Source organism: Pelophylax lessonae (genome assembly GCF_965119305.1).
Source record: "Pelophylax lessonae genome assembly, chromosome: 13".
Classification (NCBI taxonomy): Eukaryota; Metazoa; Chordata; class Amphibia; order Anura; family Ranidae; genus Pelophylax; species Pelophylax lessonae.
Genome location: NC_138780.1, coordinates 183,026,574 through 183,098,662, shown reverse-complemented (window position 1 = coordinate 183,098,662; position 72,089 = coordinate 183,026,574). Strand labels below are relative to the sequence as shown.

The window sequence follows — 72,089 nt, the reverse complement described above, 5'->3', positions numbered from 1 at the left end:
ATAAGATTCCCTTTCCTTTGCATTGCTTTTGTTTTCTCCACACCTTCCTGCTGCTGAACATCGGCAGTTTGTAGGGGCACAGACTTCATTTTTTTGGCATTTTTGGCATTACTGAATTCTAGATTTCATTACCTGGACCTGAGTCTTTCCAAAATAAGGAGCCGCGGATTCCCCTAAATTTGACAGCTTTTTACACATCCCCCCCTACACAAGATTAAACCTTGTTGTCATGTGACAGTGTGAATCCCGCGTTTCGCACCCCTCATTAATCAGCACCATGGCGGGGGATCCATCTGGCTCGCCGGCTCGGCGATATGTTACCCGTCAATCAGGCAGAAGAGTGACAGCTGCTAGAAGACGGATTTACACGTCCCTGGAGGCAGCAGACGCCGAAAAGAGCATCGGGCGACAAACACAACAAACTCATCACCGCAGCCGGCGCAACGCCCCACCGCCTCCCCCCTCCACCGGCACAGGCCGCACTCCACCGCCGACTGCACACCTGTGTTTAACCGACCGATGGAAGCTGCACATTTATGGCAAAATATTCACATCTGTCCCCAAGAGCTTACACTCTAATGCCCCTTCTATAGACACACACCAGGGCCGGGTCGTTGGGGGTCCAAAAAATGTCCCGTTTTTATCTTATTTGTTTTTTGTGTGGAACCACCATGCAGATATTCAATATCAAACTCCATGCAGATACACAGTGAGAATATCAAACTCCATGCAGATATACAACGCCATCTTGTGGTGTAAATTTATAATTGTCCTTGTATATTCCACAGGTGTGCACCCACGCCATCTTGTGGTGGAAGTTTATAATTGCCCTTAATTATTCCACAGGTGTGCGCCCACGCCATCTTGTGGTGTAAGTTTATGATTGCACTTGTATATTCCACAGGTGTGCGCCCACGCCATCTTGTGGTGTAAGTTTATAATTGCACTTGTATATTCCACAGGTGTGCACCCACGCCATCTTGTGGTGGAAGTTTATAATTGCCCTTGATTATTCCACAGGTGTGCGCCCACGCCATCTTGTGGTGTAAGTTTATAATTGCCCTTGCATATTCCACAGGTGTGCGCCCACGTCATCTTGTGGTGTAAGTTTATAATTGCCCTTGATTATTCCACAGGTGTGCGCCCATGCCATCTTGTGGTGTAAGTTTATAATTGCCCTTGCATATTCCACAGGTGTGCGCCCACGTTATCTTGTGGTGTAAGTTTATAATTGCCCTTGCATATTCCACAGGTGTGTGCCCACGTCATCTTGTGGTGTAAGTTTATAATTGCCATTGTACTTTCCACAGGTGTGCGCCCTTGCCATCTTGTGGTGTAAGCTTATAATTGTCCTTGTATATTCCACAAGTGTGCGCCCACGCCATCTTGTGGTGTAAGTTTATAATTGCACTTGTATATTCCACAGGTGTGTCCTCACGCCATCGTACGATTTGAAGCAGTATTAAACCCAAAAAAACAAAAAAGTCCTATATCGCAGCTTACCAATCAGTTGTGGTGACGGCATTTGTTTTTCTTTTTAGTCTCCCCCCCCCCCCCCCCCCCCCCCCCTCTGTTTTCACCTGGTGATCTTGCCAGTAACACACCTCCTGTATAAAAGTGCCCTCACTCTGCATGAAGGAGCACAGGGGGCACCTTTGGACAGCAGCATTGTCAATCTGAGTGTTAGATAGACCAGCAGATTTAAATACACTAGCAAACTGAGGCTAAACTCCAGCCAACAGTTTATAATCAGTTACAGCAAACAGTATTTTTCAATTTGGGATAAAGGTTTTACATGAATAAATAAAAGCTAATCAGTGTAAGCATCCCTGTCAGTGTTAAATGGCTTGGCTCATGCCTGTAAACTGATACATCTGGAAGAGAGCTTGTTCTTTTAAAAAACAACAGACTTACCAGCCAGATCGCCCAATGGAAATAGAAGAAAGAAAGCCTGAGAAAAGAAAATAATGCAGCCCTCACATATATTGTTGGGCTGCCATATAGTAAATGTTTGCTTTTGGGTTTAATACCGCTTTAGGTTTTTAATTGTCCTTGTGTGTGTGACAAGTGTGCACCCCACGCCATCTTGTGGTGAAGGTTTATAATTGTCCTTGTATATTCCACAGGTGTGCCCTCACGCCATCTTGTGGTGTAAGTTTATAATTACCCTTGTATGTTCCATAGGTGTGTGCTCACTCCATCTTGTGGTGTAAATTTATAATCGCCCTTGTACTTTCCACAGGTGTGCGCCCACGCCATCTTGTGGTGTAAATTTATAATCGCCCTTGTACTTTCCACAGGTGTGCACCCACGCCATCTTGTGGTGTAAAGTTTATAATTGCCCTTGTATGTTCCATAGGTGTGCGCCCACGCATTATTGTGGTGTAAGTTTATAATTGCCCTTGTATGTTCCATAGATGTGCGCCCACGTCATCTTGTGGTGTAAAGTTTATAATTGCCCTTGTACTTTCCACAGGTGTGCGCCCACGCCATCTTGTGGTGTAAAGTTTATAATCGCTCTTGTACTTTCCACAGGTGTGCGCCCACGCCATCTTGTGGTGCAAAGTTTATAATTGCCCTTGTATGTTCCATGGGTGTGCACCCACGCCATCTTGTGGCATAAGTTTATAATTGCCCTTAGATTCTGAGCAGCAAGGGCAGCTTGCAGCATGTGGTTGTAGGGCAATGTTCCTGGGTCCAGCCTGCTAAAGGAGACCCCTGTCGAGGGGACTTGTATAAGGAAGGGCATGCCAATACATGAGATGGCTCCTCTGAATTTACTTTTATACACAAGCTAATACATGTTCCCCTTTTGAAATTGGACACTGGCTAATGTACATGTGCATACTCGTGCGTGCGCTCGTGCACTCGCGGATACCTATGCGCGCCCGTTGCTCATGTGCACCTGTGACAGATGTTGGTGCCAAACAGGCCATTTAAATCAGTGCTGCTTTGTCTTCAGCCTCCTGTGTATCCTGTATCCTGATTCCAATTGCAGACCCGGCTTGTCTTGACCACTCTCTGAACGCCGCCTGCACTGACCTTGGCTTGTCCCCTTCTGTCTGCTTCATTGGCTCCTGGTTCCAGACCTGGCTTGTTTCCTGACCATGCTCCTACCTGTGCCCTGTACATGATTCATCCTGTCTGTGTATGACCCAGCAAGCCTGAGCGTCACTAGTACCTGCCTACCACCCTGCTGTCCCGGCTGACCTGCAGTCTGCTACTAGCGGCCATCTCAGCTGCCCGCTGTCACCAGCACCAGCCTGCCCTAGGCTGCTGCCTACCAGCTTGCCTGCTACCAGAGTCTTCTGATGACTTGTCCTGCCCAGCGTGGACACCTTTCCTGCTGCTAGCAAGACTTACAGGCACTCATGCCACTCTGTACCCCTGTAGCTCCTGTTTGCACTACAAGGGGCCCCGAGTCAGAGGTGTAAAAGAGGACTTCCTCATCGTATCAGGCTCTGCTACCAGGTACGTGATACCTTGCCCTCCTGGGCAGAAGGTGGGCAGGGAAGCTAGCCTGTAGACAGTGAGGTCCCAGCTAGGCTTGGCTGGGGGGCCTATTGCAAAGCAACCCAAGAATCCAGTGAGCTCACAGGATAGAGCCAGTGGGAAGCTGTGGGAGAGAGCCCAGGTTTTCCAAGAGGTGGTGTAAGTCCATATCTCCATCACTAGAGGGAGCATGAAGGGATATCGGCAGGAGGCGACCGATGATCCTGGAGTGAGTACAAGACCCCAGTGCTGCAAGGGTGACAGTGAGGTACTTGGGACTGTAACTGAAGTACAGGTCATAGGCAGCCGGAGATTCTATGGGATTTGCTGGGGGAGTGCAGACAAAATTGTGCAAGAATGTCAAGAGTTGTGCAGAACAGCCAGAAATGTAGTGGTCCCCTCATTGTTCAAGTTCATATTTTACAGTTCCTGGGTGTCCCATGTTCCCTATCCCCATCCAAGTGCATCATTATTCAATAAAAACCTAAAAAGAAACCCCTAGATTGATCCTTGAGCAAAAGGAGGAATCCTGTGTTCCTGGCTGTGCATGCTGTGAAAGGGGGAATTGGGCCCAAATAACTAATGGCTCCTGGTGGGGTAGCGCTACACAAAGCAGTGTCAAAGACACCAGCGAGCGCTTAAAGTGTTACTAAACCCTCAACAGTCTGTATATGCAGTAAAGCATGCTTGTTATACTCACTATGGAACCCACAAGGGGTTAATCCTCCTCATCGTTTAAAAAAAAAAAAAAAGGCTGTTTGATCCTGTCTTCTCTGATCTTCCCCTTCTTTCACTGTCCCCAATTCATCTCCTCATAGAACAAAACCTTGGGGACAAACTGCACATGCTCAGTTTGGTGTGTATTGTTGAGTTTTTTCCTCTTAGGAGTGTGCATGTGATCAGCACAGGGCCAATCAGCACTGTCCAGACAGAGGGTCAGGGGTCCTGCAGCATCATAGGACAGTCAGAGGAGAATGAAAACTCCTCCTACAAGCTTTAACCAGACACTGATAGAAGTCATAAGACTGCCATATACTGCTGATGAGAAGAGGTATTTAGCAGTTTATATCTACTAAAATAATTGCATTTCCATGTTCTGTGTACTGTGGGAGAGCAGATATAGTGAGTGCAGGCTCCTGAGGAGACCAGATATAGTGAATGCAGGCTCCTGGGGAGAGCAGATATAGTGACTGCAGGCTCCTGGGGAGACCAGATATAGTGAATGCAGGCTCCTGGGAAGACCAGATATAGTGAATGCGGGCTCCTGGGGAGAACAGATATAGTGAATGCAGGCTCATGGGAAGACCAGATATAGTGAATGCAGGCTTCTGGGGGAGACCAGATATAGTGAATGCGGGCTCCTGGGGAGACCAGATATAGTGAATGCAGGGTCCTGGGAAGACCAGATATAGTGAATGCAGGCTCCTGGGAAGACCAGATATAGTGAATGCAGGCTCCTGGGAAGACCAGATATAGTGAATGCAGGCTCCTGGGAAGACCAGATATAGTGAATGCGGGCTCCTGGGGAGACCAGATATAGTGAATGCGGGCTCCTGGGGAGAACAGATATAGTGAATGCAGGCTCATGGGGAGACCAGATATAGTGAATGCAGGCTTCTGGGGGAGACCAGATATAGTGAATGCCGGCTCCTGGGAAGACCAGATATAGTGAATGCGGTCTCCTGGGGAGACCAGATATAGTGAATGTGGTCTCCTGGGGAGACCAGATATAGTGAATGTGGTCTCCTGGGGAGACCAGATATAGTGACTGCAGGATCCTGGGTTTATAAAGACTTTAAAGCCCAGGAAATGCCTATTAACCACTTCAGCTCCGGAAGGTTTTACCCCCTTTATGACCAGGCCATTTTTTTGGGATACAGCACTGCGTTGCTTTAGACCCCTTTCACACCTGTGTGACTTGTCCTGCAATTTGGAACTGCAAAGTCGCATGACAAGTCATACTCCATGAATTAGATCCAATGACTACCATGCATATCAACTTCAGAGTAGTCCTTATACTACTTTGGGCTGATTTTAATGAGTTTTGAGGTCCAAAGACATTGCTTCAAGTCCAGTCAAAATTGCGGTAAAATCGCGTGAGTTTTAGGTCACACAAGTGTGAAAGGGGCCTTAACTGACAATTGTGCGCTCGTGGGACCCTGTACCCAAATAAAATTGATGTCCTCTTTTCTCACCAATAGAGCTTTCTTTTGGTGGTATTTGATCTCCTCTGTGATTTTTATTTTATGTGCTATATACAACAAAAGAGCGACAATTTTGAAAAAAAAAAATCTATATTTGTTACTTTCTGCTATAAAACACGTCCAATAAAAAAATTAAAAAAATCTAATTTCTTAGTAATTTTAGGCTAATTTGTATTCTGCTATTGGTTTTTGGTAAACAAAATCCCAAGTGTATATTGATTGGTTTGTGCAAAAGTTATCACCTCTGCAAACTAGGGGATACATTTATGAACTTTTTTTTTATTATTGTTTTTTACTAGTAATGGCGGAGATCATCGATTTTTAGCTGGATTGCGGCAGACAAATCTGACAAAAAATGCACTGTCACTGTATAAATGACACTGGCGGGGGGGGTTGTAAGATCAGGGGCGATCAATGGGTTAAACATGCTCCTAGGGAGTGCTTTCTGAATGCCGTGACTGGAGGAAGACAGAGATCCGTGTTCCTGCTTAGCAGAAACACAAGATCTCCATTTTCCTCCCTCACAGTGCACCGCTCTGCCTCTCCTCTGAATGATCGGTGGCTCCCACTTTGTCCAATCACAGCGGGGCCCACGCACGCCACAGAGCCAAAAATATGAATCACATACCGGTACATGATTTTGCGCTTAAGACCTGCCCTGCCACAATATATGGACGTGGGGTAGGGTTGTCTCTTTTTCAAACCAAATATTAGCAGGGCACAGTCAGTTTTTTTTTTGTATATACACTATAGCAGGGGTCTCCAAACTTTCTAAACGAGGAGCCACATCTGTAAAGGCAAGCAAAGGGCCAGCATCTGTAAAGGCAAGCAAAGGGTCACATCTGTAAAGGCAAGCAAAGGGCCGCATCTGTAAAGGCAAACAAAGGGCCACATCTGTAAAGGCAAGCAAAGGGCCACATCTGTAAAGGCATGCAAAGGGCCAGCATCTGTAAAGGCAAGCAAAGGGCCATATCTGTAAAGGCAAACAAAGGGCCGCATCTGTAAAGGCAAGCAAAGGGCCAGCATCTGTAAAGGCAAGCAAAGGGTCGCATCTGTAAAGGCAAACAAAGGGCCGCATCTGTTAAGGCAAGCAAGGGGCCGCATCTGTAAAGGCAAGCAAAGGGCCAGCATCTGTAAAGGCAAGCAAAGGGCCACATTTGTAAAGGCAAGCAAAGGGCCAGCATCTGTAAAGGCAAGCAAAGGGTCGCATCTGTAAAGGCAAGCAAAGGGTCACATTTGTAAAGGCAAGCAAAGGGCCAGCATCTGTAAAGGCAAGCAAAGGGCCACATTTGTAAAGGCAAGCAAAGGGCCAGCATCTGTAAAGGCAAGCAAAGGGTCGCATCTGTAAAGGCAAGCAAAGGGTCGCATCTGTAAAGGCAAGCAAAGGGCCACATCTGTAAAGGCAAGCAAAGGGTCGCATCTGTAAAGGCAAGCAAAGGGTCGCATCTGTAAAGGCAAGCAAAGGGTCGCATCTGTAAAGGCAAGCAAAGGGCCACATTTGTAAAGGCAAGCAAAGGGCCAGCATCTGTAAAGGCAAGCAAAGGGTCGCATCTGTAAAGGCAAGCAAAGGGTCACATTTGTAAAGGCAAGCAAAGGGCCAGCATCTGTAAAGGCAAGCAAAGGGTCGCATCTGTAAAGGCAAGCAAAGGGTCGCATCTGTAAAGGCAAGCAAAGGACCTCATCTGTTAAGGCAAGCAAAGGACCTCATCTGTAAAGGCAAGAAAAGGGCCGCATCTGTAAAGGCAAGCAAAAGGCTGCATCTGTGACGGCAAGCAAAAGGCTGCATCTGTGACGGCAAGCAAAGGGCTGCATCTGTGACGGCAAGCAAAAGGCTGCATCTGTGACGGCAAGCTAAAGGCCCCATCTGTAAAGGCAAGCAAAGGGCCGCATCTGTAAAGGCAAGCAAAAGGCTGCATCTGTAAAGGCAAGCAAAGGGCCGCATCTGTAAAGGCAAGCAAAGGGTCGCATCTGTAAAGGCAAGTAAATGGCCGCATCTGTAAAGGCAAGCAAGGGGCCGCATCTGTAAAGGCAAGCAAGGGGCCGCATCTGTAAAGGCAAGTAAATGGCCGCATCTGTGACGGCAAGCAAAAGGCTGCATCTGTGACGGCAAGCAAAAGGCTGCATCTGTGACGGCAAGCTAAAGGCCCCATCTGTAAAGGCAAGCAAAGGGCCGCATCTGTAAAGGCAAGCAAAAGGCTGCATCTGTAAAGGCAAGCAAAGGGCCGCATCTGTAAAGGCAAGCAAAGGGTCGCATCTGTAAAGGCAAGTAAATGGCCGCATCTGTAAAGGCAAGCAAGGGGCCGCATCTGTAAAGGCAAGCAAGGGGCCGCATCTGTAAAGGCAAGTAAATGGCCGCATCTGTAAAGGCAAGCAAGGGGCCGCATCTGTAAAGGCAAGCAAAGGGCCTCATCTGTTAAGGCAAGCAAAGGGTCGCATCTGTAAAGGCAAGCAAAGGACCTCATCTGTTAAGGCAAGCAAAGGACCTCATCTGTAAAGGCAAGAAAAGGGCTGCATCTGTGACGGCAAGCAAAAGGCTGCATCTGTGACGGCAAGCTAAAGGCCCCATCTGTAAAGGCAAGCAAAGGGCCACATCTGTAAAGGCAAGCAAAGGGCCACATCTGTAAAGGCATGCAAAGGGCCAGCATCTGTAAAGGCAAGCAAAGGGCCTTATCTGTAAAGGCAAACAAAGGGCCGCATCTGTAAAGGCAAGCAAAGGGCCAGCATCTGTAAAGGCAAGCAAAGGGTCGAATCTGTAAAGGCAAACAAAGGGCCGCATCTGTTAAGGCAAGCAAGGGGCCGCATCTGTAAAGGCAAGCAAAGGGCCAGCATCTGTAAAGGCAAGCAAAGGGCCACATTTGTAAAGGCAAGCAAAGGGCCAGCATCTGTAAAGGCAAGCAAAGGGTCGCATCTGTAAAGGCAAGCAAAGGGTCACATTTGTAAAGGCAAGCAAAGGGCCAGCATCTGTAAAGGCAAGCAAAGGGCCACATTTGTAAAGGCAAGCAAAGGGCCAGCATCTGTAAAGGCAAGCAAAGGGTCGCATCTGTAAAGGCAAGCAAAGGGTCACATTTGTAAAGGCAAGCAAAGGGCCAGCATCTGTAAAGGCAAGCAAAGGGTCGCATCTGTAAAGGCAAGCAAAGGGCCGCATCTGTAAAGGCAAGCAAAGGGCCACATCTGTAAAGGCAAGCAAAGGGCCACATTTGTAAAGGCAAGCAAAGGGCCAGCATCTGTAAAGGCAAGCAAAGGGTCGCATCTGTAAAGGCAAGCAAAGGGTCACATTTGTAAAGGCAAGCAAAGGGCCAGCATCTGTAAAGGCAAGCAAAGGGTCGCATCTGTAAAGGCAAGCAAAGGGTCGCATCTGTAAAGGCAAGCAAAGGACCTCATCTGTTAAGGCAAGCAAAGGACCTCATCTGTAAAGGCAAGAAAAGGGCCGCATCTGTAAAGGCAAGCAAAGGGCTGCATCTGTGACGGCAAGCAAAAGGCTGCATCTGTGACGGCAAGCTAAAGGCCCCATCTGTAAAGGCAAGCAAAGGGCCGCATCTGTAAAGGCAAGCAAAAGGCTGCATCTGTAAAGGCAAGCAAAGGGCCGCATCTGTAAAGGCAAGCAAAGGGTCGCATCTGTAAAGGCAAGTAAATGGCCGCATCTGTAAAGGCAAGCAAGGGGCCGCATCTGTAAAGGCAAGCAAGGGGCCGCATCTGTAAAGGCAAGCAAGGGGCCGCATCTGTAAAGGCAAGTAAATGGCCGCATCTGTGACGGCAAGCAAAAGGCTGCATCTGTGACGGCAAGCAAAAGGCTGCATCTGTGACGGCAAGCTAAAGGCCCCATCTGTAAAGGCAAGCAAAGGGCCGCATCTGTAAAGGCAAGCAAAAGGCTGCATCTGTAAAGGCAAGCAAAGGGCCGCATCTGTAAAGGCAAGCAAAGGGTCGCATCTGTAAAGGCAAGTAAATGGCCGCATCTGTAAAGGCAAGCAAGGGGCCGCATCTGTAAAGGCAAGCAAGGGGCCGCATCTGTAAAGGCAAGCAAGGGGCCGCATCTGTAAAGGCAAGTAAATGGCCGCATCTGTGACGGCAAGCAAAAGGCTGCATCTGTGACGGCAAGCAAAAGGCTGCATCTGTGACGGCAAGCTAAAGGCCCCATCTGTAAAGGCAAGCAAAGGGCCGCATCTGTAAAGGCAAGCAAAAGGCTGCATCTGTAAAGGCAAGCAAAGGGCCGCATCTGTAAAGGCAAGCAAAGGGTCGCATCTGTAAAGGCAAGTAAATGGCCGCATCTGTAAAGGCAAGCAAGGGGCCGCATCTGTAAAGGCAAGCAAGGGGCCGCATCTGTAAAGGCAAGTAAATGGCCGCATCTGTAAAGGCAAGCAAGGGGCCGCATCTGTAAAGGCAAGCAAAGGGCCTCATCTGTTAAGGCAAGCAAAGGGTCGCATCTGTAAAGGCAAGCAAAGGACCTCATCTGTTAAGGCAAGCAAAGGACCTCATCTGTAAAGGCAAGAAAAGGGCCGCATCTGTAAAGGCAAGCAAAGGGCTGCATCTGTGACGGCAAGCAAAAGGCTGCATCTGTGACGGCAAGCTAAAGGCCCCATCTGTAAAGGCAAGCAAAGGGCCGCATCTGTAAAGGCAAGCAAAAGGCTGCATCTGTAAAGGCAAGCAAAGGGCCGCATCTGTAAAGGCAAGCAAAGGGTCGCATCTGTAAAGGCAAGCAAAGGGCCAGCATCTGTAAAGGCAAGCAAAGGGCCAGCATCTGTAAAGGCAAGCAAAGGGCCACATTTGTAAAGGCAAGCAAAGGGCCAGCATCTGTAAAGGCAAGCAAAGGGTCGCATCTGTAAAGGCAAGCAAAGGGTCACATTTGTAAAGGCAAGCAAAGGGCCAGCATCTGTAAAGGCAAGCAAAGGGTCGCATCTGTAAAGGCAAGCAAAGGGCCGCATCTGTAAAGGCAAGCAAAGGGCCACATCTGTAAAGGCAAGCAAAGGGCCACATTTGTAAAGGCAAGCAAAGGGCCAGCATCTGTAAAGGCAAGCAAAGGGTCGCATCTGTAAAGGCAAGCAAAGGGTCACATTTGTAAAGGCAAGCAAAGGGCCAGCATCTGTAAAGGCAAGCAAAGGGTCGCATCTGTAAAGGCAAGCAAAGGGTCGCATCTGTAAAGGCAAGCAAAGGACCTCATCTGTTAAGGCAAGCAAAGGACCTCATCTGTAAAGGCAAGAAAAGGGCCGCATCTGTAAAGGCAAGCAAAGGGCTGCATCTGTGACGGCAAGCCAAAGGCTGCATCTGTGACGGCAAGCTAAAGGCCCCATCTGTAAAGGCAAGCAAAGGGCCGCATCTGTAAAGGCAAGCAAAAGGCTGCATCTGTAAAGGCAAGCAAAGGGCCGCATCTGTAAAGGCAAGCAAAGGGTCGCATCTGTAAAGGCAAGTAAATGGCCGCATCTGTAAAGGCAAGCAAGGGGCCGCATCTGTAAAGGCAAGCAAGGGGCCGCATCTGTAAAGGCAAGCAAGGGGCCGCATCTGTAAAGGCAAGTAAATGGCCGCATCTGTGACGGCAAGCAAAAGGCTGCATCTGTGACGGCAAGCAAAAGGCTGCATCTGTGACGGCAAGCTAAAGGCCCCATCTGTAAAGGCAAGCAAAGGGCCGCATCTGTAAAGGCAAGCAAAAGGCTGCATCTGTAAAGGCAAGCAAAGGGCCGCATCTGTAAAGGCAAGTAAATGGCCGCATCTGTAAAGGCAAGCAAGGGGCCGCATCTGTAAAGGCAAGCAAGGGGCCGCATCTGTAAAGGCAAGTAAATGGCCGCATCTGTAAAGGCAAGCAAGGGGCCGCATCTGTAAAGGCAAGCAAAGGGCCTCATCTGTTAAGGCAAGCAAAGGGCCGCATCTGTAAAGGCAAGCAAAGGGCAACATCTGTAAAGGCAAGCAAAAAACCGCATCTGTAACAGCAAGCAAAAGGCTGCATCTGTGATGGCAAGCTAAATGCCCCATCTGTAAAGGCAAGCAAAGGGTCGCATCTGTAAAGGCAAGCAAAGGGCCTCATCTGTAAAGGCAAGCAAAGGGCCTCATCTGTAAAGGCAAGCAAAGGGCCGCATCTGTAACGGCAAGCAAAGAGCCACATCTGGCCCCAGGGCCAAAGTTTGGAGACCACTGCACTATAGGATTGTACCAGACCTGGGACACCTTTGGGCACTCCAAAGAGAATAGTAATGGGGCGCACATAGTGCCCCCTCACCCTCCTGTAAGGCCCTGTTCCGAGCCACATTCCTGCCTGAATAATGTGTCCGGGATTCAGGTGGGCAGAAACCCGGACACATGATTCAAAAACCGGATTGTCCGGGTTAATCCCGGACAGGTGGAAACCCTAAGCGGTTAAACAATCACTAGGCGTAGAACGCAAATAAAATATCCATGGGTGTCCGCAGAACTTTTTTCAGGGGGGGGGGGGCATAATTTTAAGGTCACCCATGCTCCGCCCCTTTTCGACAATGCCATGAAGGCGACGTCAGTCACCGCGTGAGCCGTGACTTGCGAGCATTTATTTTTAACGGGGAAAAAAATAAATATCGATCCTGTTCCCTTAAAGCATGTTATACACCACAGTGCTTGTGCTGTGTAATTTGGCCCCTTCTATCGCCTAAAATACCTGACTGATCCTGCCTGGCTATGTCTTCCCCTCTGTAAACTGACCACGGTATATCATGGCTGCTGAGCCCTGACACCGTGGTCAGTCTATGTGCCTCCGTCATCCGCAGCCCTCCTGTCCTCCTCTGACCTCCCCCCCCCCTCCCTGCCTGTCTGCTCCTGTGTCAGTGTCCGCCCCCTCCCCTCCTGCTGCTGTGGTTTCATTTAAAGTTTCATATCCTGTCTACAGTCTGTTTAATAATCCTGTGTGCCCCTGTGTCTCTGTTTTATAAAAATAAGCCGTTCTTTACAAGTTTTCAGAGCGCAGATTGCCGCTCACATGACCCACCGCCTCTCTCCTCCTCTCAGCCTCTCCTTCTTCTCTCTCGACTGACGTCAGCGGGGAATCCTCGGCCCCGCCCACTGCAGGCAGCTGTCAGATGGGGAGAGGAGAGAGCCGGCGGGTCACGTGAGCGGCGATCGGCGTTCTGAAAACTGGTAAAGAACGGCTTTTTTTTAAAAAAAAAACACATAAACAGACAACACAGGCACACAGGATTATTAAACAGACCAGACAGGATGGTATAAAGTGGCTTAACAACCACTTTAAAGGGGAAGTTGAGATTCCAGCGGGGGGGGGGGCACTTGCCCCCCCTCCCCCTTGTGGACACCCATGAAAATATCAGTACCAGAACTCTGATCCCCCGCGGTCCTATGAGGAATTACAATGTATATCATGGCCTGATACACCCTGTCCGCCGTACCGCGCCCCTGGAAATCATTCTAAAATGCCGTACCTGTACTTTGCGTATCTTGCTCCAGAATAAACAGCACCGGTGTTGGTTTTTGGGGCCCCATCACCCTACTGCGGCCCCTAGGGAGGCATGCTCTGATGTCCCCCCCCCCCCCCTGCTGCAGGAAGAACAAAGGAGTTGTAATGTAGATATTTATCAATTACCGGAGGGCAGATTTCTGCGGAAGCCTTTGAAATGTTCTTGCACAGGCCGAGGAGATTAAAGGGCAGACATAATGGCGGTGTACCGTGGAGAGATGTAATGTTTGCAGAAAGTGCAGCGCAGGGCGACATCTCTGTGGGGATGAAAAGAAGGCGACAGTTTTATTTATGGCACAGAGAGCCAGGGAAGAGGACCTGTCACATGCTGGCATTTGAATTTCAACACTTTTCAGTGGGGAAAAACGTAGTGGGGGCTATTTACTAAAAACTGCAAAATCTGCTGCAGCTCTGCATAGAAACCAATCAGCTTCCAGGTTTTACTGTCAAAGTTTAAAGCAGGGTTTCTCATGGATCCTTCTGAGGTTGCTAGGGGTTCCTCCTGAGGTTGCTAGGGGCTCCTCCTGAGGTTGCTAGGGGTTCCTCCTAATGTTGCTAGGGGCTCCTCCTGAGGTTACTAGGGGTTTGCTAGGGGCTCCTCCTGAGGTTGCTAGGGGTTTGCTAGGGGTTCCTCCTGAGGTTGCTATGGGCTCCTCCTGAGGTTGCTAGGGGTTCCTCCTGAGGTTGCTAGGGGTTCCTCCTGAGGTTGCTAGGGATTCCTCCTGAGGTTGCTATGGGTTCCTCCTGGGGTTGCTATGGGTTCCTCCTAGGGTTGCTAGGGGTTCCTCCTGAGGTTGATAGGGGTTCCTTGAGCAATGGGCAAATTCTGCCTCTCAGATAAGTTTCCAATGACACCATTGTTCCTTTTAGCTATCTGTAAGGGGGGTAATTCTTCCCAATGATGACACTGACACTGACTGTCACACTAATGTGTCATGAGTTGTAGATTTTTAGCAGGGGTTCCCCGAGACCAGAAATTTATTTCAGGGATTTCTGTGTTGAAAAGGCTGGGAAAGGCTGGCTTAAAGCATAACTCCACTTTTGTTGAGAAAAAAACATTCTCGTCTGGGTGATCTCTGTACATTGCAAGGATTATAACAAACTTTGTTGCAGATTCCTACCTTTTGTTATTCTGAAGAAATCATTGTTTGTTCCTCTGTGCTTAGTGGGTCTTATGGGAGTGGTTTCATAATTGTCTATCAGCTGTGGCAGCTGCAGAGCTCTAATGAGGAAATCTGCTGGGCCTGCATCCCTTTAGACGTGTTCCTATTGGGAGTATCTCACCAAAAATGAAATTTGTGCTGCAGGGGATGCCAGAAATCTGACTTGTATTTTAGTGCAGACTTCTGGGAAAATTGGGGAGCCAATCACACAAGCAGGAAATGATGTTTCTGGGGGTGTGGTCAGTCTACATTCTGTGTACAGAACAGCTCCAGGCGGCCATATTGTATTGCATTTTTAGAAAATTACAGCAGCTGCAGATTGAAAAGGAAAGGTAATTTTGAATAACATTCAATTACAATATGACTTGTGTCGCAATTGTATACGCTATATTATTTTTTCTATATTTCTTTTTTTTTTCCCCCCCACGAAAGTGGAGTTATTCTTTAACTGAACAAGCTGAAGTTAGAAGCTGATTGGCTACCATGCACAGCTGTTCCAGATTCTGAGTGCTCCAGTTTTAGTGAATCTCCACCCAATGTCTTGGAATGAAACCATACAGTACATTCAGTTATTATTAACTTAAAACTGAACTCCAACCTTAACCACTTGCCAACCGGCCGCCACATTTATATACAGCGGCAAAGTAGTTGTTTCATTCAATAGCCACTAGATGGGGCCATCGCGCCTCTGTAGGTGCAATCGCACTGCGGGGATGTCAATCAACGGGTCCGGCAGACTCGATGTCCACCAGCCACCTGCGACCATCCCAGGGAGGGGCAGAACGGCCGTCTGCCTATGTAAACAAGGCAGATCGCCATTCTGCAAGGGGACAAGATGGAGATCCTGTGTTCCTGTGAAGCAGGAACACAGGATCTCTGTCTTTCCCCAATCAGTGCAACCTCCCCACAGTTAGAAAGCACCCCCTAGGGGCACACTTTGATCGCCTCTGATGTTAACTCCTTCCCTGCCAGTGTCATTAATACAGTGACGGTGCATATTTTTTTTAGCACTGATCACTGTATTAGTGTCACTGGTTCCCAAAAAGTGTCAGTTAGGGGTCCAATTTGTCTGCTGCAATGTCGTAGTCCCGCTAAAAATCACTGATCGCAGCCATTACTAGTAAAAAATAAATAAAAATGACATTTCCCCTATCAAAATACGCCCTTGTGGGATTTATTTTTACCAAAAATATGTAGCAGAATACAAATTGGCCTAAATTGATTTTTTTTTTATTGGGAATGTTTTAAAGCAGAAAGTAAAAAATATTGTTTTTTTTTTCAAAACTGTTGCTATTTTTTGGTTTATAGAGCAAAAAATGAAAACCGCAGGAGTGATAAAATACCACCAAAAGAAAGCTCTATTTGTGGGGGGGGGGGACATCAATTCTATTTGGGTACAGTGTCGCATGACCGCGCAAATGTCAGTTCAAGTAACGCAGTGCCATATTGCGAAAAATGACCTGGTCATAAAGGCGGATAAATCTTCCATTGGTGTCCCTTTGCGGAGATTTCCCTTCACTTCCTGTTCCATATCCAAACAGGAAGTGAGAGGAAATTCCTGAAAATTAAAGGGAATTTCTTGGGAAACATTCTAATCCTGCTGCACTCCATCCAAAATTTAAAAAAAAAAGGTTTTGCCTTTAGTTGTACTTTCATTTTTTTTTTTTTCATGCTTGTTCTACAGCGTTTTACAGCGTTCCAGTACAGTCCAGTGCAGGAAAAATGCAGCATGTTCTACTTTATTTTTTCTGGAACTGACGACACTGGTGTGAACGATGCCATTGGAAACCATATAACCTAATATCCATGCGTTTTTGATGCAGAAAAAAAAAAACCGCACTGGACTGCATGTGGTGTGAACTGCCCCTAAGTTTATAATTGCCCTTCGATATCAAGCAGTTGAGAAAACTTGGGCTGTCGTTATTCTATCAGAATAACTTACTGTTCATGCGCCATGCATTCCAACATGGCCGCTATGCGTTCCAATAGGTTTCCTAATGTTACAGAACAGGAAGCAGCGGCGGACATCTTCTTACACCCACGTATGTCTTGAATTTTACATTTATTTTAGCAGTAAACTCACCTTATAGACTGAATACCAGTATAATATTTCTATTATTGTTGTATTATAGTAAATATAGTGGGAAACCTGCAGGTAGAAGGTGACGTCGGCCATCTTGGTACACCCTGCACTGCTCAGCGACAAACTGATTATATAGTGAAATAGACGATGTAGCATCCTCCTAGTTAGGTAGGTGCTAGGAAAAAGCATCTAATTGCTCCTTCTGCCTATCAGGGGAGCTGATCTATTAGGTTGCCTGTTGCATGTCTTCAGGTGTGATTCACTGGGTCTGATTGAGTGTTCCTACTGCATCCAATGAGGGAGCTTGTTGGACAGTGGAGGAAACCCAGCCAGTGACACATCATGTTTTATGGCAGTCCCAGTGGGAGGGATTTCTGCAATGCATCCTGGGATTGACCATAAATATGGAGGGGACATGTGACAGGGCATCTTTGGCGGGAAGCAGAGTCCCAGGAGGAGGCTGATGGCTGTCGGCTGTCTCTCCTCCTGCAGAGTGTGAGGAAGGTGGTTCAGGCAGTCGGCCTAGTGAACCAGGTGTGGAGCTGAGCTGTAGAGGATCCAGAGTTCTGACAGTGGAGCTGCTGGCAGAGTCTCTTGAGAAAAACAGTGTCCCTGAGTACCAGGAGATTTTCCAAAAGGGTCTTCCCAGGTCACTCCAGTGAAGTCAGGGGGATCAGGGAGCTAGCTCACACAGAGAAGTGTAACAGAAAAGGGGGTGCCGTGTAGAAAACCCTGAAGAATAGGGACAAAGGGGGTGCCGTGTAGTTATCCCTGAAGAATAGGGACAAAGGGGGTGCCTTGTAGTTAACCCTGAAGAATAGGGACAAAGGGGGTGCCTTGTAGTTAACCCTGAAGAATAGGAACAAAGGGGGTGCCATGTAGTTAACCCTGAAGAATAGGGACAAAGGGGATGCCTTGTAGTTAACCCTAAAGAATAGGAAAAAAGGGGGTGCCGTGTAGTTATCCCTGAAGAATAGGGACAAAGGGGGTGCCGTGTAGTTATCCCTGAAGAATAGGGACAAAGGGGGTGCCGTGTAGTTAACCCTGAAGAATAGGAACAAAGGGGGTGCCGTGTAGTTAACCCTGAAGACTAGGAACAAAGGGGGTGCCGTGTAGTTAACCCTGAAGAATAGGGACAAAGGGGGTGCCGTGTAGTTAACCCTGAAGAATAGGGACAAAGGGGGTGCCTTGTAGTTAACCCTGAAGAATAGGAACAAAGGGGGTGCTGTGTAGTTAACCCTGAAGAATAGGGACAAAGGGGGTGCCTTGTAGTTAACCCTGAAGAATAGGGACAAAGGGGGTGCCTTGTAGTTAACCCTGAAGAATAGGGACAAAGGGGGTGCCTTGTAGTTAACCCTGAATAATAGGGACAAAGGGGGTGCCGTGTAGTTGACCCTGAAGAATAGGGACAAAGGGGGTGCCTTGTAGTTAACCCTGAAGAATAGGAACAAAGGGGGTGCTGTGTAGTTATCCCTGAAGAATAGGAACAAAGGGGGTGCCGTGTAGTTAACCCTGAAGAATAGGGAGAAAGGGGGTGCCGTGTAGTTAACCCTGAAGAGTAGGGACAAAGGGGGTGCCGTGTTGTTAACCCTGAAGAATAGGGACAAAGGGGGTGCCGTGTAGTTAACCCTGAAGAATAGGAACAAAGGGGGTGCCAGGAAAGGCCCTGAAGAATAGGAACAAAGGGGTGCCGTGTAGTTAACCCTGAAGAATAGGAACAAAGGGGGTGCCAGGAAGGGCCCTGAAGATTGTTCTGCAGTACAGTACAGCTCATTTCAGACAGTTCATTTACTACAACTTCACTGCTAATGACAAGGTGAAGCAGCGGCCTTGCCGCATTCAGCATTATTCAGTCGTCCCAGCCAATTGTGCATAGTTACACAAGTTGGAGTATCCCACTCATTCCCTTCTTCCATCCAAGTTCTCAATAAAAACACAAAAACCAAAGTTACTGGACTGTTTCCTGACTGAGCCAAAACACTTGGGAAAATGTTGAACTGTCCTATTGTTACTAATGGTAACCCAGGGGAACCCGTAACCAGCAGCTCCCAAGGGAGTAGTGCTACAACTATTTCACTCGGTCGCTGTGAAATAGTCTATTTCAGTGTATAAGGTGAGTTTACTGCTAAAATAAATGTAAAATTCAAGACTTGCATGGGCATAAGATGTCCGCCTCTGCTTCGTGTTCCATCACATTAGGAAACCTATTAGTACGCATAGCGGCCATGTTGGAACGCATGTCGCATGCGCAGTAAGTTGTTCTCGTCCGAGCGTCCCTTCCGGTTGCAGAATCTGATAGGTAGCGCTATTCTGATAGAACACCGGCAGTCTCAGGAGCGCCTGGCCACTCACCATAAAAATGTATCTCTTTGGGAAGTTACATTGGCATTTTGTTACCGGCGAGGATGTAAATGGCTACAAAGAAAATAAAAGAAGAATTAGGCCAGCACAGTCTCAGCAGGATTGCAGATAGGATCTTGGAGGGCCAAGAATAGCCCCAGGGCCATCACTTGGGAATTCCTGTAAAAGTCTAAATGGCATCACTGGCCCCCTCCTGTATGTCCCCCCGCCCGCCTCTGTCCCTGGCATGGGGAAAATAGAGTTAAGGGGATGATATCTGAGCAGAGCGTTCCCCGGTCTCCTTCATTTAGTATCCCGGGCAGTGACAGCTGTGTCCCTGATTGTCATTACGCTCCTTCCAATTCAATCGCATCCAGATCTGTTCCTACAGGTGTCTCCAGTGCTGAGCGCCATCTCAGCTCATCACAGCCTGTCACAGCAAATCAGCCTGTCTGTGCAACAAACACAAAGCAGGCCTGATTGAAGGTGATGGGGCTGAGTGCTGAGCAGAGCTGCAGTGCCCCCTGCTGGCACACTGCAGAGACTGCAATCTACTGCGTAAACCCAAGGACAAAATGCAATATATTATTATTGATATTATTGTAATACTGGATTTTTGAAAACACCAACAGTTTGAGCAGCACTTTACAAAATGAATGCAGACATTACAGTTACAATAGGTTCAAAAATTGTTTCTAACAAACTAGATAGAGGACTTTAACTACTTCAGCTGCAGAAGGTTTACAAAAAATTGATGTCCTTTTTTTCCCACAAATAGAACTTTCTTTTGGTGATATTTGATCACCTCTGCGGTTTTTAGATTTTGCGCTATAAACAAAAAAGAGCGACAATTTTGAAAAAAAAACACTATTTTTTTTACTTTCTGCTATAAAACATTCCTGATGAAAAAAAAAAATAAAAATCTATTTTTTTTTCATCAGTTTAGGCCAATTTTTATTCTGCTACATATTTTTGTCAAAAGTGTCAGTTAGGGGTCCGATCTGTCCGCCGCAATGTCACAGTCCTGCTAAAAATCGCTGATCACCACCATTACTAATAAAAAAAAAAAAGTCCAAAAATCTATCCCGTAGTTTGTAAAATCTATAACTTTAGTGCAAACCAATTAAAATACGCTTTTTGGGATTTTGTTTTTTAACCAAAAATATGTAGCAGAAAACAAATTGGTCTAAACTGACTCATTTTTTTGTTTATAGCGCTAAATCTAAAAACCGCAGAGGTGATCAAATACCACCAAAAGAAAGCTCTATTTGTGGGAAAAAAAGGACATTCATTTTATTTGGGTACAGTGTCGCACGACCGCGCAATTTTTAGTTAACCACTTAAGCCCCGGAGGATTTGGCTGCTAAAGGACCAGGGGTTTTTTTGCGATTTTTTACTGCGTGACTTTAACGGACAATTGCGCGGTCGTGCGACGCTGTACCTAAACGAATTTGACGTCCTTTTTTTCCCACAAACAGAGCTTTCTTTTGGTGGTATTTGATCACCTGTGCGATTTTTTGATCACGCGCTATAAACAAAAAAAGAGCGTAAATTGTGCAAAAATAACAATATTTTTCACATTTTTTTATATGAAATTCCCCAAAAAAAAAAGTAAAAATCAAAATTTTTTAACATTTTTCGGCCAATTTGTTTTATGCTTGTTTCATGCTATGTTTGGTAAAAAAAAAATCGCAAAAAGCGTATTTTGATTGGTTTGCGCAAAAGTTATCGCGTTTACTAACAAAGGGAAAGATTTTTGTCATTTTTGGTGTTTTTTTTTTTAACGCGTAATGGCGGCGATCTGCGATTTTTTTTTCGGTACTGCGACATTGCGGCGGACAGATCGGACCCTTGACTGACATTTGTGACACTTTTGGGGGTACCAGTGACATTACTGCAGTAATCAGTGCTATACATATGCACTGTTACTGCAAAAATGACACTGGCAGGGAAGGGGTTAACTTTATTGGACAGGGAGGGGTTAAGTGTGTCCTAGGGGCGTGCTTCTAACTGTGCAGGGACATTCCTATTGGTTTAAAAGCAAAGATCAACCGTTCTACATAGTAGAACGGTCAGATCTTCACTTTTACACAGGGAGAACTGACAGGCAGCTTGTTTACATAAGCCGCTCTGTCTTTCTCCCTTCACAGGGAACGAGCCTTCTGTGAACGAGCCTCGGCGGGCGCGCGCCTGCCCGCGATAGGCTCGCAAGTCAGTGACAGGCGAGTGACGTACCGATACGTCACTCTGCCTGGCCGGGGCTGACCGCCGCAGTATATAGTCGTGCGGCGGTCGGCAACCGGTTAAAGTAACGCAGTGCTGAATCACAAGAAATGGCCTGGTCCTTAAAGGGGTAAAACCTTCCGGGGGCTGAAGTAGTTAATGACCAGGCCATTTTTTGCGATTCAACACTGTGTTGCTTTAACAGACAATTGCGCGGTCGTGCAACACCATACCCAAATACAATCGATGTTCTTTTTTTCCCCACAAACAGAGCTTTCTTTTGGTGATATTTGATCACCTGTGCGATTTTTAGATTTTGCGCTATAAACAAAAAAGAGCGACAATTTTGAGAAAAAAGACAAAACACTATTTTTTTCTTTTCTGCCATTTTCCGCTAAAGTAATGCAGTGCCAAATCACAAGAAATGGCCTGGTCATTAAAGGGGTAAAACCTTCCGGGGCTGAAGTGGTTAATGACCAGGCCATTTTTTGCGATTCGACACTGTGTTGCTTTAACAGACAATTGCGCAGTCGTGCAACGCTGTACCCAAATACAATTAATGTATGAGCTGCAGAGGATCCAGAATAGCTGACAACGGAGCTTCTGGCAGGGTCTCTCAGGAAAAACCGTGTCCGTGAGTACCAGGAGATTAGCCTAAGGGTCTGCCCAGGAAGGGGGGCCACTCCAGGGAAGTCAAAGGATCGAGGAGCTAGCTCACAAAGAGAGACTTACAGTAAAGGGGGTTAAAGTAAAGCTGTACAAGTTCATTAGCCACTTTACCACTAGAGCATTTTGCGGTCTTATGTCTGGGCCACTTTTTGCGATTCAGGGCTGTGCGACTTTAACTGACAATTGCGCGGTCATGCGACGCCGTACCCAAACGAAATTTACGTCCTTTTTTCCCCACAAACAGAGCTTTCTTTTGCTGGTGTTTGATCACCGGTGCGATTTTTACTTTTCGCACTATAAACAAAAAAAGAGCGTTTATTTTGAAAAAATAACAATATTTTTAACATTTTTTTTATATGAAATTCCCCCCAAAAAAGATGTAAAAAACAATTTTTTTTAAAATTTTTGGCCAATTTGTTTTCTGCTACCCATGTTTGGTAAAAAAAAAAAAAAAAAAAAATCGCAATAAGCGTACTTTGATTGGTTTGCGCAAAAGTTATTGCGTTTACTAAGGGAAAGATTTCTGTCATTTTTGGTGGTTTTTTTTTTTTTAACGAGTAATGGCGGCGATCTGCGATTTTTTTTGCGAGACTGCGACATTGCGGCGGACAGATCGGACCCTTGACTGACATATTTGACACTTTTGGGGGTACCAGTGACATTATTGCAGTAATCAGTGCTATAAATATGCACTGTTACTGTAAAAATGACACTGGCAGGTAAGGGGTTAATTTTATTGGAGAGGGAGGGGTTAATGTATGCCTGGTGCTTACTAACATGTGGGGGGGGGGGGAGGTGACTGTGTGAGACAGGGACAGATCGGATGTCCAGCTATGCTGAACACTCCGATCTGTCACCCCCTGTCACTTAGGAGATCCGCCCGCTCTGTTTACACAGGCGGGCGGATCTCCAAACTCAATTCCCTGACGATCGGGGCAGAGCAGCGGCGATCGCTGTCGCTCCTCCCCTGGCCCGACTCCCGCTGTGAATGAAAACAGCGGGAGCGCCGCCTACAGGGGGAGGAGTCTAGCGACGTAGGCAGTAGCAGCACAGTGGCTAGTGTTAAAGTGGTTAAATTCTTCTTCACTGGTAATAAGGTGAAGCAGCGGCCTTGCCGTACTCACTATAGCTAGACGTCCCAGCAAATTGTGCATAGTTCATTTAAGTTGGAGTATCCCACTCATTCCTTCTATCCAAGTTCTCCAATAAAAAAACAAAAATATATATATTATTGTCAAGTTTTTGCTTTGGGTAACCCAGGGGAATCCGTAACCAGCAGCTCTCATTGGAGTAGTGCTGCATATGGTAATATGTTGATTTGTGTGCTATTATAATTTGAGGTAACTGTATTAAGTTGGTAACATGGATGGGTAAGGCCCTCCTCGAGGTTCTGCAAAGCTGAGTGTATGTTGGTGAATGGTGAGTGAATGGACACCCCTTGCCTGTAGTGCACCCCATACTGAAGATACCAAAAGGATAAGACACAAAATGGTGCCATGGAAGTGGTCGCAGAAGAATGGTGGTGGTGTGTCACCCAGGGGCAAAGCGGCACATGTTGGGATGCCCAACATATCATAAGGTCAGACATTTATGGACTGTTCCATAGAGGCTGTCTCTGAAGAAGGGTGACGTGTGCCCTTTAGGCACAAAGCGGCATATGTTGGAAGGCAACATGTTTTAATATCACATATTTCTGGATGGTTGAAACCTGAGTATACCTGGCCTGGAATGCCAGCAATACAAGTTTAACCAGCAGGGCGTTTGTGACAAGGAGTCATAAATGGGAATTGATATCCTAACAGAATGTCCTTGCATAGGCCTCCTGTTGTGAGGTATGGGGGTAGAGGAGCCTCAGATAAGACCTCCTGGGGAGGTTATACCAACATCAAAGGCCAGCGGATACTGAAAGATGACCTGGGTCAAAAACAGTGATTCATGGACAAATGGCACCCCCTAGTGGAGACTAAAGCCCCGTACACACGTAGCGATTGTCGGCCGCAAATATTCGGCTGCCGACCGATCGGCCGATTGTAGGCTTGTTAGTATGATGCTTCCGACAGCGCATTTTCGGCCGAACAGAATCTGTCGTGCAGGCATTAAAATTTTTGTAGACCAACACCAGAACGGCCGATTGTTCGCCAGTCAGTACAGATTTCGGCCGACAGACAGCAGATTTGCAAGGCTGGGCATGCTCAGAAAAGAAAAAAGACAAGGAAAGTTAACCATCACACGACATCACTTCTGCAGTCGGCTGTTGTTGGCCGACAAAATTCGTGTGCAGTCTTTTGCACTTTTCAGCGGACACGACAGCCCTGGACAAAAGACGGCCGATCGTTCGGCCGACGATCGGTACGTGTGTACGGGGCTTAACATGCTTCCTGGAAAGATGAGATACTTCCTGTTGATTAGGAAGGATGGCCTCTTATTGATTGCCATTTGACAAGCAGACATTGGGTGTTTGTGTGGGTGGATTTTAAAACCAGTGGTCGGATAGATTTATTCCTCTTTGGCTCTTTGTCCTGGAGCCCAGCCACATACATCTGTGGTCCTCAACCCTGGCCTACAGGGCCCACTAACAGGCCAGGTTTGCAAGATAACTGAAATACATCCCAGGTGATATCATTTGCTGCTCAGTGATTGCAGTACTCTAGTCCGCATCTCCCCAAGGTAATACTTAAAATCTGGCCTGTTAGTGGGCCCTGGGGACCGGAGTTGAGGACCACTGACATACAGAACCTGAAAGGAAGGCGTCACGGTATTGTATCACCCTTTGCTATATGCTCTGTAATATTCTTGTAGTGTTTTATGTTAGCATTTCTACTTTCTTTATAATAAACTAGATCCCTGCTTATAAAAAGCAGTGTGTTTTTGGTATTATATCCTCACCAATAACTTTTTCAGAGCTTTGATAGACTAGCCAACTATAGGAATGGACAAAATAATACATATTTATAATAAAAAAGGGAGGGCCAAAACCAACCCCCCCCTGCTCCCAGTGCGGTTAATCAAACCCGGTGATGAGGGAGCGGGCATGAGTGCCCCATGGCAGCAATAGACAGAGAGGAGGGGCCAGAAGGGCCAGTGTGGGACCCAAAAAAAAAAAAAAAGGAGGTTTGCGCAGAGCAGGTAGGTATATATGTTTTGTTATTTTTTTAAATTTTACCTTTTGCAATCACGTTAAATTAGTCTGGTGATCAAGAGGTTAATTCCAGTCGTCCTAACAGATAATAAAATAGGCCCAGGAGGTAATAAACATAAAAAAAACACAACTTTATTAAAACTTTAAACACTTTCCAACAGACAGACATTCAGTCAGGGTAAAGAAACACAGAAATCTATACATATATATATATATATATATACACAGTATACACAACACAGGTTATTTTGCTTGAGCACAGTGTGTGGCGAAGGATTTGCGCAGGTTGGCGAGCAATGCTGAGAAGTTCTTGGTCTCCCGGATTTTCTTCTCGTACTCTGCAATACACTCCAATGGCGGGTCACAGCCTTCAACTGCCGAGAGAGGAGAGAGTCGTGTCAGGTCCAAAGAACCCCCGAATCTCAAAGTGTATACAGCAAGGATGGCCACCCATAGCAACCCCACTCTAACTGTCTTGTCTCAGTGAATGGGAGGAATATTGGAAGGGTTGCATCTACTTTCACCCATTGCTGGACAATGAAAATAAATACTGGCAAACCAATATCCATTCATTTCTAAACGCTGAGCGCTTATTCCAATAGCGCTCACAGCAATTTTCTTAAAAGTACCCCAACTGATGTGCAGCTCAGGAGTTGGGTAATGCCAGTTTCAACCAGAGCCCCCCCCCCCCCCCAGAGAAGTGTTTCCCTTTATGATAAATAAGTGCTCATTCAGCCCCATCTTTGAGATTCCACATGCATTAAAAAGGGAAATTAAACATTAAAAAAAAAGGAGTAACTCCATTTTTTTTTCTCCTCTCAACAAAACCCGTTCCCCTCTGGGTGATCTATGTACATTGCAGGGATTTTAACCACTCAGCGGCCGCCCCACGTACACTTACTGCAGGAGGGCTGCCGCTCCAACACGTACCTATTACCTGATCTGACACTTCCGGGTCCAAGGCGCACGTGGGTCTCCAGCGACCTGCTCCCGCGGGGCACAGCGGGAGCCAATCGGCCAATTGTTCCGGAAAGAAGCAGAATGGCGGTCTGCCTATGTAAACAAGGCAGACCTTCATTCTGGTCAGTAGGAAAGACATGGATCCCGTTGTTCTGCAAAGCAGGAACACTGATCTCTGCCTTCCCATTGTACAAGCACCTCCCCCACAATAGGCAAACACACACATTTTAGACACAGTTACCTTTTGATCACCCCTGATGTTAACCCCTTCCCAGCCAGTGTCATTAGTACAGTACAGAGTTAATCATCTCTCACTCTGCTGTTTTTTGGGTCTCTCCTTTGCCTTGCAGGGTCATAGGGAGCCCCGCCAGTGTCAGCCCACACTCCAATTACGGAAGGATACTGCCTGTCCTAATATGCACAGACAGCTGAGAGGACAAAATTAAAGACTATAACATTAAAGAAGCAGGCAAGTCTTGTGTGTGTGTCTATTCAGGTAACATCTTCACATCAGCCAAGTTTTATGAATGAAGGAGCACACTGGTGTCAAATAATGATAGGACATGTATTCCCGAACAGTGTCATCAAGTACCTAGTAGTGCGCTTAGTTAACGTTCCCCAAACAAAAGTTCAGGGAAGTAACGCAGAGAAAGCAGGGGATTGCAAGATACACATTTTATGTTTTTTAGAACTTCGGTGGAAATAGTCATTTAATGTAACGTCCCAATTTAATCTATAACAATGTGTTTATCAAAACGGCAAGTTTACTTTGAAAAGTATTTGGAAAGTAGTACTTTTCCTCAAGTTTAGACAATCACACCTACATGTGTTTTATCCCCGCTACGACCAGTGACTTCAAAGCTCTCCTCCCCCATCGCGCTTCTGGATGCAAACCACACATGTACATCGTTCATTTTAACAACATGCGTTAAAAAATAAATCTAAAAAAAGTCGCAAAGATCTAAAACAAGCACCGTTAAGAATGTTTTTGTCATATGCGTTATAATGAATAGGTGTGAGCAGGGCCTTTAACTCTGGAAGAGTAGCATCCTAGGGGGAAAAGATTGCAATAACAAGTCACATGACTTACGCTTATATTCTCCTTCTTCATTGAAGTAAATGATGCAGGAGAATGGCTCCTCCAGGTCCTTAGGGTTAATACAGCGAAAGACAAATTGCAGCTTGTCACCTGGGAAGAAGGATGGCACGGTAAGTAAAAAAAAAAAAAAAAAAAAGAAAGGGGGAAAAGAAAAAAAAAGAAAAGAAAGAAAAGAAAGGGGGAAAAGGAGAAAAAAAAAAGAAAGGGGGAAAAGAAAAAAAAAGAAAAGAAAGAAAAGAAAGGGGGAAAAGGAGAAAAAAAAAAGAAAGGGGGAAAAGAAAAAGAAAGAAAAGAAAGGGGGAAAAGGAGAAAAAAAAAAGAGAAAGAAAAGAAAAAAAAAAAAAGAGAAAGAAAAGAGAAAAAAAAAAGAGAAAGAAAAGAAAAAAAAAAAAAAGAGAAAGAAAAGAAAAAAAAAAAAAAGAGAAAGAAAAGAAAGAAAAAAAAAGAGAAAGAAAAGAAAGAAAAAAAAAGAGAAAGAAAAAAAAAGAGAAAGAAAAGAAAGAAAAAAAAAGAGAAAGAAAAGAAAAGGGGGAAAAGGAAAAAAAGAAAAAAAAAAAAAAAAGAAGAGAAAGAAAGGAAAGGGAGAAGAAGAGGAGAAAAAAAAGGAGAGAAGAAATAGGAAAAGAAAAGAAAGGGAAAAAATGGATTTTGTTCTTACTGTAAAATCCATTTCTCTGATGTTCATTGGCAGACACAGCTCCTAATCTTAACCATTGGGTTATACTGTCCCCTACAGGAGTGGGACACTATGGGCAGTCCCAGGGGGTATACTCCCTCTCTCTGCTATAGGCACTCAGATTTGTTACAGTGTCAGAAGAATTACAACTCCTCAGAGGAGTGGGTGCTGTGTCCGTCAATGAACATCAGAGAAATGGATTTTACGGTAAGGCAAAAATCCAATTTTTCTCTTTTTCATTCATTGACAGACACAGCTCCTGATCTTCTTAACCATTGGGACGTCCCAAAGCAGTGTTAAACATAAGGGGTGGGAACAGCAAAAAAAGTCCCAAGGCTAAAACAGTAGCCAACCAGGCAACAGGAGCTCAACCAAAACAACTGGAGCTCACCTGAAAAGAACAATAACCCTCATAGAGAACCAAGTGCTCTAAACAGCAGCCTGAAAAACGTTGTGGCCAAAAGGAAGCATCCGCAGATGCCAACACATTGCCTTGAAAACCGACATCACCGACGCCTGATAACGGAAGGCCCAGGCCCAGGCACTCAGTGCCCGCGTAGAGCGCGCCTTGAAAGGGGAAGGAGGAACCTGACCCCTGATGGAATAGGCCTGAATCACGGGCTGTCTGATCCATCTGGAAATGTCGCAGAGGAAACGGACAACCCTAAAAATAGGGTTATGACTATTTAGTGAGTGAGTTATGACAAAATAGTGAGTGACTTCCTAAAAGACTCCGTAGCTGCCAGGTACACCCCAATCGCCCGAACCACATCCAGGGAATGCAAAGCAATTTCCTTCAGATGTTTTGGCTTGGGACACAGGAAAGGCAACACAAGGTCTTCATTCAAATGAAAATCAGAGACAACCTGAGGAAGGAACGACGGACAGGGGCTAAGAACAACCAAGGTGAACGACAAGATAACGCCGCCAATTCCGACACCCTGCGCGCAACGGTGAAAGCCACCAAAGGGCCACCGTCCGGGACAGTGTAACCAGGGGAATCTCCTGAAGATTCTCAAAAAGGAGGCTTCTGGAGGACTGAGAGCACTAAATTGAGGTCCCAAGGCGGCAACAGAGACCACACAGAAAGGGTCAAGTGCCTAACTCCCTGAAGAAAAGTACGCACCAGGGAGCATGTGGCCAAGGGCCGTTGAAAGAAGACCACTAAGGCCAACACCTTACCCTTGATAGTACTCAAGGCCAGTTTCTGCTCAACCCCCCATTGAAGGAAGGTCAAGATCAGAGCCACCGAAAAAGAGCGAGGATGAACCCCAAGAGACTCGCACCACGCAATGTATGTCTTCCACGTACAATGGTAGATCTTCCTAGAAGTAGATTTCCTAGCTTTTAACAGCATTGGAATCACCGACTCAGACACACCTCTATCCATCAGCACCTGTCGTTCAACAGCCAAGTCGTCAAAGTCAGCGACTATAAAGCAGGATGGAAGATTGGTCCTTGGGACAGCAGGTCCTCCCTGAGAGGAAGCTTCCAAGGAACATCAAGGACCAGCCGCACCAGATCGGCGTACCAGGCCCGGCGAGGCCAGTCTGGGGCCACCAAGATGACCAGGATCCCTTCTGCCTCCTTCGTGCATAAAAGTCTTGGCATAAGTTTGAAGGGGGGTACTGACACCACGGGGCCACCAACACATCTGTGGTGTCCGCCAGAGGATCCCGCGACCAAGCCACAAACTTCTGCACCTTTCTGTTGAGCCGGGACGCAAACAGTTCCACCTCTGGGATGCCCCACCGGAGTCACAACTGATGAAACACCTCAGGGTGAAGGGACCACTCCCCTTGGTCCAACGCCTGCTGACTGAGGTAATCCGCCTGCCAGTTTTCCACCCTAGGAAAGTGTACAGCAGAGAGGGCTGGAACAAATCCTTCTGCCCACCTTAGAATGCCGGCTACCTCCAGAGCCACCAGAACACTTCTTGTGCCCCCTGGTGATGGGCATAAGCTACGGCTGTGGCATTGTCCAATGGAATGCGGACTGGACATCCCTGAAGACAATCCGTCCAATGTTCCAGGTACAGTCTGATCGCTCGGAGTTCCAAGACATTGATCAGTAGTCTGAATTCTACCAGTGTCCAGATCCCCTGAGCAGAATTTTTGCCAAGGACACCGCCCCAGCCAGACAGGCTGGAATCCGTGGTGACCACTGTCCAATACAAGGGAAGGAAGGACTTGCCAAGCCGAAAAACGAAGCCACCATATCAGGGATTCTTTCGTTCTCCGGCTCAGCTGGATCCAATTATACAGACTGCGGATTCTTGTCCCATTTGGCCAGAATCTACCTTGAAGGGACGTATGGAACTGTGCAAACAGAACTGCCTCAAAGTTAGACGGCATCAGGCCCAGCACCCGCATGCAAGTCCGGAGGAATGACCATCTGCTGGACAGCAGGAAACAAATTGCAGCCTGCAAAAGTTTGCCCAAAGGAAGGAGCACTAAGGCTAAGGCCGAGTCCAGAGTCAGACCCAGATAGTCCAGCTTTGTGGATGGAACCAGAGCAGACTTCTAAAAATTCAGAATCCAGCCATACTTCCTCAAGCTCATATGGCAATTTTCAGGTTTTCCACCAGAGCAGTAGGAGTCTCCACCCTAGGGAGGTCGTCCAAGTAGCCCAGTACCAGGATTCCCCATTGGCCTAACAATGCTAGTACCGGGGGCCAACACTTTCATGAAGACCCAAGGAGCAGAGGCGAGACCAAAGGGTAATGCCACAAACTGATATTGCTCCTCTCCCATGGCAAAGCGGAGGAAGCGCTGGAGACCAACACAAATTGGAGTGTGAAGGCGTCCGTAATGGTCGATAGAGGCAGGAAAATCCCCCTTATGTAAGGGAGCCACCGGCGTGCGAATGGACTCCATTTCTGAACTTCTGCACCCGCACAAAGCAGTTCTGCGCCTTAAAGTCCAGAATTGGACGCACCCTGCCTTCCTTCCTGAAAACCAGTTTGAGTAAAACCCCTGAAAACCTTTTGAAGTCGGAACCATCACCCTTTAAAAAGGTAAAAAGGTCTTGCACCGCCCCAAAAAGCCTGTAAGCGGACCAGGGACAGTCACACGTTGAAAGAAAGAACCTTACCAAAGGGTAAGAACGAAACTCGATCTTGTAGCTTGACCGAATGACTTCATGGACCCACTTGTCTTACCAGGGGAGTCGACGGGTCTGGGAACAAGCAAGGAAGTCCCCCCACCCCAGATACGGATAAGGGTGCACCTTCATTCTGAAGGTGCCTTGTCCACGGTCTGGAGAAGCCCACTCTTGACTTGCTAGACCAAGTTCGCTTGGATCCTTCAGAGGAGGCCCCGAAGGGCTCTGATCCCTTGTCAGTCCACCGAGGGACGAAAAAACTTCTTATGAACCGAGAAGGAGAGCAACGTCTAGGGCGAGGGTCCTTGCCCTTAGTAGCCTGCAGAAGAAAGATACTCTTCCCCCTGTGAGACCTTTAATGAGGCCATCCAGGGTAGCACCAAACAGGCGATCACCTTGAAAGGGAAGATCAGTCAAGGACTTTTTAGAAGTCTGGTACGCAGACCAGCGTTTGAGCCAAAAGACACGCCAAAGGACCATTTCCAAAAAACAGAGAATGGAGCCACTAGGGGAGCTGCATCCAAAGAGGCATCACAGATAAACTGCAGCCACTGGACCAGCTGGTCCGCCAGCTCAGCAAACTCCCCATTCGGTCAGAGTCTGCAACACCAGGGCAATGGTGAATATTGACCCCGAACCAGCCAGGGTGTACATATTGTGGGCCACAGCCTCCGCCTTCCTGTCAGCCGGGTCCTTAAAGGCTGGAGACTCTTCAACCGGAATCATGGTTGCCTTGTTTAATTTGGAAACTGAAGGGTCCACCACCGGAGGAACAGTCCACTTCTTAAAGTGGTTGTAGACCCCCAAGTAGTGTTTGTACCTATAGGTAAGCCTATGATAAGGCTTACCTATGGGTACTGTTAATATCTCCTAAACTTGCACCGTTTAGGAGATATTTACATTGCAAGCAGCCGATGTCATCGGCGCATGCGCTCTCTGAAGGAACGGCTGCCCCGTGCCATTCCTTCAGAACCCTGTGCCATGAACGGCAGCTCCCGCGTGCATGCATGGGAGTGACATCACCGCGGCCCTGGCCAATCAGATGGCCGGATGGCGCGAACCCGGAAGGAAGACGGAAGAACATGTCGGCTGTGTTACCAGTGAGTGGGCGGCACTACGGGGGCTTCGTTCTAAGGCAAGTATTTCATAATGAGCTAGTATACGATGCATACTAGCTCATTATGCCTTTGTCTTTCTTCTTTAATTTTTTTTTTTTTTCTGAGGTTTACAACCTCTTTAAGGAGGGACTCCCCATATGGCTATCGCCTAGCAACTCGCTTAGGGACCCCAAGGGGACACTTTGGTCATCCCCACCCTTTAGTGACAATTCAGTCAAAAATAGGAGGAGGGAAAGGGAACACCTTTGCCGCTCTGGATGGCTTGTGAGTGCCAAAGGGAACCTGCGCCTCTGTCGCAGGTGCGTCCTCCAACTTTAAGGTCTCGAGCACAGATACAATCAGTGCGTCCACCAGCGCCTTTTCGTGCGTGGTTGCAGGAGTGGAGGAATACCCCACACTACTAAGGATTCAGGGCACGTGATCGCAGACCAAGCAGGGGGACCCACATCCGTGGCAGCCAAATCAGATTCAGGATCTGATGAGGCAAGGAAAGGCAGAGAGTGCTTTATGTCAGCCCATCGCCCAAAAGCCACCGCCACCCGGGATACAAAGGCCTTCATGATTGCTGTCAGTGCATCGATGGATCGGACTCGGAAGGCCCCGCAGCCCCAGAGAGGGGATCAGGTGAGGAGATGTGCTTCAAAAACTCCATGAGTCACCAGGGGGACCCCACAAAAAAAAAAAAAAAAGTGTAAAACACTGCTAAGGGACAACCCCCACTGCTCTGGCAGCACCACCAGGTTGCCAGTCACAGAGCACCAATCGATCCTCAACAGAGAGGCAAAGGACCCCCCCAGACACAAAAGATGAAAGTGGGTGCCTGGCGGGAAGGAGAGGAACCTGGGGGTCCCCAAAAACCCTCCGGGGTCTCGACAGCTACTCACCATACCTGGAACCAGACGGGCACCGCTCCAGACAGAACCCCTCACCATCGATATGGGGGGCTGTTGGCCAGGAGGAATGCTGGGACCCGGTCGTATGCCACCTCACTAGGCATTTAAATCGCAAGCCAACCCCCATCCAGCGGGGCTATGTCACGGCCAACCTAGCACGGAGCTGAGGTCTGCACACGCTTGCTGGCCAGACTAGGGTGACCACTGGACCTAGATTATCCCGCCTGTCGCCCAGCAGTTGATTGTAGATCTCATAGGAAAAAACCAGGAGAAAAAAAAAAGAAAAAAAAAAAATCAATCTAAAGAAAAAGTTTGTCAAGACCAGAGATCCCAGCAAGGAACTAGGTCATTACTCCTGATCAGGCAGAAAAAAAAAACTGAGTACCTATAGCATAGAGAGGGAGTATACCCCCCTGGGACTGCCCATAGGTGTAGCCAAACTTTCTGCCTTGTGTCCTACTCCTGTAGGGGTCAGTATAACCCAAAAACCACAACATTGCAGTCCCAAGGAGGATCAGGGCACTGATGATCTATTTTTTCCTTTCTAAAGAGGCTAGATTCCTAGCTATCATACAATCCTTTGGCTTCAGTACTTTTGAGTCACTGAACTGGAACAAGTAAGCAGGTCTGAAGTCCTGACTTCACTGGGTGCATGCTTTCCCCCTTTTTCAAATACTCAAGAGTAGGTATATTTTTGAAAGGAGATCAGGAATGGCATCCCACACACTGCTCTTGGTATGGATCTCCTTAACAATTGTACGTACCACGAAGTTTTCGGATCTCCAGTCCCAGGCGATCTTTAAATAATGCTGCAGATTTCTGAAGTTCCTTCAATTTTTCTTTGTTAGCTTTCTTACTAGCCAGGGCCACTAAAAACAGAAAATAAAATCCTAATACGAGTCTGAATGATCGTCTTTAACCTGCATCAGTAAAATGCCTTCTAGATGAATTGCAGCCAGGAATTCACTCCACATTTTCTTAATAGTATATATGCGCGCACTCACACTGTATATACAAAAAATAACTCGTCACTTCCTGTGCGTCGCCGCATGCCCAGAAGCTGTGGAGGAATGCGGCGCCGCCCCGGAAGTGACGAGCGGGGCCGGTACAGGCGCATTCTGGGAGAAGAAGACACGGAAGAGGACGCGCTGGCTTCAGCTGCCCACATCCGAGATGGCAGCGCTGGAGAAGAACTTTAAAAAGGTAAGTATTTCTTCTTACAGGTAAGTGCGACCCGGGACAGTTCAGAGGCTATCCATTGTGGAATGTACTAGACCCGACTGTCCCAGGGGTATTTTTATTGAAAAAAAAATGTTGTGGCCGGAACTCCGCTTTAACTTTTCAGAGCCGGAAAAAAAAAAAAAAAAAAAAAAATCGAAGGAACAGTTTTGAAAATCTGCCGACCGAAGAATAAATTGAAAGGTTAACGTGTCTCTCGGCTGACCTGTTTGCACCAGACATATGTGACAAACTGAACAAAAAACTGATTCATTTAGGTCCATTGAACGATTTTATCGTTTGAAATTCGGTCATTACATGATGGCCGATTTTTCATTTTTTTCTAAAATTAGTTTGCCCGATATTTCGGCTAGTGTATGGTCAGCTTTAGACTAGGATGCCATTAAAGTTCAAATGGGTGTAAAGGCAGGCGTCCCAATACTTTTGGTAATATAGTGTACATTCAAAAAAATAAACAGTGGATTAGGGTGCATTCTTAGGCTACTACAGACTCTTCCTCCAGCTCGTGACAAGCTACAGACTTCTAGGCTTCATTCACATAGGTGTATCTATACTTACACCCATGCGAATGGTCGTCTTTACCCACACAAGTGTTCCATGCATCCACGTGCAGGCAATCCCATTCATGCCTTTTGGGACGAAGCAGCTGCATGAATACAACTGCTGGTCCCAATTTGACAGCCGACAGGGTACGTTCGGGGACATGCACCTGCATGGCTGCCAAATTGGGAGCAGAGGCTGCATCTATACAGCCTCTGCATCCTAACAGACATGAATTGGACTGCCTACATGCAGATGCATGAAACACCTGTGCACACTGCGCCGGCAAAGACGGCCCCCTTCACACCTGTGTAAGCATAGGTACGCCCATGTGAACGGAGCCATAGAGAACTGGAGGAGGTGTCAGTGGACTAATGGCGCTTTTCCACTGCATGGAACCGAACGGTTTGGCTCGGTTTTGCGCTTTTCCACTGCATGGTACGTGTTAGAACGGTGCGTTACGGAGGCACTTTTCCACTACATGGTACGGCTCGCTTAAACAGTACCACCTCGGTTGTGGTTCCAAGCGTTCCGTACCTATACCATATCCCACAATCCTTTGCATGCAGCATTGATTGTTTGTCACTACTAGCCACTGATTGGTCAGAGAATCGTTGTAACCCCACCCACTTACTAAATTGGAAAAGCAAACCGAGCCGAGTAGAGCCTATAGAGTGCTGAAAGGTGCCGACTCGTACAATGAGGTGTGGTTATGAGTAAGCGATTATCTATAGCGTGAAACGCGTCAACCTGACATGTCTCTCAATGCACCGTCTGTATGGATTTGATGAGGAATAAAGAACCAATTTTGATTTCATGTATCCGAGTGCGGTCCAATTTATTTTGCTTGCACTGTTTCTGGATGACGGATCTGATCAGCACCAGTTCACTCAGTCTCACCTGAGCGGCTTTCCCTTCCCAAACTTCAGCCGACTCGTACCACACAGTGGAAAAGCAAACTGAGCCGAGCTGGGCCAAGCAGTGCCGAGTGAAGCCGAGCCGGTACTTGCAGTGGAAAAGTGCCATAAGTGTGATAAATCACCATACTCGTGTTCAATTGAGAAAGTCTATCTGCAATGCCATTTACACGATGCTACACTCTAAATACAGGTGTAACATGGTCCAAATGGTGGAATTAGCCTTTAAAAAAAAAAGTAATGATGGAGGTCTGGTATTGGGACTCAAACCTGGAGCACACACCGAGCCCCAGCATGGAACTTACACTCCTTCTTCTTCTCTAACTCTTCCCGTAACTTCAAGATGCGCTCAGCCAGCTCTTTACTCTGCTTGCCGTTATCCTTCAGCTTGGCAACCTCCCGTAGGATGTCCTCCTGCTTCTCCTCAATGCGCTTGTTCTTCCGATCCACATCTATGTACAGGAATAGGACGACAAATACATTTCATCTCACAACAGGAATTCAGAAATCATTTTCCATCATTAAAGGGACTGCAAAAATCCATTTCTCTTTCGTTCATTGACAGACACAGCTCTTCATCTTATTGAACATTAGGTTATCCTGCCCCCTACAGGAGTAAGACACTAGGCAGGAAAAAGCTTGACTACACCTATAGGGCAGTCCCAGGGAGTACAACTCCCACTCTTAGCTATAGGCACTGAGTTTGGTTACAAGCAGTGTCAGAAGAAAGCCAACCCCACAGAGGGGTGGGTGCTAGGTCTGTCATGAACATCAGAGAAATGGATTTTACAGTAAGTCAAAAATCCCATTTTCGCTTTTGTTCATTGACGGACACAGCTCCTGATCTTCATGACCATTGGGATGTCCCAAAGCAGTGTCAAACATGAGGGGTGGGAACAGCAAGAAAAAAATTCCCAAGGTTAAACTGTAACCAACCAAGTAACATGGAGCTGAACCATAAGTGTCGGTTCACACTGATCCGACACGACTTTGGGCGACTAATGCCGTCGCCTGTGCACCGCGACTTCGGCGCGGCTTGCAAAGACTTCACATAATGGAAGTCAATGCAAGTCGCTTCGACTTTGCAAAAAAAAGGTGCAGGAACCTTTTTCTAAGTCGGAGCGACTTGAGTCGCTCCTATTAGAACAGGAACCATTGCACAGCATGGACCGCTACTTGTCAGGCGACCAAGTCGCCTGACAAGTCGGAACAGTGTTAACCGGCAGTTAACAACTTGAGCTCACCTGAAAAAAAAACAAATACACCCTCAAAGAGGACCAGGTCCTCTAAACAGCAGCCTGCAAAACCTGGTGGCCAAAAGAAGCATCCGCAGATGCCAACACATCCACCTTTTAAAACTTTGTGAATGTGTGTACAGACGACCAGATGGCTGCCTTGCAAGCCTGCATCACTGACGCCTGAAGACGGAAGGCCCAGGAGGCACTAAGCGCCCGAGTAGAGCGCGCCTTAACAGGGAAAGGAGGAACCTGACCCCTAATGGAATAGGCCTGAATCACCATCTGTCTGATCCATCTGAAAATGGTCGCAGCAGAAGCAGCCAACACTTTCCGAGGTCCATCCATGAGTACAAATAGTGAGTCCGATTTTCTAAAAGACTGCGTTGATGCCGGGTACACCCTGATTGCCTAAACCACATCCAGGGAATGCAAGGCAACTTCCTTAGGATGCTTAGGCCTGGGACATAGGAAAGACAACAAAATGTCCTGAGTCAAATGGAAATCAGACGACTTTTGGAAGGAACGGCAGACAGAGATGAAGAACCACCTTATCCCTGTGAACCACCAAGGTAAGGTAAACGACAAGACAACGCCGCCAGCTCCGACACCCTGCGCGCAGCAGTAATAGCCATCAAAAAAGTAATTTATTCATGTGAAGGTGGTGCGCCATTCTGAATATAATGAAAGATGAGAATAAAAATAAAAGTGCTAATAAATTTGCAAAAGCATATTCAAACTCACACAGCTAATAAAAAATATATAAGCTAGGGATGCACCGATCCAATATCAAGATCGGATATCGGCGCCGATACTGCCAAAATAGCTGGATTGGTAAAATTAACCGATCCACGGGCCGATCCGGTTTTGCTGAGTCCCGGCTCTGCCGTCCCTTACTTGCATGGAGCCGCTACTTCCTGTATAGGTCCGGTGTTCCGTGAGAATTACCTACCCGTGAGAAAAACCTACCCTTGTCACTTCCGGTTGCACGGCACTGTATGTCATTCGGCGTTTACATTAAAACAGCTGTGCTGCAATACGAGTGATCTCCACTCCTGTCCCTGTCACTTCCCTCATCTCGGCTACTAAATATAAAAGCGGTGACGAGTGTATGAGAACATAAATCACGGAGCCGAGAGCCGCTTTTATATTTACTAGCCAACATCAGGGGAGTGACAGGGACAGGAGCGGAGATGGCTTATATTGCAGCACACTTGTTTTAATGTAAGCGTGGCGTGGGTAGTTTTTTTTCACGGACACCGTGATAATTTCCTACTAGTGCGCATGCGCACTAGTCAGGTCCTCAGCTGTTCCATTAGGTATCCGGGGCTGTGAGCATGCGCACTGCTGCGCTGCTCAGCTGTTCCTGGCCGGAAGTGACGAGGGTAGGTTTTTCTCACGGGGTAGGTAATTCTCACGTTACACCGACTCACAGGCAGAGTGATATCAGATGCACTCCGCCTGTGACAGGAGGAGCCATACACAGGAAGCAGTGGCTTTGCTCTGTACTGCATGCATATTGTGTATGTGTGTAGTTCCGGATCTGTATCGGCAGAAACACAATGCCAGGTATCGGGACTAGAAAGGTCGGATCGGTGCACCCCTAATATAAGCATATACATATGTGCCAATCATGCACCGCGCAATAAATCCAATGTAGGTGTGAATGAGTTCATACAAATCAATAACAACGTATTGTGAAGAGTATGATCCAATAGATAGTGCATCTGTGAATCACTTTTGACATGCAGTGCTTCTTCAAAAAAAAAAAAAAAAAAAAAAAAATTCAGTGCTTATGTGCTAAAATCATCCACCAGGTGTCCACCTTAAGTGCAATGCGCGCCCACCTGCAGCAAAAAGGTAATGTGCAGTATATAGTAAGCCAATCCACCCTGGGGAGTCCTATGGTTTCCCTGGTATCCTCCTCATGAATCAGACTGGGTATGCTCCATAGTTATATGTATGTGAACAGAATGATACCATAGTGTAGTAGGTGTTAAACCACTTCCCGCCCGTTATAGCAAAATGATGACCGCAAAGTGGTTGCTCTATCCTGACCGGTCATCATAGGACGTTCAGCAGCATAGACCACTCTGCGGGCCCCCGGGGGGCACGTAGCGCGGCGATCGGTGGTGTGGTGTGTCACTCTGACACACCACATCTCCGATCCCAGTAAAGAGCCTATTATTGCCCATCAGTGCCGCCTATCAGTGCAGGAAAAAAAACATTTACAAAATTTTATTAGAAACAAAAAAAAAAACTTTTTTTTTTGCTAACATTTCAGTCTTTTTTTTTTTTTTTAAAAAAAAAAGGAGAAAAACCTTGTGGTGATCAAATACCACCAAAAGAAAGCTCTATTTGTGGGGAAAAAAAATTGACAAATTTGGTTTAGGTACAGTGTTGCATGACCGCGCAATTGTTATTCAATATGCAACAGCGCTAAAAGCTGAAAATTGGCCTGGGCAGGGAGGGAGTGAAATTGCCCGGTATTGAAAAGATTTTAATCCAGAACACTCACATTTATGTAGACATAAAACCGCATAAGATCCTCATCTCTACATTTCATGTGCAGCTACAATTCCCGACCGCCCAACACAGATTTCACTGTGGACAGACAAGGCTGATGCCACTGGCTCCTCCTACACGTTGCGTCAATAGGCACGTGACTTCTCCCCTAAAAACCTCTGAAGAAGTCACGTGACTAGTGACGCAACGCGCAGGGAAGCCCCAGAAGCTCGAAAACGATCCCAACAAGAACGGAGGACCTGGGGTCCTAGTAGGCACCCCCACCAGGCCCTGCCCCCTCCCAAAGTTTGGTTGTCCGGTCGCCGGAGGCGCGCTCCCCACCCCCCAATCGCCAGCTCAACACCCCAGACCGACCTAAAACTGTATGTCCACCCCATGGGCAGATGGGAAGGGGGTGACCGAGGCCCGCAGAAGACCACCGAGAAGGGGGGGGGAGCGCTGTCTGGGAAGGAGGGAAGCCCGGGGGTCCGACCATCCCAGGGAGGGGCCCACGTCCATCCCAAAACCCTCCAGGGGTAGAGGGGGGACAGCTACGTACCATACCAGGAACAGGGTGGGCACTGCCCTGGACAGACCACCGCTCCATCGTAATGTGGGTGCCGTCGGCCAGGAGGAACGCTGTGACTCATGCCGAAGCCAGGTCGTATGTGTCCTCACAAGGCGTTTAACTCGCAGGCCAGCCCCCATCCAGTAAGGCTATGTCGCAGCCGACCTAGCGCAGGGCTGAGGTCTGCATGCGCTCTCTGGCCAGACTGGGGGGACCCTCTGGATCTAGATTTTAGAGTCTATCGCCCAGTCCAGCAATTGATTGTAGATTTTCATCTGAAACAAAATAAAGAGGACAAAATTCCATTCAAAAGAAAAAAATTGCCAGAACCAGAGATTCCAGCAAGAACTAGGTCCTTACTCCTGACTAGGCAGAAAAAAACTGAGTACCTAAAGCAGAGAGTGGGAGTATACCCCCCCTGGGAGTGCCCCATAGGGGTAGTCAAGTTCTTTTCTTCCTAGTGTCCTACTCCTGTAGGGGGCAGTATAACCCACGTAGTCAAGAAGATGAGGAGCTGTGTCTGTCAATGAAAGAAAGAGACATTCTAATTATATGAGATGCACCTGTAAAGTCTAAGGGTTCTTAGTAATATATATGTTTTTTTTTTTTTTTTTTTAAGTAGGAGAGAAATGTCAGAATTGGCCTGGGTGGGAACTGGTTTAACCAGTTCTCAGGGCTCCCCCTATCCCCCTTCTAAATGATCACTAAAGCCTGGTACATACTATCAGTTTTTTTCGTTCAAGCCAGGGGGCTGAATGAAAAAATAAATTATTGTGACAATATAGGCATCCTTGTTGTATAGAGCATAAAAAAAAAAAAAAAAAACGCCAAACATGGAGTCTCATAAATATAATAAATTTTATTATAGAAAATATTTAACAAGGAAATGTAATTAAAAAAAAAAAAAAAAAAATCAGTGCTGATCAGATTGACTGTACATATAAAGCGATTATAACGGTCTTGCTTAATAGTTAATTCCAAGGATAATAAAAGAGGTCTTCATGTGTCAACATGTTTCGCCAAGATATAGCTCCATCAGGATGCATAAACACAATAGAGAAATAATAGTGCTTAAAATGTATTAAAATATATTATATATATATATATATATATATACACACACACACACACACACATACAAACACAGTAAACCACTTTGTTTGCTGTGTGAAACATACCTCAGCAACTTAACCCCAAAATATACTGATAGAGATATATATATATATATATATATATATATATATATATATATATATATATATATACACACACACACACACACACACACACACACACATATATATATATATATATATACATACACATTTTAAGCACTATTATTTTAGAAGATTGCTGTATTGTGTTCATGCGTCCTGATGAAGCTATATCTTGGTGAAATGTGTTGATACATGAAGACCTATTTATTATCATTGGAATTGCCAAGCAAGACCATTATATGTACAGTCAATCTGATCAGCCCCATGATAGTGGCTTTTATGAAATTTCCTCGTTTTTAAATATTTTTTTTATAATAAAATTTGTGATTTTATATAATCGCATATTTGGCTTATATAGTCTGACTTTTTCTAGTTTCTCTATTTTCTGAACGCAAAAATAAATAAAAAAATAAATAAAAAGGAGCATGGGACGAGGTTTTTGTACTGACTACGTGATGTTTAGTACAGCGATCTCCCCACTGAGCTATTGTGCTCTGACAGGGGGACTGCTCTCTCCCCCCAGAACACACCGGTCAGTGCGCACCATCCATTGGCTGACAGTGGTGATCCAATGCTGGTTTTCCAGCATGCCCGTTTGGCCTCCTTCTGTCAGACAGACTGCTGTACACATGGGCAGAATTCACCTGGTTTCTGTTGAACTAGCCGATATCCAGCCCATGTGTACCAGGCTTTAATATCCTTTTTTGTTTACACCAATTTCACTGTCACGTGACAGTCCAGTCCACAGTCATCTCTCCTCTTCTGTTTACCGGGACCCGAGGTCCTTCTTTGGATGTCCACATCACTGCCTGAGTGACGTGGACACTTCCTTTTCACTGTCATGAATGAGGTCCTCTCAGGATTCAGACTCTGCAGCAGTCATGTCAACTCAACGGGACTATCCAGGAGCGTACAGTGCCAACACAACTGCAGGGCTGGATCAGAGGTGCCCCACACCCAGAAAGAGGTCTGCCTGAGCAGCGTTCATAGAGTAGTAAGGTTAGGGGGGAAAAAAAAAAAAAAAAAAAAAAAAAAGTTAAAAATGCATGCAGGAAGGTTTATACTTGCCCAGAAACGAGCAGATAATATTAATTAGGTCAGTAGAACCTGAAGTGACCAAATTCGGCTAGAAGCCCAACAAACTCCAATGGCTCACCGTTTCTGAATTCCAGAACCTTCTCAATCATCAGCTCCCCTTCTCTGTATTTTCTAGCCCAAACTTCTGCAAAGAGAAGACATAAAATAATAATAAAGTTTAAAGTGGTAGTATACTCCGCTATTTGACTTTTACCTAGAGGTAAGCCTATAATAAGGCTTACCTGTAGGTACAATTAATATCTCCTAAACCTGCACAGTTTAGGAGATATTCAAGCTGCATGCAGCCGCTGACGTCAGCGGCGCATGCGCTGTGAAGGTCCGGCGGACCCTCAGAGCTCCTTGCCGGAAAGTGAAACTAGTGACATCATCGCGGCTCCAGACACTCACATACGGCCGCCGAACCTGGAAGAGACACCGAGGGAGCATGTCAGTGCCCTAAGCGTTGTCCAGACAACCGTGCCGGGGCTTCGTTCTAAGGTAAGTATTTCATAATGAGCTAGTATGCGATATATATATATAACAAGAAACAAAGAATTAGTGCATAAGTGAAAACCATTAAAAACATAAACATTGAGGGGGCGTGGCTTGGACATGGCGGTGTGAGGACGTTTTAACTTGGTGCTCCCGCTCTCCGGCCACCCTAGTCGACCATTACCTGCTTTTTTTCGCTGCTATGAGCGTCCGCAGGAAGAGGAGAACTAAGCCCGCTACAGCCTCTTCCTTGAGGACCCCCTCGGTAACCCCGATCCGAGCCTTCTTCCCGGAGTCCGCCAGCTCTACACCGCGGGTCCTGACTCTGACGCCACGTGGGGGACCTGGCCCGATGGCTGCATCCTCGCCTACACGCAGTTCCCCTGTGCTCCCTGCCGCCTCCCCCGTGGCTGCCTCCAACATGCCGTCTCAACTGGGGGATACACAGGACATCTGGACTCTCCTCAGGGCCCTTCCCACGAAGGCGGACATGGAGGCGATAGTGGCACAGGTGGCGGACCAACACCGGCGGGACTTCCAACAGCTGGGGGGCGAGGTGGCCTCCCTGGAGGGACGAGTGACGGCGGGAGAGTCTGATCGGCTCGCTGCAGACCAGGATATCCCGGCTGGAACAGACCCAGGTCGGACACACTGAAGTCCTTGCCGCTCATCAACTGAGGATGGAGGACATTGAGAACCGGAGCCGTCGCAACAACTTACGGCTTCGGGGCTTACCTGAAGCCACTGGCCCGGAAGACCTTGCAGAAACTGTGAGAGCTGTGCTGTCCCGTGTCCTCCCGCCGGATCCTCCGGTCACCCTGGAGTTTGATCGGGTCCATCGAGCCTTGGGAGCGCGACCCACTGATCCAGCTAGACCCAGGGACGTTATCTGCCGCCTGCATCGATACTCATTGAAGGAACGGGTGCTCCGGGAGGCTTGGTCCAAGGGCCCCATTGACTTTGATGGCGCTACCATTCAGATATTCCCGGATGTGGCACGGGGCACACTGCAACGCCGAGCGATGCTTAAACCGCTGCTGGAGAGGCTCCGGGCGCCTGAGATCACCTATCGATGGGGATTCCCCCTACAGCTGACGGTGCGGAAGAATGGATCGATCTTTGTGCTTCGCAAGCACGCAGACCTGCCGTCTCTCTGTGACTTCCTCGGCATCGAACGGGTGGAGCTCCCGGACTGGCTGGCCCTGCTTCCGGACCGTGACCAACGCCGGGATCCCCGTGGCTTGGGCTCTCCGCTCCCCCGCAGGCAGCGTCGGCAGTATCGGGGTCCGCCTCCGCAAAGTTCGGGAGTCGCTGCACCTGAGACTTAGGACGAGGTGTGTGAGTATGGCCCCCTCCTTCCCTGATTCTTGCCCTTACCTTGGTCCCGATCCCTGACGTCTCCAGCTAGCCCATTATCCATCGCACCCCGCATGCTACTGTCTCTGGTGCGTACTCTGAGGTCCGGCACCCCATCGGCTTTGAATGGTCTGTTGAGGCATGGCCCCCCTTTCATCTCCCGCTGGACTGCTGCTTCCTTGGTGAACCTCACGCTCGCACCCCCTGCATGCTGCTGTCCCCCTTTCGCTGACTGCTTTTGCGGACTGCCCTGCTTGACTGTGCCTCCCGGCTGCCCTCTCCCTGTCCTGGGTTTCACCTGCTGGGGGTTTATCTGGCAGACTGGGAGAGTGGGGAGGGATATACTGGGCCGGCTCTAGGGGTCTTGTGCTGGGATGGGATATGGCGACCTAGCACCTGCAGGCCCTGGACTGTGGCCTCATGCTGGCTGCATGTGGGGATATTTGTTGCGGGGGGTCATGGCGAGCATGTGGGGGGGGGGGGGGGGGGACCTGGCTCTCACAGAGGATCCTCTTCGGGGGTCCCGCGGGGCCCCGTGCTGCTCTGCCGGTGTTGCCACAGTCGGGGACATGCCTACCGCTTGGACAGACCTATATAGTAACTGGTATGGTAACTGTAAGGATCTTGTCGATCTCATGTGTTGGGGGTTTGTGTAGAAAGTCAGGCTGCCCTTCACCTCTGCTATCACTGACAGCTCAGTGTCTCTTTAACAGCCTTTTGATAGGTGTGCTGGGCTGGAGGCAGTGTTGGGGTCCCTCAATCCCCTCCCCCTCCCCTCCCCTTTCCCCTCCCCTCTCCGCCTCCCCTTCCCCTCCCCTTTCCCCTCCCCTCTCCCCTCCCCCTTTCCATCCCCCTTCCCTCCCCCTCCCCTTTCCCTCTCCCTTCCTTTCCCTCCCCCTCTCCCTCCATTCCTCCCCCTCTCTTCCTTCCTCCCTATCTTCCCCCTCCCCCCTCTTCCTTCCTTCCTTGCCCTTCCTTCTTGGCCACATTCCCCCTCCCACCTCGCCCCCTTCCCTTTTCCCCTCCTCCCCCCCGTTTTTTCCCTGCCGGGGCCTTGCTATTTGCTGCGACCCTTGATATTTTTTGTCCTTTTTTGGGGGGGGGGTCCCTTGCGGGGGCTTGTGGGGCTGCGGTCCCTGGGGCCCTTGTGGTCTGTCGGGGGGTGCGGCCCTGGGAGCCGGCGCTCTGGACCGTCCTTCCTTGCTCTTGGCTGTTTAGTTAATTTCTGTTAATGTTTTTTTTTTTTTTTTTTATGGCTCAATGTTCAGATCACTATGTTCCCCGCCTCGGACTGGCGGTGCTTCCTCCGATGTTCCTCAATGTTTATATTCCTTGTATGATGCTCACATATCACCTTTTCCTAGGTCGACATGGGGTGGGGGGGGAGCGGTCACCATCCTCTTTTCGGTGTGGCCTTCCCCGTTCCCCCCATAGGATTTTGTTTTTCCGGGGTTCCCCACGCCCCACTCGGTCTTTGGGTGGTGGGTCTGGAACCCTAGGCGATTTGAGACTAGCTCTCACTGTGCCGCTGGCACTGTAGTTTCGTGGTTCTTCGTTTCTCTCTGTGCTTTTCCCCTCCTACTCCCTCTTTCTTGCCCTTCTCTTCTCATTTCCCCCTCCCCCCCCCCTTTTTTTTTTTTTTTCTCCCCCCCCTTTACCTCTTCCTCCCCCCTCCCCTTCGGTGGTGATGGCTGCCCGCCCGGCTGATCCCATCCGCCTGGCATCGCTCAACGTGAAGGGGCTCAATACCCCCGAAAAGCGCTCCATGGTTCTGACTGACCTTCATCGCCTTCGAGCCCACGTTGGCTTCCTGCAGGAGACCCATTTCAGAATTGCCAAAATCCCTTCATTGGGGGGCAGACGGTTTCCCACTGTCTACCACAGTTGCTCGCCTGATTCCAGATCAAGAGGGGTTAGCATTTTGATAGGTAGCCAAACCCCGTGGACGTGCTTAGACTCGTGGAGCGACGAGATGGGCAGAGCTCTATTTGTGAAGGGTCGTCTGGGCTCTGTATTGGTCACCCTGGTCAACTTATACCTGCCCAATACGGAACAGGTCCCGTTCCTAGAATCATTGCTCTCCAAACTCCACGATTTTATGGAAGGTCAGGTTCTCCTTGGAGGCGACCTCAATTTTGTCCTGGATCCGATCCTGGACGCTTCTCGCGGAACTTCCCACATATCCTACGCGGCGCTAAAGCGACTTAAGAAGGGCTTTCACGCCTTTCATCTAGTTGATGCGTGGAGGGTCCTCCATCCGACCACTAGAGACTACACTTTTTACTCTTCTCCCCATGACTCCTACTCGCGCATCGATTATTTTCTGGTTCCCCAAGCCCTGCTGGGGCGTGTAGTGTCGGCGTCTATTGGCTCCATCACTGTCTCCGACCATGCGCCGGTGATCCTTGAGATGGACCTGCGCACCCCGGAGACACGTCAATGGCAGTGGCGGCTCAATGACGGTCTCCTCCAGGATCCTAGCCTCCTAGAGGAACTTAGGACCGAACTTAGGGGGTTCTTTGCGACTAATGCTCTTCCGGAAAGTTCGCCGCTAATGGTATGGGAGGCTCATAAGTCTTACATGCGGGGGGTCCTGATTAAATTAGGGTCTCAACGCAAACGTGCACGGACACAACAGGTACAGGATCTTCTGAAGCGCATAGCTTCGCTAGAGGCCACCCACAAGAGAACGCTGGCACAATCGGCCCTTCAGGAGCTGACTGTTCTTCGGGATCAACTGCGCTCCTTGGCCCTTTTCAAAGCGAAGGCTTCGTTAGCCAAATGCAGACGCGTGTTCTATGAGCATGGGAATAAATGTGGCAGGATCCTTGCACGAGCCTTACGAAAACAGCGGGCACAGACGTTTATCCCAGAAATTCTCTCCTCGTCGCGACGAAAGGTCCACACCACGGAGGATATTGCTGAGGCCTTCCGCAGGTACTATTCCTCATTATATAATCTGGCTCCAGATTCATCTTCGCCGGCCCGGGCAGCGCTCCGCTCTCGGATCAGGACGTACTTGCAGACCTCCGGGCTCCCCGGTCTTCCCACAGAGGCTCTAGAACGATTGGATGAGCCCCTCCTCTCGGCCGAACTCTCGGGGGCCGTGGCGGGAGCTCAGAGTGGCAAGGCGCCGGGGCCAGATGGCTTCTCTCTGGCCTACTATAAAAGTTTTGAGGACATTCTGGATCCCCACTTTCTTGCCGCATACAACGCAGCGGGTTCAGGGGCGGAGTTCCCAGTGGACTCCCTCCGCGCTCACATCACGGTGATAACGAAGGAGGGTAAGGACCCCCTCCTTTGCCAGAGCTACAGGCCTATTTCGCTCCTTAATGTGGACTTGAAATTGTTCACCAAGATCCTGGCCTCTCGTTTGGCCCCCCTGCTCCCGCAACTGGTGGACGATGATCAAGTGGGCTTTGTACCCTCCCGGGAAGCAAGGGACAACACCACGAAGGCTATTGATCTGCTGCACTTGGCGTGCGCCCGGAGGATCCCCATGCTGCTCCTCTCGACGGACGCCGAAAAGGCGTTTGATCGGGTGAATTGGGTCTTCCTTATGGAGACCATGAGACATATTGGGCTGGGACAACGCATGTTGTCCTGGATTGGTGCGATTTACTCTCGCCCGTCGGCCTGCGTTAAGATCAACGGCTTGCTCTCCGGCCCTTTGGAAATATCCAATGGGACAAGGCAGGGATGCCCTCTTTCCCCGCTGATTTTTGTTCTGACCCTTGAGCCTTTCTTGAGATTGGTTAGGGCGAATACTGATATAAGTGGAATCTGGGTCTCTACGTCGCTCGCCCCAAAGGTGGCGGCTTATGCAGACGACCTCCTCTTCTTCTTATCCAAGCCCCTTCTCTCCCTGCCTAATCTTATGAAGGAGTTCCGCAACTATGAAGAGCTATCTTCATATAAAATCAACCATCAGAAATCTGAAGCCCTCCCGGTCTCCGTGCCTCCGGCCTTACTGACCCTTCTCCAGAGGGATTTTCCCTTTAAATGGAGTTCTTCGCATATTAAATATCTGGGCGTTTTTCTCCCTAACCGTCCTGATCGCATCTTCGAATGCAACTTCCCTCCTCTACTAGTGCATATCCGGAAGGATTTGGAGGGCTGGCAGAAGGGAATGTTCTCATGGTTCGGGCGCTGTAACATCATAAAAATGAATGTCATGCCCCGTCTGCTTTATGTGTTGCAAGCCCTTCCTATCTCTGTCCCCCAGACCTTCCTTCGGAAGATCAATGAGGTGTTCCGCAGGTTTCTGTGGCTTCGGAGCTCCCCCCGCCTGGCGCTCAGGGTTCTTCGTATGCCCAAACTGAGTGGCGGCATGGCCTTCCCAGACGCGTCGCTATATTATGCCTCGTGCCACCTAGCCAGGATTCTGGACTGGCATGTACATGGTTCACTGAAACAATGGGTGCGCATTGAACGGAGCTTTGGTGACTCTTCGCCGGAGTCTCTGTTCTGGGGAGCCTCTGCCCTACCGCGCGGGACCTCGGCTCACCCGACCATAGGGGCCACCCTGGCGGTGGGTCGCAGGCTGTGTAGAGAGGGCTCCATCGCGACCTTTCCTTCACCTCTGTTCCCGGTGCTCGATAACCAGGACTTCACCCCAGGCCTGACTGACCCAGGTTTTCGCGCCTTGAAGACCAACGGTCGTCACCAAGCTAGACACTTCATTGTCAGTGGTCGTTGGATCTCTCGGCAAACTCTCTTCTCGGATCACACCTATGCCACATTGTCGTTCTGGCAAAAGATACAGCTGGCTCACTTCCTGCAATCCCTGCCACCGGCAACCTCGTTCACGAGACGCCTTACTCCTTTTGAGGAACTTTGTGCATCGGACTCTCCCTTGCGCCATACTATATCTCTGCTCTACCGCCTTTTATCAGGCTCCGATCCATCCTTCAGACCCCTGTACCTGACTCACTGGGAAAGGGACCTAGGGCTCTCTCTCTTGGACCACCAGGTTGAGCGCATTTTCTTTTTCACCTATAAGACTTCCACGTGCTCCAAGTATCAGGAGGCGGGCTATAAGCTCTTAACCAGATGGTACTACACCCCAGCCAGACTGCATAAGATGTTCCCTTCATGTTCGAACCTCTGCTGGCGATGTGGGGAGGAGGTGGGATCCCTCCTCCACGTCTTCTGGTCTTGCAACAGACTGCAACCCTTCTGGCAGGAAGTGATGCGTATTTCGCAGAAGTTCACAGATCATACCCTCACTTTGAGCCCTGCTCTCTTCCTTCTCCACCACAATAGCTTTCCACGGTCTTCTTATCGGAAATCAATTTTGCCGCTCCTGCTTACGGCGGCAAAGAGCTGTATCCCTCTTCTCTGGAAACAGGCACAATCTCCCACGGTGGCGTTGTGGCTGCGTAAAGTGGCACATATCAATGAAATGGAGGACCTTGTTGCGACTGACAGGGGCATTAGGGAGAAATTTCTCAAACGATGGTACTATTGGCATGAATTCAGCTTCTCCGATGAATATAAAACTTTGATCGCCTAGCTGGCTGTCGGCGGACCGGGGGGCCGCCACCGCCCCCCCCCCCCCCCTTTTTTTTTTTTTTTTTTTTTTTTTCTCTTCTCCTCCTTCCCATTTTTAGTCTCCTCCCTCCCTTCTCTGCTCTATGGCTTCCTTTTCTTTTGAGATTGTATTTTCTTTAGGCATACGTAACCTACCTGCCTCTCGGAATTTATAAGTGAGGCGGGCCGCCGGATCGGTCCCTCCCTGCCCCCATAGGCCGGCCATTTGATGGATGTCGGCGGGGATAGGGATTGAGACCTTTTCGGAGGGCCAACGCCCTGTTGTCGACTCTTGGTTCTTACCTCTCGCATTTATCTATGTTGGACCATATGTCCTGAGCTGTGTTTTCACTTATTACCTTGTACATTTTCTTCTGTTTGCCTACTGTTTTTGGACATGTACCACTGCTCTTACATATGCTGTATGCCTATTCCTTTTTCAATAAACAGTGAATTTATAAAAAAAAAAAAACATAAACATTAATATCAACAGCCTGAGCTGGCATAAGTCCAAGGCAGATGGGGGGGTTGGGGGTGGGAAGAGGTTCCTGTTGATGCAATAGTCAGAATTTATCCAAAAGCTGAGATGAAAGCGACGGGCAGCTCCTATGAGAGGTATGGGATCCCTCCGTAACAAATATGCAATAAAAGACAAGGGCGCCAGGTCAGTAGAGGAAGTAATCCAAACAGATTTATTGTTTGCACACTTATATTAAATATAGCACAAGTCGTTGTGGTGACGGGCAGATCATCCTCATGAGTGAATTATCCAAATGATGGTGAGGGCTTGAGGGTGACACAAAGCCGTAGGTGCCAGCGCAGGCACTGTTGCATACAAAGTGCTGATTGCAGCAGCAGGGAGATGCATCATCTGAATATCGCCGTCAGCTGCCGTGCCTCCCACAGAAGCATCAGCAGCAAGATGCTGGGTCCTGGAAGTGGCGTCACCCCCAGACCCTCCACGGATACCAGCGAGGGGAAAAAAATTAAATAAAGCAACAATGGAGAGGGCGGGCCGCAACTTTGTTTCCGAGGCTCAACCTCCTTCCTCAAGCACCCACGGCTTTGTGTCACCCTCCAGCCCACACCATCATTTGGGTATTTCACTCAGGAGGATGATCTGCCGTCACCACACCGACCTGTGCTATATTTAATATAAGTGTGCGAATAAATTTGTTTTGATTACTTCCTCTGCTGATCTGGCAGCCTTGTCTTTTATTGGATAATAGGCCTTCTATGCTGATCCTGTGTGTGTACAACGCATGACAATGAAGCCACCGATCCCACCAGCACCGGGTCATGCCCAAAAGCTTGCCGGTTAGCAGAGCGATCCAATCACAACCCACCAGGTCACCACAGGGGAGGAGCGGGGTGGGTGGGAGCGGACAGGTCAGATTTGGATGGGTCACCTGTAAGCTCCTTCAGAGACTCCTTGTACAGATCCCTCTCCTCATGGATGGAATTCTCCTCGCTGCTCTGACTGATGAAGCGGCTCTGGTATTCCTGCATACAGGAGAGCAGAAGTTGCTCGTCATCCATCTTGGCAGCCATGGTGAACCTGGAGAGGAGAGACAATGAAATGTGAGAGCGAGGGGAGCGGTACAGAGAAAACAGCACCAGAGGAAGCTGAACCCACACATGTAATGAGGGAAGATGCCCCCCCCCCCATACCGAGATAAATAATACACCACCAGACAGGATGTGTCATCTACCACACTGTATATCCCGGGCAGTAAGCCGGCACTCCACCACGGAACCCTTTACTGCAAACCAGGGCAAAACATCACAAGTGCAGGCTGCTTACGCGTTTCACCCAGCAAAGGCCTATAATTACCACTAGCTACGATTAAGGACCTTTGCGGGGTGAAACGTGTAAGCAGACGCACTTGTGATGTTTTACCCTGGTTTGCAGTAAAGGGTTCCGTACAGTTCAATGGTGGAGTGCCGGATTAGGATATGGGAATGGCAGCCAAAGTACCAAAACCCTGCTCATATCCAATCCATACCTGAGCAGAGCATAGCGAGGTTCAATGTCTTTATATCACACTGTACCCCTCCCCCCCTCCCAGTGACCCCAGAACCCCTAAACTGGGGGCACAACCACAACCCCCCCCCATTCCCAGTGTGTCATATTACCCCCTCTATTCTCCATTATACCCACTCCCCCCCCCCACACACACAATCTGTCTAATTTAGGGCTGGGCGATAATGCGATATCGATATATATCGCGATAGTACCGTTTTCGATATCAATAACGATAACCGGTTCGATACTTGAAAGTACTTTTTATGCCCTGGGGGTCCAGCCAGTTCGTAGTCCGCCGCACAGTAACCACCTAACTCCCCACCCAGTAACGGACCACCGCCTCGCGCTGCGCCTGGATGTGACGTCAGCTGCGGGCGCGCTGTGATGATCGGTACAGAGAACTCCCCCGGCCTGGATGTGACGTCAGTCAGCTGCCGGGAGAGGAAGCGGGCGGTGCGTCTGTACAGGCCAGGGGCTGTGATAGGATAGGTACTATCCTATCACAGCCCCTGGCCAGTACGCACCGCCCGCTTCCTCTCCCGGCAGCTGTGGTTACTGTGCGGCGGACTACGAACTGGCTGGACCCCCAGGGTGTGGGGGCTGGCTGCACAAGGCAGCATAAAGTACTTTCAAGAACTGTAATAAGAACTGGCTGGACCCCCAAGCCACAACCCCGGATCCTCTTGTACCATGCCAGTCACCCTGCATTCTCCTGCACCATGCCAGTCACCCTGCATTCTCCTGCACCATGCCAGTACCCTGCATTCTCCTGCACCATGCCCGCCGCCCTGCATTCTAACCCTAGGGTCCTTATTTTAAATGGTTAATAAAAAATATCAATATATATCGATATCGACCGATATGAAACACTGATATCGTGATACAGTTTTCAGCCATATCGCCCAGCCCTAGTCTAATTACCCTTCCAATCCCTAATAATGCCCCCTCCTCCCTCAGTGTATATTACCCCCCCCCATTCTCCATTATATCCCCCCCCCCCACACTCTGTCCTAATACCCCTTCATTCCCTAATAATGCCCCATCCTCCCTCAGTGTGTCATATTACCCCCCCCCCCCTCTATTCTCCTATATCCCCCCCCCACTCTGTCCTATTACCCCTCCATTACCTAATAATGCCCCCTCCTCCCTCAGTGTATATTACCCCCCCCATTCTCCATTATATCCCCCCCCGCCCCACACTCTGTCCTATTACCCCTCCATTCCCTAATAATGCCCCACCCCCCAATTCTGTCCTATTACCCCTCCATTCCCTAATAATGCCCCCCCACTCTGTCCTATTACCCCTCCATTCCCTAATAATGCCCCCCACTCTGTCCTATTACCCCTCCATTCCCTAATAATGCCCCCCCCCCACTCTGTCCTATTACCCCTCCATTCCCTAATAATGCCCCCCCCCCACTCTGTCCTATTACCCCTCCATTCCCTAATAATGCCCCCCCACTCTGTCCTATTACCCCTCCATTCCCTAATAATGCCCCCCCCACACTCTGTCCTATTACCCCTCCATTCCCTAATAATGCCCCCCCCCACTCTGTCCTATCACCCCTCCATTCCATAATAATGCCCCCCCCACTCTGTCCTATTACCCCTCCATTCCCTAATAATGCCCCCCCACTCTGTCCTATTACCCCTCCATTCCCTAATAATGCCCCCCCCCCACACTCTGTCCTATTACCCCTCCATTCCCTAATAATGCCCCCCCCCCACTCTGTCCTATCACCCCTCCATTCCATAATAATGCCCCCCCCACTCTGTCCTATTACCCCTCCATTCCATAATAATGCCCCCCCACTCTGTCCTATTACCCCTCCATTCCATAATAATGCCCCCCCCCCCACTCTGTCCTATTACCCCTCCATTCCCTAATAATGCCCCCCCCCCACACTCTGTCCTATTACCCCTCCATTCCCTAATAATGCCCCCCCCCCACTCTGTCCTATCACCTCTCCATTCCCTACTAATGCCCCCCCCCACTCTGTCCTATCACCCCTCCATTCCCTAATAATGCCCCCCCCACTCTGTCCTATTACCCCTTCATTCCCTAATAATGCCCCCCCCCACTCTGTCCTATTACCCCTCCATTCCCTAATAATGCCCCCCCCCCCTCCACTCTGTCCTATTACCCCTCCATTCCCTAATAATGTCCCCCCACTCTGTCCTATTACCCCTCCATTCCCTAATAATGCCCCCCCCCCACTCTGTCCTATTACCCCTCCATTCCCTAATAATGCCCCCCCCACTCTGTCCTATTACCCCTCCATTCCATAATAATGCCCCCCCCCATTCTGTCCTATTACCCCTCCATTCCCTAATAATGCCCCCCCCCCATTCTGTCCTATTACCCCTCCATTCCCTAATAATGCCCCCCCCCTCCCATTCTGTCCTATTACCCCTCCATTCCCTAATAATGCCCCCCCCCCACTCTGTCCTATTACCCCTCCATTCCCTAATAATGCCCCCCCACTCTGTCCTATTACCCCTCCATTCCCTAATAATGCCCCCCCACTCTGTCCTATTACCCCTCCATTCCCTAATAATGCCCCCCCCACTCTGTCCTATTACCCCTCCATTCCCTAATAATGCCCCCTCCTCCCTCAGTGTGTCATATTACCCCCCCCCCCACACACACACACTCTGTCCTAATACCTCTTAATTCCCTAATAGTGCCCCCTCCTCCCCCACTGTATGTTACCCCCTCTATTCTCCTATATCCCCCCCATTCTGTCCTATTACCCCTCCATTCCCTAATAATGCCCCCCCCCCACTCTGTCCTATTACCCCTCCATTCCATAATAATGCCCCCCCCCATTCTGTCCTATTATCCCTCCATTCCATAATAATGCCCCCCCCATTCTGTCCTATTACCCCTCCATTCCCTAATAATGCCCCCCCACTCTGTTCTATTACCCCTCCATTCCCTAATAATGCCCCCCCCCACTCTGTCCTATTACCCCTCCATTCCCTAATAATGCCCCCCCACTCTGTCCTATTACCCCTCCATTCCCTAATAATGCCCCCCCACTCTGTCCTATTACCCCTCCATTCCCTAATAATGCCCCCCCCACTCTGTCCTATTACCCCTCCATTCCCTAATAATGCCCCCCCCACTCTGTCCTATTACCCCTCCATTCCATAATAATGCCCCCCCCCCATTCTGTCCTATTACCCCTCCATTCCCTAATAATGCCCCCCCCCACTGTCCTATTACCCCTCCATTCCCTAATAATGCCCCCCCATTCTGTCCTATTACCCCTCCATTCCATAATAATGCCCCCCACTCTGTCCTATTACCCCTCCATTCCATAATAATGCCCCCCCCCCACTCTGTCCTATTACCCCTCCATTCCCTAATAACGCCCCCCCCCCACTGTCCTATTACCCCTCCATTCCCTAATAATGCCCCCCCATTCTGTCCTATTACCCCTCCATTCCATAATAATGCCCCCCCCCCATTCTGTCCTATTACCCCTCCATTCCCTAATAATGCCCCCCCCCACTCTGTCCTATTACCCCTCCATTCCCTAATAATGCCCCCCCCCCACTCTGTCCTATTACCCCTCCATTCCCTAATAATGCCCCCCCACTCTGTCCTATTACCCCTCCATTCCCTAATAATGCCCCCCCCCACACTCTGTCCTATTACCCCTCCATTCCCTAATAATGCCCCCCCCCACTCTGTCCAAACACCCCTCCATTCCATAATAATGCCCCCCCCCCCACTCTGTCCTATTACCCCTCCATTCCCTAATAATGCCCCCCCACTCTGTCCTATTACCCCTCCATTCCCTAATAATGCCCCCCCCCACACTCTGTCCTATTACCCCTCCATTCTCTAATAATGCCCCCCCCCCACTCTGTCCTATCACCCCTCCATTCCATAATAATGCCCCTCCCCCACTCTGTCCTATCACCCCTCCATTCCATAATAATGCCCCCCCCCCACTCTGTCCTATTACCCCTCCATTCCATAATAATGCCCCCCCACTCTGTCCTATTACCCCTCCATTCCATAATAATGCCCCCCCCCACTCTGTCCTATTACCCCTCCATTCCCTAATAATGCCCCCCCCCACACTCTGTCCTATTACCCCTCCATTCCCTAATAATGCCCCCCCCCCCCACTCTGTCCTATCACCTCTCCATTCCCTACTAATGCCCCCCCCCCACTCTGTCCTATCACCCCTCCATTCCCTAATAATGCCCCCCCCCCCCACTCTGTCCTATTACCCCTTCATTCCCTAATAATGCCCCCCCCACTCTGTCCTATTACCCCTCCATTCCCTAATAATGCCCCCCCCCCCTCCACTCTGTCCTATTACCCCTCCATTCCCTAATAATGTCCCCCCACTCTGTCCTATTACCCCTCCATTCCCTAATAATGCCCCCCCCCACTCTGTCCTATTACCCCTCCATTCCCTAATAATGCCCCCCCCACTCTGTCCTATTACCCCTCCATTCCATAATAATGCCCCCCCCATTCTGTCCTATTACCCCTCCATTCCCTAATAATGCCCCCCCCCCCCTCCCATTCTGTCCTATTACCCCTACATTCCCTAATAATGCCCCCCCCCCTCCCATTCTGTCCTATTACCCCTCCATTCCCTAATAATGCCCCCCCCCCTCCCATTCTGTCCTATTACCCCTCCATTCCCTAATAATGCCCCCCCCCCCACTCTGTCCTATTACCCCTCCATTCCCTAATAATGCCCCCCCACTCTGTCCTATTACCCCTCCATTCCCTAATAATGCCCCCCCACTCTGTCCTATTACCCCTCCATTCCCTAATAATGCCCCCCCCACTCTGTCCTATTACCCCTCCATTCCCTAATAATGCCCCCTCCTCCCTCAGTGTGTCATATTACCCCCCCCCCCCCCACACACACACACTCTGTCCTAATACCTCTTAATTCCCTAATAGTGCCCCCTCCTCCCCCACTGTATGTTACCCCCTCTATTCTCCTATATCCCCCCCATTCTGTCCTATTACCCCTCCATTCCCTAATAATGCCCCCCCCCACTCTGTCCTATTACCCCTCCATTCCATAATAATGCCCCCCCCCCATTCTGTCCTATTACCCCTCCATTCCCTAATAATGCCCCCCCCCCACTCTGTCCTATTACCCCTCCATTCCATAATAATGCCCCCCCCATTCTGTCCTATTACCCCTCCATTCCATAATAATGCCCCCCCCATTCTGTCCTATTACCCCTCCATTCCCTAATAATGCCCCCCCACTCTGTTCTATTACCCCTCCATTCCCTAATAATGCCCCCCCCCACTCTGTCCTATTACCCCCCCCCCCATTCCCTAATAATGCCCCCCCACTCTGTCCTATTACCCCTCCATTCCCTAATAATGCCCCCCCCACTCTGTCCTATTACCCCTCCATTCCCTAATAATGCCCCCCCCATTCTGTCCTATTACCCCTCCATTCCCTAATAATGCCCCCCCACTCTGTTCTATTACCCCTCCATTCCCTAATAATGCCCCCCCCACTCTGTCCTATTACCCCTCCATTCCCTAATAATGCCCCCCCACTCTGTCCTATTACCCCTCCATTCCCTAATAATGCCCCCCCCACTCTGTCCTATTACCCCTCCATTCCCTAATAATGCCCCCCCCCACTCTGTCCTATTACCCCTCCATTCCATAATAATGCCCCCCCCCCACTCTGTCCTATTACCCCTCCATTCCCTAATAATGCCCCCCCCCCACTGTCCTATTACCCCTCCATTCCCTAATAATGCCCCCCCATTCTGTCCTATTACCCCTCCATTCCATAATAATGCCCCCCCCCCATTCTGTCCTATTACCCCTCCATTCTCTAATAATGCCCCCCCCCACTCTGTCCTATTACCCCTCCATTCCCTAATAATGCCCCCCCCCCCACTCTGTCCTATTACCCCTCCATTCCCTAATAATGCCCCCCCACTCTGTCCTATTACCCCTCCATTCCCTAATAATGCCCCCCCACACTCTGTCCTATTACCCCTCCATTCCCTAATAATGCCCCCCCCCCACTCTGTCCTATCACCCCTCCATTCCATAATAATGCCCCCCCCCCACTCTGTCCTATTACCCCTCCATTCCCTAATAATGCCCCCCCACTCTGTCCTATTACCCCTCCATTCCCTAATAATGCCCCCCCACACTCTGTCCTATTACCCCTCCATTCCCTAATAATGCCCCCCCCACTCTGTCCTATCACCCCTCCATTCCATAATAATGCCCCTCCCCCACTCTGTCCTATCACCCCTCCATTCCATAATAATGCCCCCCCCCACTCTGTCCTATTACCCCTCCATTCCATAATAATGCCCCCCCACTCTGTCCTATTACCCCTCCATTCCATAATAATGCCCCCCCCCCCACTCTGTCCTATTACCCCTCCATTCCCTAATAATGCCCCCCCCCACACTCTGTCCTATTACCCCTCCATTCCCTAATAATGCCCCCCCCCCACTCTGTCCTATCACCCCTCCATTCCCTAATAATGCCCCCCCCACTCTGTCCTATTACCCCTTCATTCCCTAATAATGCCCCCCCCCCCACTCTGTCCTATTACCCCTCCATTCCCTAATAATGCCCCCCCCCCTCCACTCTGTCCTATTACCCCTCCATTCCCTAATAATGTCCCCCCACTCTGTCCCATTACCCCTCCATTCCCTAATAATGCCCCCCCCCCCCACTCTGTCCTATTACCCCTCCATTCCCTAATAATGCCCCCCCCCACTCTGTCCTATTACCCCTCCATTCCATAATAATGCCCCCCCCCCATTCTGTCCTATTACCCCTCCATTCCCTAATAATGCCCCCCCCCCTCCCATTCTGTCCTATTACCCCTCCATTCCCTAATAATGCCCCCCCCCCTCCCATTCTGTCCTATTACCCCTCCATTCCCTAATAATGCCCCCCCCCCACTCTGTCCTATTACCCCTCCATTCCCTAATAATGCCCCCCCACTCTGTCCTATTACCCCTCCATTCCCTAATAATGCCCCCCCACTCTGTCCTATTACCCCTCCATTCCCTAATAATGCCCCCCCCACTCTGTCCTATTACCCCTCCATTCCCTAATAATGCCCCCTCCTCCCTCAGTGTGTCATATTACCCCCCCCCCCCCCACACACACACACTCTGTCCTAATACCTCTTAATTCCCTAATAGTGCCCCCTCCTCCCCCACTGTATGTTACCCCCTCTATTCTCCTATATCCCCCCCATTCTGTCCTATTACCCCTCCATTCCCTAATAATGCCCCCCCACTCTGTCCTATTACCCCTCCATTCCATAATAATGCCCCCCCCCCCATTCTGTCCTATTACCCCTCCATTCTCTAATAATGCGCCCCCCCCCACTCTGTCCTATCACCCCTCCATTCCATAATAATGCCCCTCCCCCACTCTGTCCTATCACCCCTCCATTCCATAATAATGCCCCCCCCCCACTCTGTCCTATTACCCCTCCATTCCATAATAATGCCCCCCCACTCTGTCCTATTACCCCTCCATTCCATAATAATGCCCCCCCCACTCTGTCCTATTACCCCTCCATTCCCTAATAATGCCCCCCCCACTCTGTCCTATTACCCCTCCATTCCATAATAATGCCCCCCCCATTCTGTCCTATTACCCCTCCATTCCCTAATAATGCCCCCCCCCCCACTCTGTCCTATTACCCCTCCATTCCATAATAATGCCCCCCCCCCATTCTGTCCTATTACCCCTCCATTCCATAATAATGCCCCCCCCATTCTGTCCTATTACCCCTCCATTCCCTAATAATGCCCCCCCACTCTGTTCTATTACCCCTCCATTCCCTAATAATGCCCCCCCCCCACTCTGTCCTATTACCCCCCCCCCATTCCCTAATAATGCCCCCCCACTCTGTCCTATTACCCCTCCATTCCCTAATAATGCCCCCCCACTCTGTCCTATTACCCCTCCATTCCCTAATAATGCCCCCCCATTCTGTCCTATTACCCCTCCATTCCCTAATAATGCCCCCCCACTCTGTTCTATTACCCCTCCATTCCCTAATAATGCCCCCCCCCCCACTCTGTCCTATTACCCCTCCATTCCCTAATAATGCCCCCCCACTCTGTCCTATTACCCCTCCATTCCCTAATAATGCCCCCCCCACTCTGTCCTATTACCCCTCCATTCCCTAATAATGCCCCCCCCACTCTGTCCTATTACCCCTCCATTCCATAATAATGCCCCCCCCCCATTCTGTCCTATTACCCCTCCATTCCCTAATAATGCCCCCCCCCACTGTCCTATTACCCCTCCATTCCCTAATAATGCCCCCCATTCTGTCCTATTACCCCTCCATTCCATAATAATGCCCCCCCCCATTCTGTCCTATTACCCCTCCATTCCCTAATAATGCCCCCTCCTCCCTCAGTGTGTCATATTACCCCCCCCCCCCCCCGACACACACACTCTGTCCTAATACCTTAATTCCCTAATAGTGCCCCCTCCTCCCCCACTGTATGTTACCCCCTCTATTCTCCTATATCCCCCCCATTCTGTCCTATTACCCCTCCATTCCCTAATAATGCCCCCCCACTCTGTCCTATTACCCCTCCATTCCCTAATAATGCCCCCCCACTCTGTCCTATTACCCCTCCATTCCCTAATAATGCCCCCTCCTCCCTCAGTGTGTCATATTACCCCCCCCCCCCCCCCACACACACACTCTGTCCTAATACCTCTTAATTCCCTAATAGTGCCCCCTCCTCCCCCACTGTATGTTACCCCCTCTATTCTCCTATATCCCCCCCATTCTGTCCTATTACCCCTCCATTCCCTAATAATGCCCCCCCCCACTCTGTCCTATTACCCCTCCATTCCATAATAATGCCCCCCCCCCCCATTCTGTCCTATTACCCCTCCATTCCATAATAATGCCCCACCCATTCTGTCCTATTACCCCTCCATTCACTAATAATGCCCCCCCACTCTGTTCTATTACCCCTCCATTCCCTAATAATGCCCCCCCCCCCACTCTGTCCTATTACCCCTCCATTCCCTAATAATGCCCCCCCACTCTGTCCTATTACCCCTCCATTCCCTAATAATGCCCCCCCCACTCTGTCCTATTACCCCTCCATTCCCTAATAATGCCCCCCCACTCTGTCCTATTACCCCTCCATTCCATAATAATGCCCCCCCCATTCTGTCCTATTACCCCTCCATTCCCTAATAATGCCCCCCCACTCTGTCCTATTACCCCTCCATTCCATAATAATGCCCCCCCCATTCTGTCCTATTACCCCTCCATTCCATAATAATGCCCCCCCCATTCTGTCCTATTACCCCTCCATTCCCTAATAATGCCCCCCCACTCTGTTCTATTACCCCTCCATTCCCTAATAATGCCCCCCCCCCACTCTGTCCTATTACCCCCCCCCCATTCCCTAATAATGCCCCCCCACTCTGTCCTATTACCCCTCCATTCCCTAATAATGCCCCCCCCACTCTGTCCTATTACCCCTCCATTCCCTAATAATGCCCCCCCCCATTCTGTCCTATTACCCCTCCATTCCCTAATAATGCCCCCCCACTCTGTTCTATTACCCCTCCATTCCCTAATAATGCCCCCCCACTCTGTCCTATTACCCCTCCATTCCCTAATAATGCCCCCCACTCTGTCCTATTACCCCTCCATTCCCTAATAATGCCCCCCCCCACTCTGTCCTATTACCCCTCCATTCCCTAATAATGCCCCCCCCACTCTGTCCTATTACCCCTCCATTCCATAATAATGCCCCCCCCCACTCTGTCCTATTACCCCTCCATTCCCTAATAATGCCCCCCCCCCACTGTCCTATTACCCCTCCATTCCCTAATAATGCCCCCCCATTCTGTCCTATTACCCCTCCATTCCATAATAATGCCCCCTCCCCATTCTGTCCTATTACCCCTCCATTCTCTAATAATGCCCCCCCCCCACTCTGTCCTATTACCCCTCCATTCCCTAATAATGCCCCCCCCCCCACTCTGTCCTATTACCCCTCCATTCCCTAATAATGCCCCCCCACTCTGTCCTATTACCCCTCCATTCCCTAATAATGCCCCCCCCACACTCTGTCCTATTACCCCTCCATTCCCTAATAATGCCCCCCCCACTCTGTCCTATCACCCCTCCATTCCATAATAATGCCCCCCCCCACTCTGTCCTATTACCCCTCCATTCCCTAATAATGCCCCCCCACTCTGTCCTATTACCCCTCCATTCCCTAATAATGCCCCCCCCCACACTCTGTCCTATTACCCCTCCATTCCCTAATAATGCCCCCCCCCACTCTGTCCTATCACCCCTCCATTCCATAATAATGCCCCTCCCCCACTCTGTCCTATCACCCCTCCATTCCATAATAATGCCCCCCCCCCCACTCTGTCCTATTACCCCTCCATTCCATAATAATGCCCCCCCACTCTGTCCTATTACCCCTCCATTCCATAATAATGCCCCCCCCACTCTGTCCTATTACCCCTCCATTCCCTAATAATGCCCCCCCCCCACACTCTGTCCTATTACCCCTCTATTCCCTAATAATGCCCCCCCCCCCCACTCTGTCCTATCACCTCTCCATTCCCTACTAATGCCCCCCCCCACTCTGTCCTATCACCCCTCCATTCCCTAATAATGCCCCCCCCACTCTGTCCTATTACCCCTTCATTCCCTAATAATGCCCCCCCCCCCCCCACTCTGTCCTATTACCCCTCCATTCCCTAATAATGCCCCCCCCTCCACTCTGTCCTATTACCCCTCCATTCCCTAATAATGTCCCCCCACTCTGTCCTATTACCCCTCCATTCCCTAATAATGCCCCCCCCCCACTCTGTCCTATTACCCCTCCATTCCCTAATAATGCCCCCCCACTCTGTCCTATTACCCCTCCATTCCATAATAATGCCCCCCCCCCCATTCTGTCCTATTACCCCTCCATTCCCTAATAATGCCCCCCCCCCCATTCTGTCCTATTACCCCTCCATTCCCTAATAATGCCCCCCCCCTCCCATTCTGTCCTATTACCCCTCCATTCCCTAATAATGCCCCCCCCCCTCCCATTCTGTCCTATTACCCCTCCATTCCCTAATAATGCCCCCCCCTCCCATTCTGTCCTATTACCCCTCCATTCCCTAATAATGCCCCCCCCCCTCCCATTCTGTCCTATTACCCCTCCATTCCCTAATAATGCCCCCCCCTCCCATTCTGTCCTATTACCCCTCCATTCCCTAATAATGCCCCCCACTCTGTCCTATTACCCCTCCATTCCCTAATAATGCCCCCCCACTCTGTCCTATTACCCCTCCATTCCCTAATAATGCCCCCTCCTCCCTCAGTGTGTCATATTACCCCCCCCCCCCCCCACACACACACTCTGTCCTAATACCTCTTAATTCCCTAATAGTGCCCCCTCCTCCCCCACTGTATGTTACCCCCTCTATTCTCCTATATCCCCCCCATTCTGTCCTATTACCCCTCCATTCCCTAATAATGCCCCCCCCACTCTGTCCTATTACCCCTCCATTCCATAATAATGCCCCCCCATTCTGTCCTATTACCCCTCCATTCCATAATAATGCCCCCCCCATTCTGTCCTATTACCCCTCCATTCCCTAATAATGCCCCCCCACTCTGTTCTATTACCCCTCCATTCCCTAATAATGCCCCCCCCCCCACTCTGTCCTATTACCCCTCCATTCCCTAATAATGCCCCCCCACTCTGTCCTATTACCCCTCCATTCCCTAATAATGCCCCCCCCCACTCTGTCCTATTACCCCTCCATTCCCTAATAATGCCCCCCCCACTCTGTCCTATTACCCCTCCATTCCATAATAATGCCCCCCCCATTCTGTCCTATTACCCCTCCATTCCCTAATAATGCCCCCCCCCCCACTCTGTCCTATTACCCCTCCATTCCATATATAATGCCCCCCCCCCATTCTGTCCTATTACCCCTCCATTCCATAATAATGCCCCCCCATTCTGTCCTATTACCCCTCCATTCCCTAATAATGCCCCCCCACTCTGTTCTATTACCCCTCCATTCCCTAATAATTCCCCCCCCCACTCTGTCCTATTACCCCCCCCCCATTCCCTAATAATGCCCCCCCACTCTGTCCTATTACCCCTCCATTCCCTAATAATGCCCCCCCACTCTGTCCTATTACCCCTCCATTCCCTAATAATGTCCCCCCACTCTGTCCTATTACCCCTCCATTCCCTAATAATGCCCCCCCCCACTCTGTCCTATTACCCCTCCATTCCCTAATAATGCCCCCCCCACTCTGTCCTATTACCCCTCCATTCCATAATAATGCCCCCCCCCCATTCTGTCCTATTACCCCTCCATTCCCTAATAATGCCCCCCCCCCCCATTCTGTCCTATTACCCCTCCATTCCCTAATAATGCCCCCCCCCCCTCCCCATTCTGTCCTATTACCCCTCCATTCCCTAATAATGCCCCCCCCCCTCCCATTCTGTCCTATTACCCCTCCATTCCCTAATAATGCCCCCCCCCTCCCATTCTGTCCTATTACCCCTCCATTCCCTAATAATGCCCCCCCCCACTCTGTCCTATTACCCCTCCATTCCCTAATAATGCCCCCCACTCTGTCCTATTACCCCTCCATTCCCTAATAATGCCCCCCCACTCTGTCCTATTACCCCTCCATTCCCTAATAATGCCCCCCCCCCACTCTGTCCTATTACCCCTCCATTCCCTAATAATGCCCCCTCCTCCCTCAGTGTGTCATATTACCCCCCCCCCCCCACACACACACTCTGTCCTAATACCTCTTAATTCCCTAATAGTGCCCCCTCCCTCCCCACTGTATGTTACCCCCTCTATTCTCCTATATCCCCCCCATTCTGTCCTATTACCCCTCCATTCCCTAATAATGCCCCCCCCACTCTGTCCTATTACCCCTCCATTCCATAATAATGCCCCCCCCATTCTGTCCTATTACCCCTCCATTCCATAATAATGCCCCCCCCATTCTGTCCTATTACCCCTCCATTCCCTAATAATGCCCCCCCACTCTGTTCTATTACCCCTCCATTCCCTAATAATGCCCCCCCCCCACTCTGTCCTATTACCCCTCCATTCCCTAATAATGCCCCCCCACTCTGTCCTATTACCCCTCCATTCCCTAATAATGCCCCCCCCCACTCTGTCCTATTACCCCTCCATTCCCTAATAATGCCCCCCCCACTCTGTCCTATTACCCCTCCATTCCATAATAATGCCCCCCCCCATTCTGTCCTATTACCCCTCCATTCCCTAATAATGCCCCCCCCCACTCTGTCCTATTACCCCTCCATTCCATAATAATGCCCCCCCCATTCTGTCCTATTACCCCTCCATTCCATAATAATGCCCCCCCATTCTGTCCTATTACCCTCCATTCCCTAATAATGCCCCCCCACTCTGTTCTATTACCCCTCCATTCCCTAATAATTCCCCCCCCCCCACTCTGTCCTATTACCCCCCCCCCATTCCCTAATAATGCCCCCCCACTCTGTCCTATTACCCCTCCATTCCCTAATAATGCCCCCCCCCACTCTGTCCTATTACCCCTCCATTCCCTAATAATGCCCCCCCCCATTCTGTCCTATTACCCCTCCATTCCCTAATAATGCCCCCCCACTCTGTTCTATTACCCCTCCATTCCCTAATAATGCCCCCCCCCCACTCTGTCCTATTACCCCTCCATTCCCTAATAATGCCCCCCCACTCTGTCCTATTACCCCTCCATTCCCTAATAATGCCCCCCCCACTCTGTCCTATTACCCCTCCATTCCATAATAATGCCCCCCCCCATTCTGTCCTATTACCCCTCCATTCCCTAATAATGCCCCCCCCCCACTGTCCTATTACCCCTCCATTCCCTAATAATGCCCCCCCATTCTGTCCTATTACCCCTCCATTCCCTAATAATGCCCCCTCCTCCCTCAGTGTGTCATATTACCCCCCCCCCCCGACACACACACTCTGTCCTAATACCTTAATTCCCTAATAGTGCCCCCTCCTCCCCCACTGTATGTTACCCCCTCTATTCTCCTATATCCCCCCATTCTGTCCTATTACCCCTCCATTCCCTAATAATGCCCCCCCACTCTGTCCTATTACCCCTCCATTCCCTAATAATGCCCCCCCACTCTGTCCTATTACCCCTCCATTCCCTAATAATGCCCCCCCACTCTGTCCTATTACCCCTCCATTCCCTAATAATGCCCCTCCTCCCTCAGTGTGTCATATTACCCCCCCCCCCGACACACACACTCTGTCCTAATACCTTAATTCCCTAATAGTGCCCCCTCCTCCCCCACTGTATGTTACCCCCTCTATTCTCCTATATCCCCCCCATTCTGTCCTATTACCCCTCCATTCCCTAATAATGCCCCCCCACTCTGTCCTATTACCCCTCCATTCCCTAATAATGCCCCCCCACTCTGTCCTATTACCCCTCCATTCCCTAATAATGCCCCCCCCCACTCTGTCCTATTACCCCTCCATTCCCTAATAATGCCCCCTCCTCCCTCAGTGTGTCATATTACCCCCCCCCCCCCCCCCCACACACACACTCTGTCCTAATACCTCTTAATTCCCTAATAGTGCCCCCTCCTCCCCCACTGTATGTTACCCCCTCTATTCTCCTATATCCCCCCCATTCTGTCCTATTACCCCTCCATTCCCTAATAATGCCCCCCCCCCACTCTGTCCTATTACCCCTCCATTCCATAATAATGCCCCCCCCATTCTGTCCTATTACCCCTCCATTCCATAATAATGCCCCCCCATTCTGTCCTATTACCCCTCCATTCCCTAATAATGCCCCCCCACTCTGTTCTATTACCCCTCCATTCCCTAATAATGCCCCCCCCCCACTCTGTCCTATTACCCCTCCATTCCCTAATAATGCCCCCCCACTCTGTCCTATTACCCCTCCATTCCCTAATAATGCCCCCCCCCACTCTGTCCTATTACCCCTCCATTCCCTAATAATGCCCCCCCCCCACTCTGTCCTATTACCCCTCCATTCCAAAAAAATGCCCCCCCCCATTCTGTCCTATTACCCCTCCATTCCCTAATAATGCCCCCCCCCCACTCTGTCCTATTACCCCTCCATTCCATAATAATGCCCCCCCCCATTCTGTCCTATTACCCCTCCATTCCATAATAATGCCCCCCCATTCTGTCCTATTACCCCTCCATTCCCTAATAATGCCCCCCACTCTGTTCTATTACCCCTCCATTCCCTAATAATTCCCCCCCCCACTCTGTCCTATTACCCCCCCCCCCATTCCCTAATAATGCCCCCCCACTCTGTCCTATTACCCCTCCATTCCCTAATAATGCCCCCCCCCCACTCTGTCCTATTACCCCTCCATTCCCTAATAATGCCCCCCCCCCATTCTGTCCTATTACCCCTCCATTCCTAATAATGCCCCCCCACTCTGTTCTATTACCCCTCCATTCCTCCATTCCCTAATAATGCCCCCCCCCACTCTGTCCTATTACCCCTCCATTCCCTAATAATGCCCCCCCACTCTGTCCTATTACCCCTCCATTCCCTAATAATGCCCCCCCCACTCTGTCCTATTACCCCTCCATTCCATAATAATGCCCCCCCCCCATTCTGTCCTATTACCCCTCCATTCCCTAATAATGCCCCCCCCCACTGTCCTATTACCCCTCCATTCCCTAATAATGCCCCCCCATTCTGTCCTATTACCCCTCCATTCCCTAATAATGCCCCCTCCTCCCCTCAGTGTGTCATATTACCCCCCCCCCCCCCGACACACACACTCTGTCCTAATACCTTAATTCCCTAATAGTGCCCCCTCCTCCCCCACTGTATGTTACCCCCTCTATTCTCCTATATCCCCCCCCATTCTGTCCTATTACCCCTCCATTCCCTAATAATGCCCCCCCACTCTGTCCTATTACCCCTCCATTCCCTAATAATGCCCCCCACTCTGTCCTATTACCCCTCCATTCCCTAATAATGCCCCCCCCACTCTGTCCTATTACCCCTCCATTCCCTAATAATGCCCCCTCCTCCCTCAGTGTGTCATATTACCCCCCCCCGACACACACACTCTGTCCTAATACCTTAATTCCCTAATAGTGCCCCCTCCTCCCCCACTGTATGTTACCCCCTCTATTCTCCTATATCCCCCCCATTCTGTCCTATTACCCCTCCATTCCCTAATAATGCCCCCCCACTCTGTCCTATTACCCCTCCATTCCCTAATAATGCCCCCCCACTCTGTCCTATTACCCCTCCATTCCCTAATAATGCCCCCCCCACTCTGTCCTATTACCCCTCCATTCCCTAATAATGCCCCCTCCTCCCTCAGTGTGTCATATTACCCCCCCCCCCCCCCCACACACACACACTCTGTCCTAATACCTCTTAATTCCCTAATAGTGCCCCCTCCTCCCCCACTGTATGTTACCCCCTCTATTCTCCTATATCCCCCCCATTCTGTCCTATTACCCCTCCATTCCCTAATAATGCCCCCCCCCACTCTGTCCTATTACCCCTCCATTCCATAATAATGCCCCCCCCCCATTCTGTCCTATTACCCCTCCATTCCATAATAATGCCCCCCCCCATTCTGTCCTATTACCCCTCCATTCCCTAATAATGCCCCCCCACTCTGTTCTATTACCCCTCCATTCCCTAATAATGCCCCCCCCCCACTCTGTCCTATTACCCCTCCATTCCCTAATAATGCCCCCCCACTCTGTCCTATTACCCCTCCATTCCCTAATAATGCCCCCCCCCCACTCTGTCCTATTACCCCTCCATTCCCTAATAATGCCCCCCCCACTCTGTCCTATTACCCCTCCATTCCATAATAATGCCCCCCCCACTCTGTCCTATTACCCCTCCATTCCATAATAATGCCCCCCCCCCATTCTGTCCTATTACCCCTCCATTCCCTAATAATGCCCCCCCCCCCACTCTGTCCTATTACCCCTCCATTCCATAATAATGCCCCCCCCCATTCTGTCCTATTACCCCTCCATTCCATAATAATGCCCCCCCCATTCTGTCCTATTACCCCTCCATTCCCTAATAATGCCCCCCCACTCTGTTCTATTACCCCTCCATTCCCTAATAATGCCCCCCCCCACTCTGTCCTATTACCCCCCCCCCATTCCCTAATAATGCCCCCCCACTCTGTCCTATTACCCCTCCATTCCCTAATAATGCCCCCCCCACTCTGTCCTATTACCCCTCCATTCCCTAATAATGCCCCCCCCCCATTCTGTCCTATTACCCCTCCATTCCCTAATAATGCCCCCCCACTCTGTCCTATTACCCCTCCATTCCCTAATAATGCCCCCCCCCCACTCTGTCCTATTACCCCTCCATTCCATAATAATGCCCCCCCCACTCTGTCCTATTACCCCTCCATTCCCTAATAATGCCCCCCCACTCTGTCCTATTACCCCTCCATTCCATAATAATGCCCCCCCCCCCCCATTCTGTCCTATTACCCCTCCATTCCCTAATAATGCCCCCTCCTCCCTCAGTGTGTCATATTACCCCCCCCCCCCCCCCACACACACACTCTGTCCTAATACCTCTTAATTCCCTAATAGTGCCCCCTCCTCCCCCACTGTATGTTACCCCCTCTATTCTCCTATATCCCCCCCATTCTGTCCTATTACCCCTCCATTCCCTAATAATGCCCCCCCCCACTCTGTCCTATTACCCCTCCATTCCATAATAATGCCCCCCCCCCCATTCTGTCCTATTACCCCTCCATTCCATAATAATGCCCCCCCCCATTCTGTCCTATTACCCCTCCATTCCCTAATAATGCCCCCCACTCTGTTCTATTACCCCTCCATTCCCTAATAATGCCCCCCCCCCACTCTGTCCTATTACCCCTCCATTCCCTAATAATGCCCCCCCACTCTGTCCTATTACCCCTCCATTCCCTAATAATGCCCCCCCCCCACTCTGTCCTATTACCCCTCCATTCCCTAATAATGCCCCCCCCACTCTGTCCTATTACCCCTCCATTCCATAATAATGCCCCCCCCACTCTGTCCTATTACCCCTCCATTCCATAATAATGCCCCCCCCCATTCTGTCCTATTACCCCTCCATTCCCTAATAATGCCCCCCCCCCCCCCCACTCTGTCCTATTACCCCTCCATTCCATAATAATGCCCCCCCCCATTCTGTCCTATTACCCCTCCATTCCATAATAATGCCCCCCCATTCTGTCCTATTACCCCTCCATTCCCTAATAATGCCCCCCCACTCTGTTCTATTACCCCTCCATTCCCTAATAATGCCCCCCCCCACTCTGTCCTATTACCCCCCCCCCCATTCCCTAATAATGCCCCCCCACTCTGTCCTATTACCCCTCCATTCCCTAATAATGCCCCCCCACTCTGTCCTATTACCCCTCCATTCCCTAATAATGCCCCCCCCCATTCTGTCCTATTACCCCTCCATTCCCTAATAATGCCCCCCCACTCTGTCCTATTACCCCTCCATTCCCTAATAATGCCCCCCCCCACTCTGTCCTATTACCCCTCCATTCCATAATAATGCCCCCCCCACTCTGTCCTATTACCCCTCCATTCCCTAATAATGCCCCCCCACTCTGTCCTATTACCCCTCCATTCCATAATAATGCCCCCCCCCCCCCCCATTCTGTCCTATTACCCTCCATTCCCTAATAATGCCCCCCCCCCACTCTGTCCTATTACCCCTCCATTCCATAATAATGCCCCCCCCACTCTGTCCTATTACCCCTCCATTCCCTAATAATGCCCCCCCACTCTGTCCTATTACCCCTCCATTCCATAATAATGCCCCCCCCCCCCCATTCTGTCCTATTACCCCTCCATTCCCTAATAATGCCCCCCTCCTCCCTCAGTGTGTCATATTACCCCCCCCCCCCCCCCCCCCACACACACACTCTGTCCTAATACCTCTTAATTCCCTAATAGTGCCCCCTCCTCCCCCACTGTATGTTACCCCCTCTATTCTCCTATATCCCCCCCATTCTGTCCTATTACCCCTCCATTCCCTAATAATGCCCCCCCCCACTCTGTCCTATTACCCCTCCATTCCATAATAATGCCCCCCCCCCCATTCTGTCCTATTACCCCTCCATTCCATAATAATGCCCCCCCCCATTCTGTCCTATTACCCCTCCATTCCCTAATAATGCCCCCCCACTCTGTTCTATTACCCCTCCATTCCCTAATAATGCCCCCCCCCCACTCTGTCCTATTACCCCTCCATTCCCTAATAATGCCCCCCCACTCTGTCCTATTACCCCTCCATTCCCTAATAATGCCCCCCCCCCACTCTGTCCTATTACCCCTCCATTCCCTAATAATGCCCCCCCCACTCTGTCCTATTACCCCTCCATTCCATAATAATGCCCCCCCCACTCTGTCCTATTACCCCTCCATTCCATAATAATGCCCCCCCCCATTCTGTCCTATTACCCCTCCATTCCCTAATAATGCCCCCCCCCCCCACTCTGTCCTATTACCCCTCCATTCCATAATAATGCCCCCCCCCATTCTGTCCTATTACCCCTCCATTCCATAATAATGCCCCCCCCATTCTGTCCTATTACCCCTCCATTCCCTAATAATGCCCCCCCACTCTGTTCTATTACCCCTCCATTCCCTAATAATGCCCCCCCCCACTCTGTCCTATTACCCCCCCCCATTCCCTAATAATGCCCCCCCACTCTGTCCTATTACCCCTCCATTCCCTAATAATGCCCCCCCCCACTCTGTCCTATTACCCCTCCATTCCCTAATAATGCCCCCCCCCATTCTGTCCTATTACCCCTCCATTCCCTAATAATGCCCCCCCACTCTGTCCTATTACCCCTCCATTCCCTAATAATGCCCCCCCCCCACTCTGTCCTATTACCCCTCCATTCCCTAATAATGCCCCCCCACTCTGTCCTATTACCCCTCCATTCCATAATAATGCCCCCCCCCCCCCCATTCTGTCCTATTACCCCTCCATTCCCTAATAATGCCCCCTCCTCCCTCAGTGTGTCATATTACCCCCCCCCCCCGACACACACACTCTGTCCTAATACCTTAATTCCCTAATAGTGCCCCCTCCTCCCCCACTGTATGTTACCCCCTCTATTCTCCTATATCCCCCCCCCATTCTGTCCCATTACCCCTCCATTAATAATGCCCCCTCCTCCCTCAGTGCATATTACCCCCCACACCCACTCTGTCCTAATACCCCTTAATTCCCTAATAATGCCCCCTCCTCCCTCAGTGTGTGAAATTACCCCCCGCTTTTCCTAATAATAACCCCCTCTACTTCCTGCTCTGTCCTATTACCCCTCCATTCCCTAATAATACACGGCTGTGACGATTAGCAACACCCCCCATTACCCCGCCGTCTCCTCCATGCCGTAGCCCCGCCTCCTCCCGGTACACCGGCACTCCCCCCTCTCCTCTCCACTCACCCTTTTCAAACTCTGCCGCTCGCGGGAGAGCCGTGACCTCACGCAGTCCGCAGCGTCAACCGCCGATTCACAGCCATGGCCGATGCGATAGCCGATGCTGACGGGCGGGCGCCGCCATCTTTGTTGAGGGCAAAAGCCAGTTTCTGTTTTTTTCTTTCAGATTTTGAATAGCCGAGAATCGGAGGGGAGGGGGAAGGAGGGTATAAAAACCCATAAAAGTTATTGTTTTTTGCTAAATGAGGTGCTGCTAGCAGAATTTACATTCTCTT

The 72,089-nt window shown here is 49.5% G+C and overlaps 1 protein-coding gene across 2 annotated transcripts; it reads right to left on the bottom strand.

Moving 5' to 3' along the window:
- Positions 1–24,953: 24,953 nt before the first annotated feature.
- Positions 24,954–71,850, bottom strand: SPC25 (SPC25 component of NDC80 kinetochore complex). 2 transcript variants are annotated; one of them, XM_082242955.1, is made up of 7 exons: positions 71,821–71,850; positions 50,675–50,823; positions 41,965–42,030; positions 35,589–35,735; positions 33,352–33,456; positions 26,790–26,888; positions 24,954–25,113 (listed from the first exon to the last, which is right to left on the bottom strand). In XM_082242955.1, exons 2-7 carry the CDS (start codon positions 50,814–50,816, stop codon positions 24,983–24,985), a joined length of 690 nt encoding a protein of 229 aa, XP_082099081.1. In that variant the 5' UTR covers positions 50,817–50,823; positions 71,821–71,850; the 3' UTR covers positions 24,954–24,982. The 2 variants fall into 2 exon arrangements, with proteins under 2 accessions (XP_082099081.1, XP_082099080.1); XM_082242954.1 differs by lacking the exon at positions 71,821–71,850 and adding an exon at positions 71,747–71,783.
- Positions 71,851–72,089: the final 239 nt, after the last annotated feature.

Excerpts from the sequence above, each read along its gene's own strand:
- SPC25 (XM_082242954.1), bottom strand. Across the intron at positions 26,889-33,351 it reads GGAGATCCGAAAACTTCGTG|GTGACAAGCTGCAATTTGTC; the intron begins GTACGTACAATT and ends CCTTCTTCCCAG. Across the intron at positions 25,114-26,789 it reads TGAAGAAGGAGAATATAAGC|TTGAAGGCTGTGACCCGCCA; the intron begins GTAAGTCATGTG and ends CTCTCTCGGCAG.